At 37.5% G+C, this 72089-nt stretch overlaps 2 protein-coding genes across 2 annotated transcripts; one reads left to right on the top strand and one right to left on the bottom strand.

Annotated features, from left to right (window-relative positions):
* Positions 1-24641: 24641 nt before the first annotated feature.
* On the top strand, positions 24642-28057 carry LOC107830202 (oxygen-evolving enhancer protein 2-3, chloroplastic; the record flags this gene model as incomplete). The annotated part of the gene is given in 4 exon segments (NM_001326238.1): positions 24642-24944; positions 25984-26216; positions 27027-27077; positions 27623-28057. Coding segments are annotated over 4 exon segments (801 nt in total). The 3' UTR covers positions 27884-28057.
* A 24242-nt stretch (positions 28058-52299) lies between these two features.
* On the bottom strand, positions 52300-53047 carry LOC142168079 (uncharacterized). Its single transcript, XM_075228739.1, has 2 exons — positions 52637-53047; positions 52300-52494 (listed from the first exon to the last, which is right to left on the bottom strand). The coding sequence occupies exons 1-2, from the start codon at positions 53045-53047 to the stop codon at positions 52300-52302; spliced, it is 606 nt and encodes a 201-aa protein (XP_075084840.1).
* Between the last annotated feature and the right edge of the window lie 19042 nt (positions 53048-72089).

The following is a 72089-nucleotide window of genomic DNA, read 5'->3' as shown; positions in this document are numbered from 1 at the left end:
TGCATATCAATGCAATGTATCTCAGAGATGAACTCATATGCATACTCTCAGAGTATCAATTCACCCAGTCCTCCCCATCACTCATTCCTCACAGTCACTCAATCCTCCCAATCGCTCAGCACTCGCACTCGACACTCTACACTTGGCACTCGCACTCAGTAGGTACCTGTACTCACTTGGGGGAGGGGCTCCTTCAGCCCAAGCACTGTAATCTGCACGGACAACTCATGTGCTACACGGATAACTCACGTGCTATAGTATCAATATCTGGATCCACACAGACAACTCACGTGCTGTACGGACAACTCACGTACTATAGTATTAATATCTGGATCCGCACGGATAACTCACGTGCTGCAGTATCAACATCTGGATCCACACAGACAACATCTGGCCTGCCGCGGCGTGCAGCCCGATCCCATAATTATCCTCACAATCAGGCCCTCGGCCTCACTTAGTCATCAATCTCTCCAGTCTCTTTCTCATGGTCTCACAATGTCATGAAAATAGCCCGAAAATGATGATATGATGTATCAATAAATAACAACAGAGACTAAGATATGATATGTAATGACATGAATATGACTGAGTATGAATTTTCAATTGAAAATAAATAATTCACAGCAATATGACCTCTGTGGGTCCCAATAATACTGGCACATAGCCTAAACATAATTTTTAATGTGATTCTCAGCTCAATTTCTTTAGCACATAAAACTATATAGAAAATTCCAAGATTATTTGACCACAAAATTTCACGGAAATAATTATGTCACAATTTTCAAGGTGCACGCCCACACGCCCGTCACCTAGCATGTGCATCACCTCCCAACAATTCACATAATAAATATATTCAGGGTTCATACCCTCAACTCCAAGATTAGAAGAGTTACTTGCCCCGAACAAGCCGAATGCGTAACAACTTCCGAATGGCTCAAATCGAGTCACAATTAATTTGATTCAGTCAACGTAAATTATATGAATTTATTCCATATCAAAATACTAATTTTTCCACAAAATTCGAAATTACACTAAAACATTGCCCATGGGGCCTATATCTCAGAACCCGATAAAAGTTATAAAATATGAACGCCCTTTCAACCACGGGTCCAACCATACCAATTTTACTCAAATCCGACGTCAACTCGACCCTCAAATCTCCAAAATAAACCAAGAGGTTTTTTCACAATTTTCTAACTTAATTCACCAATTAAATGTTAAAAACAAGCATGGATTCGGGTAATTTAACCAATATTGAGTTAAGAACACTTACCCCGTTGTTTCCTCTGAAAATCTCCCAAATATCGCCTCTTCCCAAGCTCCAATCAGTCAAAAATAAAAAATGGGACTAAGTCCCATTTTCAGAACTTAAGCTCTCTGCCCAGACATTTGCTCTACACGGTCGCGAACATTCCCACGCGATCGCGAAGAACAGTTTTCCACAACCCAGATTTAAACCTACGCGATCGTGAACTTTCCCACGCGATCGTGATCGTGATTCACAACATCACAGACCTACACGATCGCGGACTCGCCCACGCGATCGCGAAGCACAAAACGCGTGACTTCTACAAAACGCTCCACTTACTCTACGCGAACGCGACCTTCTTCACGCGTTCGCGAGTCACAAAATCTCAAAGCTAGGCGATCGCATCCCTCTTCATGCGATCACGAAGCATAAAACTCAGCAGCCCTCAATTAACCTTACGCGATCGCGAAGCACTAATCCTCTACTAACCAACTAAACCTAGGCGATCGTGTATAAGGAAATCATATACAGATATTAGAAAATTCCAGCAGCTGTTTAAGTCAAAATTTTGATCCGTTAACCATCCAAAACTCACCCGAGGCCCCTGGAACCTCAACCAAATATACCAATAAGTCCTAAAACAATATACGAACTTAGTAGAACCCTCAAATCACATCAAACAACGCTAAAACCATGAATTACACCCCAATTCAAGCCTAATGAACTTTGAAAATTCTACAAACGACTCCGAAACCTATCAAATCACGTCCGATTGACCTCACATTTTGCATGAAAGTCATAAATGACATAACAGACCTATTCAAATTTTCAGAATCGTATTTCAACCCCGATATCAAAAAGTAAACCCCAAGGTCAAACATCCCAAAAAATTGACATTCGCCATTTCAAGCTTAATTCAACTACGGACCTCCAAATAATTTTTCGGGCACGCTTCTAAGTCCAAAATTACCATACGGAGCTATTGGAATTATCAGAATTCGAATTCGAGGTCATTTACACATAAGTCCTCATCCGGTTGACTTTTCTAACTTAAAATTTTAATTATGAGACTAAGTGTCTCATTTCACTTCGAATTCTTTCCGGACTCGAACCAACTAACCCGATAAGTCATAAATCAACTATAAAGCATAAATTGAGCAAATAATTGGGGGAACGGGGTTATAATACTCAAAATGACCGGCCGGGTCGTTACATTCTCCCCTACTTAAACATACGCTCATCCTCGAACGTGCCAAGAGTTGTTCTTAACCTTCAAAGCTCTATTACACCTTACCACACACATACCCGGGGATGATCTCACATCACCCTATTCTATATAGGCCTGACCACACAACATAGCTAAAAATTATTAATTTAACCTTAGCCCAAAATCCATGGAGCCAAATTTCTAACATCCAGAATTCTTTTCAAGACCCGAATCTCACATCTACACACTGTATAAGCCTGAACAAGCTGTATCCAGCCATAACCATAATCCCAGATATAATCACATAACATACTGCACAACTCGCATACTCGTAGCACCATTTCAGATCACAGTAACTACTCAAAACCAACCAAGTACTAGTATAAAACCCCACATTCAACAGAACCTCATTCTGAAACCTTTGTACACTGCCAATGATGAAAGAAAAAATCAAAAACTTATAACCACTCATCAGATCAACTAGCCATGGAGATCTCTAGCCCCAACCAGAACCATAATCCTCTCCTAAGCTGACTTTCAATATTATCCTCCCGAATATACCATAATCAAGACTGATAGTACCCATTCTAGGTCCAATGACCTTATATTATTAAACACAACTATCCCATAGGGATGCCACATCAATATAACTCAAGCCACAATTGCACAATCTTTGTACCCAAATATGGGAGATGTCTCAAGGAAGAGAACCGTATTACAAGTTCAACAAGTACCACGACAACCGCAATGTTACAACCAACTCCTCAAATTTTGTGAAGAGAATAACTATAGATGAATGTGCTCAATTATAGAGGAAGGAAATTAATAGATCAAATAAATTATTATAGAAATAGAATTCCCACACATGGCACGGACAACTCACGTGCCAATAATATGAATCGCCCGGCATGGTCACGGGCCTCCAGTCCCAGCATATCATACATAAGCAATTAAACAAGTATACTTGTATATGATAATGAAATAAGATTCTCATGCTCATGGACTGGTAGAAATAGCACGCCATAGTGTAAGCACGTGCAAAGTCTGCTATCACACTTCAAATCGGCAATGTTTTTAACGCAGAATTAGTAACTACCCCGTTTATTTAGGGAATCATCTTCTTTGTAACCTCAAGTATAGCCCAGATAGTTCTCAACAAGGTACGAATACAGTAAACGTTATAACTTTACGCTTAACAGTCAACTCTAGGCATAATATAGCCTAAGCATTCTTCCGAGTATAAACACTTGCTCTAATGACCGCACATGGGCTCAAACCTCACATATATACACACTCATAGCGCATAGCTATCACAAATAATTAACGCAACTAGTGCCTCCACCGAGTTTTAAATAAAATAGTCACCTCAAATAGGTCGCAACCCTGAAACAATATACTTCTGAGAACTCCCAGTCTCCAAATTCATCGAACACATGAATCACCGTAACTGATCCCAACTTAAGCACTAAAATGACTAACATATTTTCCATTCACGATAATCCCATGAGGAATACTTTCATAATTCTTCCGTGCCACATAACAATAATTTGAATATCAGCAGTCTATCAAACAGGTGAGTACTGCAATACCGATGAACATCCGTAAGTCAAAACACAACGCGCCTTCTGAAATGTGCACCCTTATCAGGAATTACCAAGCAGTTAGAACATTCATCAAAATATTTGAAACTGACCATGTTGTCCAACATTCGTTACCTTCTCTTCAAGACTGAACTGTTACCTTGTACATGTAAATCCTAATCCCGCACAACAAACCACCTATTATGCCATCATGTGACAAGCACAAGAATCCCATTATCAACTCTGAGTCACCAGTAAATTACATACCTGGTTAGTTAGAAACCTTTCTCTTGCTTCCTTCCAGGAGGAAATCATAATACACAACATATTTCCCACACCAGTAGAAAATATCCGGTTCAAACCATGGTAGAAACCATCAAGAACACTTTGAAATCCATCTGCATATAACCAAGCTATTATAACTAAATTCCTCTAACTCGACCAAACCATGTAGGTCACCAAACCCAAGAATATTGCCACCAAAATATCTGTAGAGTCTCACCACATCATAATTACCCCTATAAATACTTCAATCGAAACACCCACTCTGAAAATACCTTATTTGAGTCTAAGGTCGTTTCATTCACCTTCCTGACACCGAAATATAAAATCCATAATGATATACAAAAATGCCACAAGTCTCGACATCATCCAGCTTAAATATCAGATTTTAGCCATAAACTAATCTGCCAAAAATTCTCAATTGTTATATATTAATCTCGAATCCATTAGAACTTACTCGAGAGTCACCCCCTTTGTTCAAATCCACATTACACCGCCCAAGTGGTCCAAAAGGCACGTGCCCCATTAGCACAACAGCACTCAAAGAAGTAACTCTACTTTAATACCACCTATCAAATTTATACTCCGTGCGCACTACATCATTCACAAATAACAACTCACTTATCCCACAATTTTCATATACTCATAAGTGCAATATAACCCGTATCCAGGAAATTTCCTTACTCGAGTTATCCTCGATCTCAACTTCTGCAAGTCATAACTAACCCACCAGTATGCTTCAGCCCAAAACTAAACCTTTACATTAAACCATGAAATTGAATTATCAATAGCAGGCTCCCCCACTTGGCTCAAAGCCATAGATTAAAATATTCCATAACTCACAATACCAATACTCTATTACTGCCATAATGCCACAGTCAGTTCAACGAAACTTCTTCTCAAACTCATGCAACGCCAACCATAAAAATATCCCAAATCATCCGCTAAGCTCGCAATCATTCTCTTGACACTCAAGTCAACTTTCTCAGCCATATTCAAATTCAAATCTCCACACATATGCCCTGCTGGCAGAAAAGAAACTCTCCAATCACATATAAGTAACATACCTACGTAAATTACTCCGTAGGGGATAACCTACATGCTTAGCCTCAAATTGGTATCTTGTTATACTCTTTCGCAGTTACAATTACTATGAAATCACTTAATCTTTTTGAGTCCAAACTCATTAACCAGACATGAGAATTTAATTTGTCCCTAAATTTAACAACGCGAAAGATCCTTCAAAACATTCACACTCAAGACTGTATGTCACATCAAAATGAAAATCAACCACCCAATGGCCTTCCTTTACATTTCAAGGAAACACTTCTCGTCACATTCAAATCGTCTTAACACATCCCGCAGTTACATTATACTCATCACAAAGCCATTCCACCGCTCATCGAGCCATAAATTTCACTCGTAGGGACATCACTGGACATATGAGTCAAAATGTACAAGTTACAACTGAAGTTACAGAGCTTAAGTTGCGGTCCAACCATGGCCTCAAGTCCTCCAGACTGTCCCATCACCAAAACACAGAATACTCACCTCGAACCTCATCCATGGAATCACAAGCCGACGATGCACAGCTGATACCGAGTGCTTATGTGCGCATACGAATGTGTTGAAGGAATTCAAAGAGTTATATTTCAAGCTGAATCAATTCCGCACGATAAAGAAAGAAATATGGAAAATTATCCTAAATGCCCTGTAGCCTCTCGAAGATAAGTATGGACGTCATCATACCGATCCGCAAGACTCTACTAGACACATGCTCATAACTTGTTGAACTTATGAACCTAGAGCTTTGATACCACCTTATCACGACCCAAAATTCAACTAGTCGTGATGACACCTAACCCAACCCGCAAGGTAAGCCAATTACCAACTATCTAATTCCAATGAAATTAATAAGGCAATTAATTAAAAGAAAATATATAAAACTAATACATTTTCCCAAGAACTGGTAATACAAATCATGAGCTTCTAAGAATAGAGTTTACAAACCTGGTATGAAGTAAATAAATCATCTATTTGAAAAGTACATAAATAGAGTTTTATGAATCTAAGGCTACCATGAACAAGAGGCAGCTACAACCGGAACACAGGTACATCTTCAGATCCAGCTCCCAACGAACACAACAACATCAGCAGCCAACATCTGTACGCAAGGTGCAGAAGTGTAGTATGAGTACAACCGACCACATTTACTCAATAAGTAACAAACCTAACCTTAGGTTGAAAGTAGTGACGAGCTTGTACCAAGGTCGGGTCCCAACTTCAATAACCAACAATAGTTCATAACAACTTAAACAAGTAATACCAGAAGTAACTTAACAATCAAATGCTAAGCAAAAACATGATTTCTGAAAATAGTTATGCCTTTCAAGTACATCAATGAAAACCCAAATCGTTTACCGGAGTGGCCAAAAATATGAATAAGTTTGGAAACAGTAATTTTCCCAAAATCCTTTCAATAATAAATAAGATGTTTCATTTTGTCTTTCCAGATAACCAGTACAAAACAAATGCATCACTATGCCCATCTGCCAACATATGTCAGAAATCATGAATGATGTAATATCGTACAACATGAGGAAAAATACATCTCTATACCTGTATGTTATATGTGCATGTCAATGCAATGTATATCAGAGATGAACTCATATGCATACTCTCAGAGTATCAATTCACTCAGTCCTCCCCATCACTCAATCCTCACATTAACTCAGTCCTCACAGTCACTCAATCCTCCCAATCTCTCGGCACTCGCACTCAGTAGGTACATGCGCTCACTGGGGGTGTGTACAGACTCCGGAGTGGCTCCTTCGGCCCAAGCGCTGTAATCTTCACGGATAACTCACGTGTTGCATGGACAACTCACATGCTATAGTATCAATATCTGGATCCGCACGGATAACTCACGTGCTGCACGGACAACTCATGTGCTATAGTATCAACATCTAGATCCGCACAGACAACTCACGTGCTATAATAAGCCATTGTGGCCTGCTGCGGCGTGCAGTCCGATCCCATAATTATCTTCACAATCAGGCCCTCGGCCTCACTCAATCATCAATCTCTACAGTCTCTCGGGTTCACAATGTCATGAAAATAGCCTGAAAATGATGATATGATGTATCAATAAATAACAACAAAGACTGAGATATAATATGTAATGACATGAATATGACTGAGTATGAAATTTTCAATTTAAAACAAATAATTCACAGCAATATGACCTCTGTGAGTCCAAATAATACTGGCACATAGCCTCAACATGATTTTTAATATGATTTTCAGCTCAATTTCTTTAGCACATAAAACTATATAGAAAACGCCAAGATTATTTGATTACAAAATTTCACGGAAACAATTATGTCATAATTTCCATGGTGCACGCCCACACGCCCGTCACCTAGCATGTGCGTCACCTCCCAACAATTCACATAATACATATATTCAGGGTTCATACCCTCAGCTCCAAGATTAGAAGAGTTACTTACCTCGAACAAGCTGAATCCAATATTGAGCAAGCTAAACAATGCTCCAGAAATTCCATTCTGCGCATAACAACTTCCGAATGGCTCGAATCTAGTAACAATTAATTTGATTCAGTCAACCCAAATTATAAGAATTTATTCCATATCAAAATACTATTTTTTCCACAAAATCCAAAATTACACTCAAAAATCGCCTCGGAACGTGACAAAAGTTATAAAATATGAACGCCCTTTCAACCACGGGTCCAACTATACCAATTTTACTCAAATCCGACGTTGACCCAACCCTCAAATCTCCAAATTAAACCAATAGGGATTTTCACAATTTTCTAAATTAATTCACCAATTAAATATTAAAAACAACCATGGATTCGGGTAATTTAGCCAATATTGAGTTAAGAACACTTACCCCATTGTTTCCTCTGAAAATCTCCCAAAATTCGCCTCTTCCCGAGCTCCAATCCGTCAAAAATGGGCCCATTTTCAGAACTTAAACTCTCTGCCCAGACATTTGCTCTACACGGTCATGAACATTCCCACGCGATCGCGAAGAACAGTTTTCCACAGCCCAGATTTAACCCTACGTGATCGCGGACTTTCCCACGTGATCGCGATGCACACCATCACATACCTATGCGATCGCGGACTGCCCAGGCGATCGTGAGGCACAAAACGCGTGACTTCTACCTCCGCTCCACTTACTCTACGCGAACGCGACCTTCTTCACGCGTTCGCGAGTCACAAAATCTGAAAGCTACGCGATCGTATCCCTCTTCACGCGATCGCGAAGCACAAAACTCAGCAGGCCTCAATTAACCTTACGCGATCACGGATATCCCCACGCGATCGCAAAGCACTAAACCTCTACTGTCCAACTAAGCCTACACGATCGTGCATAAGGAAATCAGATACAGATATCAGAAAATTCCAGCAGCTGTTTAAGTCCAAATTTTGATCTGTTAACCATCCGAAACTCACCCGAGGCCCCTAGAACCTCAACCAAATATACTAACAAGTCCTAAAATATCATACGAACTTAGTTGAACCCTCAAATCACCTCAAACAATGCTAAAACCATGAATTACACCCCAATTCAAGCCTAATGAATTTGAAATTTCCAATTTCTACAAACGACTCCGAAACCTATCAAATCACGTCCGATTTACCTCAAATTTTGCATGCAAGTCATAAATGACATAACAGACCTATTCAAATTTTCAGAATCAGATTTTGACCCCAAAGTCAAAAAGTCAATCCCCCGGTCAAACTTCCCAAAAATTCGACTTTCGCCATCTCAAGCTTAATTCCTCTACGGACCTCCAAATAATTTTTCGGACACGCTCCTAAGTCCAAAATCACCATACGGAGCTGTTGGAATTATCAAAATTCGAATCTGAGGTCGTTTATACATAAGTCCCCATCCGGTCGACTTTTCTAACTTAAATTTTCAATTATGAGACTAAGTATCTCATTTCACTCTGAATTCCTTCCGGGTCCGAACCAACTAACCCAATAAGTCATAAATCAACTGTAAAGCATAAATTGAGCAAAAAATGGGGGAATGAGGTTATAATACTCAAAATGACATGTCAGGTCATTACACATATGGGCATGTTTTCTACCCTTGCATGCAAATATCAGAGTATACCCGTTCCCCAGTTTCACTATCACCCCAATCGTTCATTACAGAGTTATTACAGACCCAATGATAAACGTAATTATAAAATATTATACAAGCAGTGACAGTAGGCCACATCATGCCTAAAAGGAAATACCCAACATTGCCTGGGCCTTCAACAACTCTCACATAGCATATCGAGATTCCCAACAGGGAACTATATTCATCAGCACAACCCAGAAGCCATAGGAGAACTCAAGCCAAACCAAACAGCCATAGATTGACCAATATTACCCAGATATTGAATCACTTAAACCAACCAGTTTACATATTCAGTAGACAGTAGGAAGAAAGAGTTGAGTATTAGAGATAACTCAGGTCTCAATAGTAAAGAGAGTGGCTAAAAGACCCCAAATCCTAGTGTGTCAGAGTTCACAATGGTCTCAAATGGACCCCGAGCAGTGCTCACACTAGAGAGGTCAGTAGTAAGAGTCTTGGTGGCCTTGGCTTTCAGCCGGCCAAGAATGATAGGTTCAGAATAGCATAGGTAACAAATGAGAGGGAGAGAACAATGGTTAAGGGACAGAATTTGAAGAGATGCACTTGTATTTTAGAAAGCAGACATAGCAAAGTTGTCTAAAATACAAAACATACTAGTTAAGAAGGTCAACAAGACTTAGAGGTAGGTTGCTATTACAGGTTTAACACTTAGCAAGAAGTGACATATTGGCAGAAAACACATTGAGATAAAAAAGGAGAGTTGAATTTTCTGAGATTACAAGATTAACACACAAAGATGCATAATACCAAACAAGTCTGAGTAAGGCACTAACTTAAAGGGTTAAAGCCTAAGGGTTCAAATCGTGCTGAATATCCTCCACAATACCAGAAAGCAGACATACCAATTTATCACTAAGACAAACAGTCTTAAATATTGTAAGGAAACACAGATTAAGATAGCTACTCTAAAGTCTCAAATAATCACTAAAGGAATATGGAATTAAGTAAGCCAAAGACATTCTGAGTGATACAATAGAAGGGGAGCAAGTCGCAGATTATAACACATTACAGATGTGAGGCAGTCATTGCAAGGATTCAAAGTAGAGTAGGAAAGCAAACTCATGTCAAACAGTGATGTAGACATTCAAGTACTAATACATTAGGCTAAATAAACTTAATAGAGTCTAAATTATTCAGGTGAAACATATTCAAATAACATATCTCAAAAAACTGGAGATTTTAAGTAAAAGGCCAAATGCTAAAGAGGTTCAAATCAGAATACGAGTGCAATGCTAGTAAAGTTACACATAGAGATAGTCTAAGAGAACATTTAGTTCATGAAATTCAGGGGCGTGAATATGCAGGACATGACCATAGAAGAATGAAACCGTAAAACCAAGAGACTTACCAGTTATCAGTTGAATAAACAAACAACAAGAAAGAACAAATTCCACAGTGCTCTGGATGTCAACAGAGACCAAAAACCTAGATTCTTACTGCGTCAGAGTTCTCAAGGGCATCAAATAAACCCCGGGCAATGCTCGCACCAAGAAAAGTTGAAAATCGAATCCCAGTGGCCTTGGCTTTCAGCCGGCCAAGAGTTAGAGTATAAAACAAGAGAATAAGAGACCAATAGAGTAATAGCTTCAATTTTTAGTGAATCCGGGTGATTCCTCCTCCTTTTCAAAGGGGAAAGGGGAGGGGTTTATATAGTAGTAGGAATCAAGAGAACAAACAAGGAAAATAATCAATCAAACATAAATATGGAAAGATAGTACCACATGCTATCAGTAATGGAACGGGCAAAAGAAAAGGAAAAAATTTCGAACCCTAATTCGACAGAAATCAAGGAATCGACCAATGGTTTGGTGAATTAGCTTCATATCGCCTTGCCATGAATGTATATAGAAGGAATATCATCTGGATCTTGAATATTGAAGGCAGTTTTCACATGATTCAGGCCTGTTACTTGCCAAAAATAGGCAAGTACTAAGTGATATCGAAAATCATGTAAGTAACACGTAGATGGAGCATATATAGAAGGCAAATTGTGGAGAGATTCTATATTAGAACTAGAGTTGGGAGATTTAGAAGAGGCGACTGCTAGGGTTTGAGAGGAGAAGAGAGAACAGATGGAGGGAAGTGGGGCGATGGTCTTTAGGGAAATGGGGATTAGGGTTAGAGGGTTGGGTAATTAAAAGCGATTGGTTTATTAGGGGCCGTTGATCATTTAAGATCAATGTCCAAGATCGGATAGGTAATTAAATTAGAGGGTTATTTGATTGGGTTGCTGAGGTTAATGGGCTAAGTGTTTAGGCCACAATTGGTCCGAAAATTAGCCAAATAATTGGGCCACCCTTTTAAACACACATAATTTATCAAAATAATTTATAAAAATAATTAGTAAATGAATAAAAATATTTTTATGTACTAAAATGATTTAAAATAATGATTTAGCATTGTAAAAATATAAAAATGCTATTTTGACGCCAATAATATAAATAAGGAGCATTTGTCTATGAATATAGGTTATTATTGCAAGATTGTGCAAATAACTTTAAAATACTATTTATATAAAACAAAAATGCAGTGAAAATATTATGAGACATATATGAGGATACAAAATAGTAATTTTGGATGATTAAGTCATCACAAATAATTCAAAGGGATAATTACTAAATATTTATGTAATTTAAATGCAAGAAAATTAATTTTAAAGCTCTAAAAATTATAAAAAATTATAAAAAGTGCTTGTATAGATTTGTAAGCTAAATAATGATGCAAAAATAATATTTTTAAAGTATATATATTATTTAAAAAATATGAGGGCAAAATTGGGTATCAACAGCTGCCCCTCTATACCCGGGAATGATGAAACAGAAGCTATTCATCTTATTAGGAGATTGGTGGAACAATACAGGGAGGAGAAGAAAGACTTGCATATGATGTTCATTGATTTGGAAAAGGCACATGAGAAAGTCCCTAGGGAGGTTTTGTGGAGATGCTTGGAGGCTAGAGGTATACCTGTCGCATACACTAGAGCGATTAAGGACATGTACGATGGAGCCAAGATTCGGATAAGAACGGTGTGAGGAGAATCGGGGCACTTCCTAGTAGAGGTGGGGTTGCATCAAGGATCATCGCTTATCCCATTTCTATTTGCCTTGGTGATGGATGAGTTGACACGACACATTCAAGGAGAGTTATCTTGGTGCATGTTATTTGCAGACAATATAGTACTGATTGAGGAGACACGGGGTAGTGTTAATGCTAGGCTGGGGGTCTGGAGGCAGATCCCTAGAGTCTAAAGGTTTCAAGTTGAGCAGGACCAAAATAGAATACTTGAAGTGCAATTTTAGTGACGTGACTTGGGAGGCTAATATTGAAGTGAGGTTGGGCACACAAGTCATACCTAAGAGAGAAAGTTTTAAGTATCTTGTTTCTATAATCCAAGAAAACTAGGAGATTGAACACACATCGTATTAGAACGAGATGGATAAAGTGGAGGCTCACATATGGCATTCTGTACGACAAGAATATACCTCTAAGACTTAAAAGTAAGTTTTATAGAGTAGCCGTTAGACCGACCATATTGTATGAGGCAGAGTGTTGGCCAGTCAAAACCTCTCATGTTTGAAAGTTAAGAGTTGCGGAGATGAGGATGCTAAGATGGATGTGTGGTCATAGCGAGAGGGATAAGATTAGGAATGAGGATATTCGAGATAAGGTGGGAGTGGCCTGTGTTGTAGATAAGATGTGAGAAGCTAGGTTGAGATGGTTCGGTCACGTGAAGAGGAGAAACATAGATTTCCCTGTGAGGAGGTGTGAGAGGTTGGCTATGGCGGGTTCAAGGAGGGGGCGTGGTAGGGCAAAGAAATATTGGGGAGAGGTGATCAGACAGTGACATGGCACATCTTCAGTTTACTGAGGACATGAGTGGTCGAGTATAAATCATTCCCACACATGTTCTTTCTTCCTTAGCTGTAGTACTAGTGTTACCCCTGTGTTCCTTATGTTTAGATCTATATTTTTTACATAAGGTTCTCTTTGCTTCGTTTTTTCCTGGATGTACGTTGTTACTATTTCGTTTGTCGTAGTTCTCGGTCATAACTGCTGTGATTTTGTTCTATTGAGCCGAGAGTCTTTCAGAAACAAGCTTTCTACCTCACAAGGTATGGGTAAGGACTGCGTACATACTACCCTCCCCAGACCCTCCTTGTAGGTATATACTGGGTATGTTGTTATTGTTGTTGAGAGACTTATATATCAATTGAATATATAGACTCTGATGCTTTATTATATTAGAAAGACACAAACTTAAATGAAAAAAATACAATAATTAGAATTCATGTAACCGAACCTTCAATTGATTTTTAGATAATATGTGGAGTAAAATCAAAATAAACGGCACACCAAACACTACTAAAAAACAATATAATTTTGTCCGCTATTTCCGACCGAAATTGGTCGGAAATTGATAATTTCCGACCGAATTCCGACCGATTTTAATTGGTCGGGAAAACGATGGTCGTAAACGTGTACCGACCGAAATCGGTCGGACATTTCCGATCGAATTCGGTCAAAAACTTCAAAGCGTTGATTGATTATCAAACTTTAATTTTTGACCGAAATCGGTCGGAAATAATTAAATATATATTTTTTAAAATTTCAAATTTCCGACCGAAATCGGTCAGAAACTATTAATTTTTTTTTAATTTTCAAATTTTCGACCGAAATCGGTCGAAAATTTAAAAAAATAATAATTTTATTTAATTAAATAATTAGTTATAAATTGTAATAAATTGTTAATTTATTTTTAAAAATAAATATAAATTCATAATTTTCAACCGAATTCGGTCGAAAATCTGGGTAAACACTGGGCAGAAAATACCTATTTTGAGCTACACCACCTGCCAATTACAACCAATATCCATCCTATAATGACAGCATTACATTGCTGCCATTCAACCATAATTATTCAACAACAATGAATATACTAACAACAATAATAACAACAACAATTAACTAACAAAAACTATTAACTAACACTAACAACCATTATCTAACAACAACTAATAACAACCACAACAACAACTACTAAAATGTTCAATAACAAAATAATAATATAATTATCATTCAAAATTAGTCTCAACTAAATATTGACAAGTTCAATACTTTGTTTAGTAATACACACCATTCAATGAGTTTTTTATCTAGCATCATCTCTATCTTCACTCCTAGAACCTTCATCGTCGGCACATGGGAAAGGATCACAAAACCGGGGAATGGGGAAAGCACCACTAGCAAGAAGATTGGCTAGCTGCCCTTGAAGGAGATTAAATTGTTCGTCCCTCCTTTCTAGCTGAAATTTAAGGGTACCAAATTGTTCATCTCTCTTTTTTTCTCTAGCCTTTGTCTCTTCAAGCTCTGTTGTCAGCTTTGCGATCTTCTGTTCCATAGACGATATAGTCGACCTATCAATCGTCTCACCTTGGGCGGAAGTCCCTATACCTTGCAATTCAGCCCTATAGCGCCGAAATGATTTATCTGGAAGGCCGTATGCTATCCCCTTTTTAGGACCATCGACAACATCCAACCATATCCTCTGCGCTTCTTCGTCTAAAATGGGCGGTCGCTCGCCTTGCTCATTCGGTGGCAAGCTCTGAGTGTACTCCTCCAAATTAATCTTGTAGCGACCCTTTATTTAGAAGATAGAAAATTACTAACTATATAATATTATAAACATTTATAGTAGTTATGAAACTTACATGTGTAGTCTCCGCCCGGTCCTCGACCCATCTAGTTGGATCTGTCGGTGCCTTCTTCTTCCGGATGTGAGTCTCCATGAAGAACCCATCATGACTCATCTTCCTCCCATATTTTTTTTCCTACAAATATAATAAAACGTGTTAACGAAATTAACATATATAAATATAGTTCGATAAAAATAGACCGAAATATTTTAAGGAATTACCAGTTATCTCCTCGTATCCCCCATGCTCCTTGAACCCAGACAGTACAAGGAGCCACCCTTCTCAGATGCTCGGGCCTTCTTTCCCAGTTCACTCTGCTTCTCAAATTTCTCGGTGGCCCAATACTTTTGTAGATCCACCCATACATCCGGTAGAACCCATGAAGGCTTCTTTTTAACCTTTCGAGCGGAGCTGAAGGAATCAGAGAGTCTCTTACGGCATTTGTACTCCCAATTTTTACAAATTTCACGGTTATACCGGTCCTCCCAGGCACACTTAGTCTGCAAATAAAGTATGTAACGTTAGATGAAAATATTATTAATATAATGCTTAAATAGATAAGAATTGTATTAAAACCTTAAATTGGTTGAACATCTGCTGCACAAGATCCTCTGGAAAGTCACTCCAAGTCGGATAGGGTGCATTATACAACCCGCCAAGAATATCAGTGATTATCTTTGTAACATGATGATTAGGAATGAACCTGTAACATATAAATTACATTAAATAAACAAGAGTATCTATTAAAATTTAGCAAAAATAAAGAAGTAATAAATAAATCTTACCCATTGCCCTCAGGCCTGATGATGATCCTATGATAACGATCATAACGCACATCATCCTCCGATGAATCTGAAGTGTGCGTAGAAGGGGGGTATCTGGCTCAGTGCTACTATCCCGAAGACGAAGTCTAGAAATGCTAGGAGACGAACTTCGTGGAGAAGGAGACGGGGTCCCTGATGAAGATGGTTGCGATCCACACCCCTGCATCGATCTAGACCCCTGCTGCGATCCAGACCACTGTTGCGATCCGGCCGACTGAAATATAGATGGATGTGATCCAGCTGGAGATGAAGAAAATGGAGCAGATGACGGGCGTACCATATGGATCTGTGAGTGGTGACTCGATGCACCCATGTTAGTACTGGTAGGATCATGAAGAGGAAGCGGGGTATGGCCCTGTGGCAGAGAATGGTGATAATACTGCTGAGCGGGCGAATGATGGGTAGTATGATGAGTAGATGGATATGGTGGAATAGATCTGTGCCTAGAAGATTGCTTCCAGCTATCAGTAGCAGAGGGATGCAAGTGTGGAGGGGAAGGAAGCGTGGGTGTAGCACCATCATCATGATCAATATGCCTTTTATCCTTCCTAGACCTACCTCGACCCCTACCGGCCATCTGCATAAATTAAAGAAAATGTTAGAATTGAGAATATAATTCCATATAAGTTGAGAGCGCTTGAAAAAACTAACATGCTAGTCGTCTTCGTCGACGTATCCTTCCTCGTCTGAAAATCCTTCCTCTTCACTTATTTCATTTTCATTAAGTGATTCTTCATCCTCATTTTCTATGATTGTTATTTCCTCCATATCAACTTCTTCTAATATGCGTTGAGGGTGCTCCAAGTAATTTTTTAACTAATCATCCACCATTTGGTTAACACTTGAGGTATCATTTTGGTAAGCAACATCTAGCACATTCTCAACTTCCACCCTACCAACAGGCTTTGTTTTGATTACAACCAACCAATCAGCCTTATCCCTCCGCAATGGATATGGAGCATAGTACACTTGCCTAACTCTTTCTGCAATTATAAAAGGATCATAGCGATCATACTCCCTCTTTTTATTAACCTCAATTATGTTGTACTGCGAGTGTACATTTGTACCTCTTCTAGGTGTTGGGTCAAACCACTTGCATCGAAAAAGTATGATCTTCTTATTTGGCCAACCTGAATATGACAATTCTAGAATCTCTTTGATCACACCATAATAATTATTTTTCCTATCCTGGTTGCCTTCACCACTTTTGACACACACCCCACTGTTATTGCTTTTTTTTTTAATACTTGGAGCATTCTTCAGTGTGAAATTTATAACCATTCACATAATACTTAGACATAGTCGTAACCGTAGGTGCAGGTCCCCAAGATATGTCTTTCAAAAATTGATTAACACCGTTGTTTGAATTATTGACCTACATGTAAGGGTAAATAAATCACAAGTGAGAAAGTATGTATATTCACATGTGAGAAAGTATGTAAGATGCAATTACACACTCTTTAAACCATGCCTCAAATGTAGAATATACAGCACCATGACCAAATTGACTCACGAAGTCACTGAGCGACGCATTGAAAATTATTTGTTAGTTGTATCAACCAAATTAAATAGTAGCCCATGTAAATTAATATTACTTCAACACTTACTTAAGAAAGGGTTGAACTTCCGGACAATTTAGTAACACATGATTTAAAGCTGATTTGTACTCCATACTACTTAGGCCCCTTTTTGTTCGATCTTTAGAACCTCGTCCTAGTTGATTGAATACGGACATTGGTGGATATAATGGATCAATTTCAATCACCACATTGTGCCGATTGGGCCTATTTCTAGCACATGGCACATGACTGTCAAAGTAGTAAGAACAAAAATGGGCAGTTTCCTTTGCAAGATAGGCTTCGCATATGGATCCTTCAATCCTATTCCTCTGTTTAACAAATCGTTTACACTTGCCGATAGTCCTGCATATTGTCATATTAGACGATAACGTTAAAGAAAATCACAAGAATAAATCAAGGTTTGATCATTACCTCTCGAATGGATACATCCACCTGCATTGAACTGGGCCTCCAAGTCGTGTCTCGTGTACAAGGTGAATTAAAAGGTGTTCCATCACATCAAAGAAACCACATGAAAAAATCCTTTCCAGCTTATTACTGATTACAGGAATGTTCCGATTCATTTGAAATAGGTTTTCTTCCCTTAATGTGGTAGAACATAAGTCTTTGAGGAACAAACTTATCTCTGTGATGGATTTCCATATATTTTCAGGAAATCCACAAAATGCAATAGGGATTAAGGTTTCCATGAATATATGACAGTCATGACTTTTCATATGAGTCAGCTTTCCCTCAACCATATCGGCACGTTTTCCCAGGTTCGATGCATAGCTCTCGGGCATCTTTAGGTTTGTGACCCACTCACAAATTTGGCGTCTTTGTTCCAAAGTGAATGTGTAGCTGGCCTTGGGCTTGAACACCTTACCATTTTTCCCAGACTGCAAATGTAATTCAGGTCGCCTGCAATATTCTTGTAAGTCCAGTCTAGCCTTAGAGTTATCTTTTGTCTTATTCTTATCATCCATCACTGTGTTGAACAAATTATCAAAATAGTTCTTCTCAATATGCATGACATCAAAATTGTGCCGAAGAAGATTATCCTTCCAATATGGCAACTCCCAAAATATGCTTTGTTTTGTCAAGTTATGAGTAACACCATATCCAAGAAATCTAGAAGGTGGGGCCTCGGTAACTTTAGTGAAGTTCTGAACCCTCTCCCAAATTTCCTCATCGGAATAAATTGGAGGTGACAAATCATGTTCAACTGTATTCTTTTTGAATGCGTTCTTCAACCTTCTGAACTCATGATCAACTGGCAAGAACTGACGATGACAATCAAACCATGACTGCAATCAAACCACGTCTTAAAGTGAACGCTTTATCATTTTTCATGCAGTAAGGACATGCTAACTTTCCGGCAGTCATCCACCATACGCAGAAAAATCATTAATGGTCCACATTAAGTTAGCACGCAAGTTAAAATTTTGCTTAGTTGATATATCATATGTCTCAACTCCATCATACAACAACTGTTTAAGCTCATCAATTAAAGGTTGTAAATATACATCAATCAAACTCTTTGGATTGTGGGGACCGGGAATAACACAATTTAAAAAAATATATGGACTAGTCACATTTCAGGCGGAAGATTATAAGGTGTAATAAAGACTGGCCAGCATGAATATGGTGTTGCAGAAACAGAAAATGGCGTGAAACCATCAGCACACAAACCCAACCGAACATTCCTCGGTTCACTAGCATAATCCGGATACGTCCTATCAAAATGCTTCCAAGCTTCTCCATCTGAAGAATGACACATAACACCGGGCGGCCTTCTATTTTCATAGTGCCATCTCATATGAGGAGCGGAACTCATCGATGCATACAACCTCTTTAATCTAGGAATAATAGGTAAGTAATGCATCGACTTCACAGCAGCCTTCTTCCCGCTTGAAAGCCGCTTAAAACGAGGTTTTTCATAAAATTTATAACTTTCTAAATCTGCATGACCCTTATAATACAACATGCAACCATCTTCACAACAATCGATTCTCATAGATGAGAGTCCTAACTTAGAAACCAATCTTTTAGCCTTATAGAAATCTTCAGGTATGTTAAAAGTTGGGTCAACTAGTTCACTCATAAGGCAAATGAAAGAATTCATTCCCGCTTGAGAAATATTGGTATCTGATTTGATATTTAATAATCTAACCGCAACAGACAACTGAGAGTGCATACTCCATTCCCTTAGTGGACGACTAGCGGCCTCTAACTGTTCATAAAAATATTTTGCCTCTTCGTTAGGAGGTTGTTCAATACTTTCATGGGTTTCAAAATCGAAGTGCATCCCAAAAGCATCCGCAACCATTTCATAGTATCTAGGATATTGAGTGTTATTCCCCACCGACCTACTACTTTCACCAACAACTACGTTATGAAATCTACCATCACTACCATCAATCTCTCCATGACTAGTCCACACAAAATAATTATCCATAAACCCTTTTTTATAAAGATGAGCCTTAACATCCTCCGATCCAAAAAAATGCAAATACTTGCACTTCACACAAGGACACCTAATCAACCCTCCAATCCGAAACGGTTCAAGTGACATTGCATGCGTAATAAATTTCTTAACCCCTTCTATAAATTCCTCCCTCAAAAACCGACGATTAGGATAATTCCTATTATACATCCAACTACGAGATTCCATCTACATAAAGAATGAATAAATTATATTAATCATAGTTCAAATTAATTTATAGAATTAAGTTACATAATAAACTTTAGTTACAATATAATTAATTTAAATAATTTGAGTGCTTATTAATTTGAAAGTTCATATATATCCCTAAATAAGTTTTTTTTAATTCAATTAGACCATTAAAGGAAAATATAATTAAATAAAATAAAATTAGCTAACCCTAGTATTAATCATAATTAAAATTAGTTAAATTAAAAAAATTAAACCCTAGCATTAATCATAAATCATAGTCACAATATTTTATTAATCGCGCCTAAATCAAGTTGTGAATGTTTATAAGTTGCTTATTCTAATTTTGGAGTATTGTGGGTCATGATTTATGGATGAGAAATTATTGTGGAAGAAATAGCATGATTCGGCCAATACTAGTATTGAGAGGGTCATTTATACTTTAGGGGGCTATTAAAGGTTATAACTTGATAAATTATTAATATTTCAACTTGAATTCTTTAACGTCTTGGGCCTTGGTTTCCGCCTAAGCCCAATCAAATTAAAGCTACCTGGTATTTACTTATTCAATTACCTAACTTACTACCCAAACTGCATAAGAAATTGTAAATAACTTCATGAACCATCAAAGTAATAATTTTTGAAGTCAATGACTTATTCATCCTAACAGTAAATCACAATCAACTCCAACCATTAAAACTAAAAATAATAGTTGGAGTATCAAATCATATCAGCACATACCAACTTATATACAGAACAAAGCATATCATGTAAGGAAAAAAAAAATTAATCAGGATACACATTTCAAAGCATTAGCACAATTTACTCGTAACAAGAAAAGACAAGAGAAAGAAGCGGACTTTAGTGTAGCAAGATTTCTTTCTTTGATATATTAGAACCTCAAAAATGTATAACAGCAATAAATTTTGACGAAGCCCAAACGATAAATTGTGACTGATTTTGTGTTTTTTTTTTTGGGTGGGGGGTGGGGGGTGGGGGGTGGGGGGAGGAGGGGCTATTAGGGGATGATTTGGGGATGGGTGTAATTTGAAGCTGGAATTTGGGGTATTTGAGGGTGAATTTACAGTTGTGTTTTCACTGCTGTTCGGATGGGTTTAACAAAGAATTTGAGGCTGGTTTTAAGGGGAAAAACTGCTGGAATTTGGGGGTGTCTTGGAGCTGATTTTTGCAGCTCTTTTCTGGCGGTTCAAGGGTTGTTTTAATGGAATTTTACATGGGTTTAGGGCGAGCTCGAGTTTTGGAGGGGGGCTATTAGGGGATGATTTGGGGATGGTTTAGAGCTGATTTTCCGGGTAATTTAGAGCTGGAATTTGGGATATTTGGGGGTGAGTTTACAGTAGCATTTTCACTGCTGTTCGGATGGGTTTAACAGAGAATTTGGGGCTAGTTTTAAGGGGAAAAACTGCTGAAATTTGAGGGTGTCTTGGAGCTGATTTTCGCAGCTCTTTTCTGGCGGTTCAAGGGTTATTTTAATGGAGTTTTACATGGGTTTGGGGCTGGTTTGAGTTCGAGTTTTTAGAGCTGAAAATGGTGCCCTTTGGTTTGAAAGAAGGATGGTATTATGGGTGAAGTTTCATGGCTGTATTTTCATGGTAAACACTTGATGTTTTATCTTGTTGAAGAGGAAAGAACCGCTGCTTTTTCTTAGAGGATGAAGCTGATGTGCAGCTTTTTGATGTGGGGCTTTGATTTTGGGTGAGGAGGGAGACAAGAGTTGATTTTGGGTGTGGTTTTGGGTGAAAATGCAACTGGAGAGGAGATGATGAGAAATGGAAGAGAGATAGAGAAAATGGGAAAATGGGGAAGAAGCCCGTCCCTGACATCTCTAAATTGTAAATTTTTGACCGAAATCGGTCGGAAAATTCGGTCGAAAATATTAAGTGACATTTGACCGTTTGACCATGCCATTTCCGACCGAAATCGGTCGGAAATGTTTAGTTAATATTTAATAATTAATTAACTACTTATTATTTATTATAAGTTATATATATATCAAATAAGTATTAAATATTATTTATTTAAAAGCTCTTTATTATTTACACACACAAATATATAGTATAGTATAATATATATACTAAGTGTATAGTATATAAGTTATATTCGATATAACATTAGCTATATTAAGATGTCTATATATATATATATATATATATATATATATGTATGTATATATATATATATATATGAATTACATATATACTAACTGTATAGTATATAAGCGATATTCGATATACAAAGATAGGATATAATGTCCATATAAAAGTAATTTAAAACACACACACACACACACACACACACACACACACACACACACATATATATATATATATATATATATATATATATATATAAGTATTAAATATTTTTTATTTAAAAGCTATTTATTATTTACACACACACACACAAATATTAATAAATTTATATTTTAATTATTTTAAAATCGTTTTTCCGACCGAAATCGGTAGAAAATATTTAATTATAACTTATTTCGGTTGGTTAATTAAATATATATAATTTTTGTTTGGGACGTGAATTAATTATTTCAAACTTTCCGACGGATTTCGGTTGAAAATTTGAAAAAAGTTTAATAAATAATTATTGTTTTACATTATATACACGCATGACCAAATATTTGACCAATTTCCGACCAAAATCGGTCGGAAAGTTGGAAAACTTTTAATAAATAATTATTTTTGTACATTATATACAAGTACGACCAAATATTTGATCAATTTCCGACCGCAATCGGTCGGAAAGTTGGAAAAGTTTTAATAAATAATTATTTTTGTACATTATATACAAGTATGACCAAATATTTGATCAATTTTCGACCGAAATCAGTCGGAAGTTTTATTTTTTTGTTGTCAGAAAGTTTTTGTTGACTTTTGCGACCAAATAATCTTATTTCCAACCGATTTCCATCTGGTTTTTTTTCCAAGCTGTAAATTCAAAATAAACGGCACACCAAAGTATCTGATTGTATCTCTCGAAAAAAAAAAAGGTTTCTGATTGTAGTGTTGATTAACAATCTAGAGATGACTTACCTGTTGCTTTTGTCATTTGGGATAAGTGAAATTTCCTACTTCTTATATCTCAATTCAATCATGTAGGCTGCCAATGTTTCTGATGATAGTCCAACTTCTGGAAGAAAATAGAGTAAGCCCCCCAACCCCCACCCCCACCCCCACACACAAAATCAAAATTAAATGGAAACGGAAAAAGAAAAAGAAAGTAATTTCTTGGCTTCACCTTCGTATCATTGTTTTTCATGTAATTGTGTAGAATTCAATCAGTTACATCGCTTTTGGTAAATTCCGGATAATGGGGCAATCATCTATAGTACTTTGGTACATCAATGGGGGTTCTCTTTTTCATGATTCCACGGCGATTCAACTCTCTATTACGGCAGATTTAGACGAAGATATGACAGGAACTATATCTACTACTACCTCTGTTCTAGTTTATGTGATCTATTTCCTTTTTGGTTCGTTCCAAAAAGAATAATTCCTTTCTAAATTTAGAAACAATTTTGCTTGAACTTACAATTGTACTCTTAATGAGAAACTTTTATAACCACACAAATACTCTAGGCCCTTTTTGAATTGTTTAGGACCACAAATTTCAAAAATCTTCATTTTTTCTTAAACTCCGTGCCCAGTCAAACATGTTCACATAAATTAGAACGGAGGGAATAAAAAAGAATGAAATATGGGAGTGAAATCAGAAGTTAAATAATTAGTAAAGGAACTTTAAAAGCCGCAATGTTGCACAGGTTCTATTATTTCTTTATTTATACAGACAGAAGGGGTTGTTCAAAGTTAAAACATCAGAAATATTTTGGACTTGCTTTCAACATAAACTGGATTATTTGCTAAATTTTAGTGCGCTTTCTTGAGAATAGAAAAACATTTCAAGCTAAATATTGGGATCCAAAAAATGAATTCTCATCCCTTAAGCTCATATCCGCTCCAATGATGGACAAGTAGATGTATATTCTTTATATTTGCTAGTCATACGAAAATAAAAATAAATCATAATTAATGTCGTAGCAGGAAGATCTAAATCATTCTTAGTATATGTTGACAGGAAAATGTTAGTGAAAACAGCCTTGACTCTAAAATAAAAAAGTAGATTGCACTAGAACAAATTAGAGCTGTAATCTGCATGTCCACTTGGCACCAACCACAGCCTCAAGAAGCTTATCCTCCAATCACAAATGTAATCTTCCAGATATCCACTTTTTTTCCACATACAAATCATCTCTACCAATTCTCCTTCACATATTATCACAAAATAAATCCAAAAACATTCCCACATCACCATTTTAGCAGAAAAAAAATAACAAAGTAAGTTTGAATCCCAAAGAAGAAAAAGAAAAAAAGTGCAATAGCAGCTTTGAGAAAGATAAGTGATCAATGGCTTCCACTCAATGCTTCTTGCACCATCATGCATTGTCAACTCCAGCTAGAACTTCCTTAGTTAGGGGTATTGTTCCATCACTCAAGTCTAACCAATTATTGGTGTGCCGTGCCCAAAACAAACAGTCTGCACCTCAACAAGATAATGTCAACAGTGTCTCTGTCTCTCGTAGATTGGCTCTTACACTCCTCATTGGTGCTGCTGCCGTTGGTTCCAAGGTTTCCCCTGCTGATGCTGCTTATGGAGAAGCTGGTATTCCCCCCTATATCTATACTTAACACTCTCTCAGTTCAATAATTTAACTTTAAACTTTTTATCTCTTCAGTTCCACAAATGCTACGAGCTTTTATACTTTAAGCTTTTCGCCTTTTTTTCTTGTTAAACTCCGTGCCGAGTCAAACTACATCACATAAATTGAAATGGATGAAGTATTTTTATCTGAAAATACATTAACACTTTAAAGAACTTTTACACTATCAATGCAATTTAATCAGGTATAACATGTTATTACTATAATTTTCAAGTTACCATATCAATTTAAGTTATAATACAGTGATAGTGTAAAAATCTTTTACACAGTGCAATTTAATCGGCCATATGTAGTAGATCACTACTTTATTTTGTGTGTTACGTATTATATTTGATCTAGAGATTACATGTTGCGAATCAAATTAACTTGGATAGTGTGAAAATTTTATGTTGTCAATCTATGTTACGCAAACTCTCCAAAATATTACCGCACCCATGCCGGTTTCTAAAAAAATGTACTATTTTGGAGAATCCGATATACATCTGGAGACATTTTCAGAGAGTCCGAGAAATATAGATGTCAATGCACTAAATTTAAACTTTTAATAGAATGCACGATAGTAAAACTATCCCCAGAGGAACGTAATGCCCTACCTCCTCTATTCCTAAAAGTATATCGTTGTTCCTTGTTACATCATCATGTTCTTTGTTAACAGTATATAATTATAAACGAGCGACATTGCAATTATTCAACCCTAATTTATCCCTCTTGTAATTCCTGAGAGATCATTATAAAAGTTCGCCTATATATCTGGGATATATACACCTAATGCTGTTTGGAAATGATATAGAGGTGATTTTGATTGCTCGACCACCTTTGATTATGGGAATTAGGTACAAATCAGAGTTCAAATGTTCCTTGTAATAATTGGAAATGGTTCAGAACTATTGACAAAGTTGAGCGCGGTTATTTAGAAATTAGTTGTGGGTGATAGCATAACTAAGATCATGAAATGAAGTAAATGATGTTGTTGTGATGCAGCAAATGTTTTTGGGAAGCCAAAGACAGACACGGATTTCCAGACATACAACGGGGATGGATTCAAGCTGCAAATTCCATCCAAATGGAACCCAAACAAGGAAGTAGAGTACCCTGGTCAGGTTCTTAGATTTGAAGACAACTTTGATGCCACCAGCAATGTCATTGTCGCTATCACCCCTACTGACAAGAAGTCCATCACTGACTTTGGTTCCCCTGAACAGTTCCTCTCTCAAGTATCTAATTCTCTCTCTTTCTTTCTTTCTTTCTTTCTTTCTTTAGTATGTAGGGTTCCATAACCTAAACTTTACAACAGCTTTCGTAAACGTTTACTTGTATTACATACACAAGTGCTCTTTTAACCACACAATAAGGTCACCTATAATACGGCTCTTCCACTTGAGTTATCTTGCCCCAGGCCCATGTTTTTCCGTAAAAAAATTGCAGCTTAAGGTAACAACTAGTACGGAAAGCAGAGAGTGTTTTAGTTACTTTTCAACTAGGAACTTTTATAGTAAAAATAGTCTCTTTTAATTCCGAGTCAAAATATTCTAATACAAAATAGGGAGGGTATCAAAAGGCGAGAAAAGAAAAAGAAAATTATTCTCCATTGTGCTTGAAACTTGTTTTAGCAAGGCTATCCGCTACCTGGTTGCACTCCCTATATATATGCTTCATAGTAGGTTCACCAAGTCTAGTAATGAGGAATCTCATAAGCAGCGGCGGACCTATGTTGTAAAGAGAGGAGTCACTGGTACCCAAAAGTTCAGCAAATGTTTTATGTATATATTGTATGTCTTCAGAACATATTGATATATTAGTAGTGACAGCCTATGTACGAAGCAGGTTTTAGTTGAACGTAGTACACCCCTAACCTTCAAATCCTAGGTCCGCCTCTGTAGTCATAAAAACAGTATTGTTATGCATTTTTTAGAAACTCAGTATTCCCTTTGTTAAGTATGCATTTTTCTCTTTGATTGACTGGAAAATGCAAGAATTCACTTTGCTCACAACCAATTGAGCGTTGGTTTGGCTTTTCTGTGCAGGTGGACTATCTGCTAGGAAGACAAGCCTACTCTGGCAAAACTGATTCAGAGGTGAGATTTATTTATGTGTACTAAAGTTCTTTTTAGTTCATCATGACGAATGGTTCAACAGGTTTCATGTTGTTTGTAAGGTAGTTTAAACTGAAGAATCTAGTGAAGTTGCTTCTTTTCATATGAGAAACAGTGAAGTTTACTTATACTATCATACTGTTCACAATTGCATATTAGGCTTAAGAAATTGAAGAGGGTTAAATTCAAGCATGACTGCTAAAGGTTTCATATTCTCAACTAGCTTTCATTCTTTTCCAGTTAAAATCAAAGATTAAACAAGATTACTTTGTTCACATTACCATTGTAGCACTAATTAATGAAAGAATAAGGTCCCCTCAACTTACTAATTAGTGCTCGTTTCAACACCCTATTACTTAGCATATGATAGTCCATTCTGAAGTTACACAACAGAAAAAATGCTATAGGACAATTGTACTTTCCATAATAATGTGCTAGAATTATCGGATTTCTAGGCTAAAGCATCAACTGAACTTGTATACGCGAACATTGTGATACAAAAAATGACGTGGGATTTGGCACTGCAGGGTGGATTTGAATCTGATGCAGTGGCTATTGCAAACGTATTGGAGACATCTACTGCAGAAGTGGGAGGGAAACAGTATTACTACTTGTCTATATTGACAAGAACTGCTGATGGAAATGAAGGTGGGAAGCACCAGTTGGTCACAGCCACAGTAAATGATGGCAAACTTTACATTTGCAAAGCACAAGCTGGTGACAAGAGATGGTTCAAAGGAGCTAAAAAGTTTGTGGAGAATACTGCCACTTCTTTCAGTCTTGCTTAAGAATGTAAAGAGTATTTTGAGCTTGGCCAAAAGCATATGGTGCTGAATATGAGTTGTGCAATTGAACTCTTTTTATGCACTCTGCAAAATTTTCAGAGATGTTAATATTGTTGGAGGAAGCTAATGTACTAATTTGATGTTTCCTTGTCGATCACACTTGGTGAACTTTTACAACCATCTCCTACTTCCCCAAAATTTTATAGAATTTTTACCTAGCTATGTTATATTATAAACTTATTTACTCCTATTAGAAAGGTTATTACTTAATTACATTTTGATATAAAAGTTTATCAATTATACATAAATCTATAATGAAGGGTCTATATATATACATAAATCAAATTATTAAAAATCATTTGGGTTATGGTTCAAATCAAATTGTGAATGAAATGAGTCTAAATTGGGTATGGTCCATCTAAGGTTATGTGGCACTATAATTAGATGTTTTAATTAAATTTAATGCCATGTCATATTTTTATAGGATATTTTATAGATTTTGAACTAGAATGACTTTTAAGTTATAAAGGTAAAATTGAGTGACTTTTAAGTGATGTAAAATAGATAAGTGACTTTTGTAAAATAAATGATAAGTTGGATGACCATCAGTGAAATTAACCCGAAAAAAAAAAGATAAAGGAGAGAAAGGAAAAGAAAATGGGGAGAAAGAAAAGAAGAAAAAGAAAAATAAGGAAAGAAAACGGGTATAAAATTTCTCCTCATCAATTTCTCTATCTTTTTTTCACCACTAGCAGTTCCCTCAAAAAAATTCTTTAGTCAGAGTTTATTAGTATATTCACCAATCTCGTCTTCTTTTTAATTACTCACAATTTTATCACTTCTTCCACTTTCATTTTAAACCAATTCACATAGCTTGACATGAGGCAATTCATCAAAGCCAATACAGGTAAGGCTTTAATTTTCATAAAGCAGAAGTCTATTTATTCATTTGAATTTTTATTTGTATTCTTTAACTGTTTAACATTGTGTATTTTCGAGCATAAAAAAGAACAATTACTTGGGAAGCAGTGACAAAGGCGGATTTATGATTTAAATTTTATGGGTTAAATCTTTAAGATTCTTAGTATTAAACCTATTACTCCCTCCGTTTTAATTTAGATGAGATAGTTTGACTCGGCAGGGAGTTTAAGAAAAAGAAGAAGACTTTTAAAACTTGTGGTCTTAAAAGTTTAAGAGGGTAAAAGCTTTGTAGGGTCATGTCATTTGTGTGGTTATAAAAGCTTCTCATTAAGGGTAAAATGAAGAGTTTAAAGTTGAATTATTTCCAAATTTAGAAATGTGTCATTTATTTTGGAACAGACTAAAAAGGAAAGTACCTCATCTAATTTGAAACGGAGAGAGTATATTTTAAAAGTTATGGGTTCAGACTCACTATGCGTTATAATTTCAATAAAATTCTACACTAAATTTATACTCTGCGCCAAAAGTATTAGGTTCATATGAATCTGGTACTATAACACTACGTACGCCTCTGATGAGCGAGTCAACTATCCATGATTTTTTAAAATATTTTCATGCGAGATTAAATATGTTGATACTCGACAATATCAGTAGGTCAACTTTTTTGGACTATTTTCTGTAATTTATATTTGAGTTTGTATTTTCATATTTGACAATTTTTTCTGAAAAATAAATGGTTAGGAAAGCAAGAAAGAAAATAAGAAGGAAAAAAAAAGGAAAGGTAAAAGATGAGAAATAGGTATAGGCATCACGTATATACGTTTAGGTTATTAAGAAAAAGGATCAACTATCTGACAATAAAACCCCAATAAGAAAAAACTAGAAAAAATATAAGATCGATAATAATAAAATTGATTAGAACTTGAACTCTAATACATTTAGATTCGAAGACTAATATAATTTTAATATTCAAATATTAAAAGTCTTTTATTAATCGCGCGAGCGCGAGTAAATTCACTAGTTAATAATAATTGAGTGCCCCTTAATAGTAAGGCATTTAATTGGTAATAACCTATACATACGCCTAGTCGCCTACAGTTACTCATCCTATCCACATCGTTCATATACGTACGCCTAATCGGTTGTTTAAGCAACTCAATCAATTGTTTAAGCAAATATTGAAGTTCTTTAAACAACTCAATCAGTTGTTTAAACCATTATTGAAGTTGCTTAAACAACTCAATCACTTATTTAGATCAATTACTTTTTGACCTCGTCCGTATGTGTTTTCTGCCTATTTTTTTTTTAAACATAAGATATTATTGATGCGCGCTGATTACAGATTAAAAAAGGTAATAAACAGCTGGAAGGAGTCTCGTTCTCAAGAATATATAATATTGTATACAATTAATTTTGATAATTAGCAAAACATAGTTAAATTGGGTAAAATAGTTTGTAATATACATATATGAGAAAAATCCCAAGTTTTATTAAGGTGAAATTATAAAAGGTCTAGATAGGCGGATCTAGGAACTATAATTAGCGAGTGCGGTACTGGTATGTTTTATTATTATACATACATGTAAAACATATATACGTATATATCTTTCTACCAAATCAAGGCATAATTAAGTTGATTTTAATACCATTTTTTGTTTTGTTTTTGAAAGACATGATTATGATAAAAGATGGCAAAAGGCCTTGACAGAAAGCATGACCAACCTGATGAATGTGTGACATTTTTTCGCATCGACATTTGTGAGTCAGATAATTAACGATACTGATGTGAGTTTTAAGCATAAAACAGAAAAGGGAATATTAAAGTCCACATTTTCCCTTAATTAAAATGCTTAACCAGAAACAAAAAATAAAAAAAAACTGAAAGGAATTACAAAGAGGTTCATTATTTTGTGAGTTATATAATCAACACTACTTATGTGAGACTATTGATTACTCTATCCGTATCAAAAAAATTGTTTTAATTTGACTTGGTACAAACTTTAATAAAAAAAGAATTTTTTTAGATATGTGGTCTTAAATAAGTCATATCATTTGTTTTAAGAATATACATGAGCCGGATTGGTTTGATTTTTATCAAAACCAAACCAAACCAACTATATTGATTTGGATTAGTTCGGTTTTGTCGATTTTTTCGGATTTTTGGGATTCTTTGTTACATGAATATTATTTCAATCTTACTTTGTTAAAGTTATAGATAAAGTTTTGATAAACGAATATATGTTTAGTAAAAATTAAAAACGACAAACTTAATTTATTCAAATATTCTTATGGAGAATTTTTTTAGAAACACATGATAGTTATTTTCGTAATCGTCTAACAATAGTTTTTCATTGATGTACGCTTTCAAGGTTAATCGAATTTAATAATTAAACACATAAATCAATATGAAACCTAAATAATGATATGTTTTTTTAATTTTAAAATTACCGATAATACACCATTTCAAATTCGAAAAAGATATAAGAGTTTAATAGATCTTGACATATGAATATGGAAGAACAAAGAAACTGACGCATTTCAATAACATTTGATAAGATAGTAATGATATAAACTATTTGTTAGATAGTTAATATAATTGTAAATAAGTATAGTTCTACATGGAATATGATTAGTGTATGTATTATGTATTATTATAAATAGGGGTTCTTGTATTATTGTTAAACACATCAATAACAATATATTCTTTCACGTGCTTTCTCACATGCTATCAAAGCAAACGTAAGAGAACTATCGTTATGCAGTAACCATCGAGTTTGGGACAATCACAGTGCTTCTTTCCGGTGACTATTTTAGGCTATCTGCATCACTTCCTCTCTAGTGGATTTTTAAATTGATACCATTGTCTTCACGTGCCTCCGTGCGTCGGTAGAACCTATGATTCCTGCGAGAGCGTCTATCCACGCGCCTGTGCGTGCGACGTCTTTCAGCCACTTTTTGGCCCAACTTCTTCAGGACAGTTTTCTCGGGAGGTAATTCCAAAACTACCCATCCGGATTATACAAAATTCTGATAACTTTTTTATTTTCCGACGACTCGTTGTAGATTCCAGTGAGTCAACGACCGTTTCAAATTTTCGCGGCTGCAGTGTCCTTTTCTACTTCTTGACTGTCTTTTTTTTGTGACTTCTTGAGTATTTGATTATTTGGTCCAACAACGTCTTTGGAATTTGATGTATTTGGTTCTAAAAATGCGGGTTCTGAAAATTCAAGCTTCATGATTACTTCGGAGCCCTTAATGGAAAGTTCAAACTATTTAGCTTGGGCTTCCTCTATTGAGATGTGGTGCAAGGGTCAAGGTGCTCAAGACCACTTAACCAAAAAGGCTAGTCAGGAAGATAAAAAGGCCAAAGTACTTTGGGAGAAGATCGATGCTCAATTATGTAGTACCTTGTGACGATCTATTAGTCCCAAGTTGATGCCCTTGTTTCGTCCATTCCACATATGTCATTTAGTTTGGAAAAAGGCTCGTACTTTATACACTAATGACATATATTATTTCTATGATATGATATCGCGGATGACAAACTTGAAAAAATAGGAGTTGGATATATCTACTTACTAGGAATAACTACAGGCAGTCATGAAGGAATTTGAGAAGTTGATGGCAATTTCTGCTAGTATTGAAAAGCAACAAGAGCAACAATAGAAGATATTTCAAGTTCTTACACTCGATGGACTTCCTAATAACCTTAATTCAGTACGTGATCAAATTTTGGCTAGTCCGACTGTCCCTACAGTTGATGAATTATTCTCTCGATTATTTTGCCTTGCTACAGCACCTAGTCACCCAATGATCTCATCACAGGCAGCTAACTTCTCTGTTCTCGCATCCCAGACAGTGAAAATTGGGCATCTCAAACAATGGAGAATAAACGAGGAAGAGGTAGTTTTGGAAGATCTCAACCCAGATGTTCTTATTATAATAAACTTGGACATACTCATGAAGTGTGTTATTCTTTACATGGTCGACCACCCAAAAATGCTCATATTTCTCAGACCAAGACTACATATAACCATGGATTTTTTTTATCTGAAGGAGGATATAATGAGTTCCTTCAATATCGAGCAAGTAAGCAGAGATCTCCACAAGTAGCCTCAGTTGCTCAGACTAATACTTCTGTTACCCGTAATTCTTTTTCTTATGTTTCCCACTCTAGTACTCTTGGATCGTGGGTCATGGACTCATGCACTTCTGATGACATCTCTGATAATATTTCACTTTTGTCGAATATTGTATATTCACAATCTCTTCCTACTATTACTTTAGCCAATGGATTCCAAACTAAAGCAAAAGGAATTGGACAAACTAATCCTCTATCTTCTGTCAATCTAGATTCTATTTTTATGTCCCCGACTGTCCTTTTAGTCTTGCATCTGTTAGTCATTTGACTCGTACCCTTTATTATAGTATATATTTTATTGATGATTCTTTTATTATGCAGGACCACAGTACGGGACAGACGATTGATACAGGGCATGAATCACAAGGCCTTTACTATTTTAACTCACTCAATCCCTCCACAACATGTCCAGTTATAGATTCTCCAGATCTAATTCACAGACGTTTAGGACATTCGAATTTATCTAAGCTTCAGAATATGGTACCTAGTTTTTCTAGTTTGTCTAAATTAGATTGTGAGTCGTGTCAGCTTGGGAAACATACCCGAGCCACCTTTTTGTGTAGTGTTAAGAGTCATGCAGAGTCTATTTTTTCTTTAGTTCATTATGATATATAAGGTCCTAATAGAGTCAGTTCAACCTTGGAATTTGGTTATTTTTTTTAGTGCCATTGATGATTATTCAAGATCTACTTAGTTTTTCTTAATGAAAGATCAGTCTAAGTTATTATCAATATTCCAGAGTTTTGTTTGCTGGAATAAAAAATCAATTTGGTATTTCTATTCGTACTTTTCGCAGTGATAATGCCTTACAATATTTATCAATTCAGTTTTAGCAATTTATGACTTCTCAAAGAACTATTCATCAAACATCTTGTACTTATACCCCTCAGCGGAATGGGGTTGCTGAGAGAAAGAATAGGCATCTCATTGAGACTGCTTGCACACTTCTCATTGAGTCTCATATTCCGTTGCGTTTTTGGGGTGACGCAGTTCTCATAACTTGTTATTTGATTAATCGGATGCCTTCATCTCCCATCCAGAATCAGATTCCGCATTTAGTATTATTTCCCAGTCACCCTTATACTTTTTTCCCCCTCGTATTTTTATGGAGCAGATATTTCGTTCATAACTTAGCCACTGGGAAAGATAAGTTAGCTCCTCGTGCTCTCAATTATTTCTTCCTTGGTTATTCTCGTGCTTAGAAGGGATATCGTTGTTACTCACCTGATCTTCATAGGTACCTTATGTCAGTTGATGTCATATTTTTTGAGTCTAGACCTTACTTTAGCTCTTCTGATCACCTTGATATATCTGAGGTCTTACCTATACCGACTGTTGAGGAGTTTACTATAGCTCTTCCTACACCTTCAGCCACAAAAGTCTTACCCATATCAACCGTTGAAGAGTCTAGTGTTGCTCCTTCTAAATCCTCTGCCACAAGAATATCACTCTTGACGTATAGTCGCCATCCGCACCTAACATCAGGCCAAACTGATTTACGTCCTATACCTGACCCTACTTCTACTACGGACTTGTCTCATCCTAGTTCAACGATTGCGCTTCGGAAAGGTATACGGATCATACTTAATCCTAATACTCATTATATCAATTTAAGTTATCATCGTATGCCATCACCCTACTATGCTTTTGTATCTTCTTTGTCCTCTGTTTCTATCCCTAAGTCTACAGGTGAATCATTGTGTCATTCAGGATAGAGACAGGCTATGATTGACGAGTTGTATGCTTTACATACGAGTGGTACTTGAGAGCTTGTTCCTCTTTCTTCAGGTAAAAGGCCCGTCTTGTTGCTAAAAAATATACTCAGATATTTGGGCACAATTACAGTGATACTTTCTCTCCTGTAGCTAAAATAGCATCATTCCACCTTTTTCTATCCATGGCTACTGTTCGCCCTTAGCCTATCTATCAGTTCCTCTTTCTTCAGGTAAAGGCCCGTCTTGTTGCTAAAGGATATACTCAGATATTTGGGCACAATTACAATGATACTTTCTCTCATGTAGCTAAAATAGCATCAATCCGCCTTTTTCTATCCATGGCTGTTGTTCGCCATTAGCCTATCTATCTAGGAAACCCTATCCACCACCTATTTTCCCAAAATCAAAGAAACTCCAGCCACTACCACCCTATAACACAGACATGAATGGATAGAGCTCCGCGATACCTACACTTCCCCCCTAATTTCACCTATAAATGCCGCCCACCACCGTTGGCCACCTCACTTCAGCCGCGGCTCCACTGCCTCACCATCACCAAAATGCCTGAACCCCTATTTTAGCTAGTTTTCGACTCAAAGACACTCGTTTCTTTTGGCGAGATGCTAAAACTCATTTTATTTTAGCATCTACCCGAAAGAAACGTGCGTTTCGGAGTCGGGCATCCACCACCTGACATCCCCGACATTCTCAAGTGGCTCGAATCAGTTTCAAGTGTGCTAGTAGGTATAATCGCCATCCCTTCATTTAACTTTTTTTTTTTTTTTTATAATAATAGGTTAATTTCTGATTTTTCTGTTTTTGGTTGTTTGTTAACTAGAATTTCAATTTAGCTTTATTAAAATTAGTCATCTCTATTTAGCCTAGTTGTTTATTAGATTGTCAACCAAACTGACCTTAGTATAGCTAAATCGTTTGCTTAGTTAGTCAATTGTTTAGTTATTGAAAGTCATCGTTCGATTTTTAACAATGCTCATTTAGTTTATGTATTGAGCATTAGTTTATGAATTCAGTTGTTTGTTCTATGTTTAGTTTACACAATTAATTTGTTTTTATCTAGTTGGTTTGAGTTTGAGTTCCATTTGAAGTCTTGTTTCTGTTTTGTCAATTCTTAGTTGTTTGAGTTTGATTTGGTTCAAAATCAATAGGATGGTATTTATGTTGTTAAAATCTGAAATTTAGATGGGTTTTATCATAAAATAGGGTACTAGTACCCTACCTTTTACTAGTAGGGTGGCTGAAATGATATTTTTTCTCCTTACTTCTGACATAGCAGATTTTTAGGCTGTCCTTTCACCTTTTGGATAGATTTTGAATAGTGTTTAGCACACAAAGTCAGTCTTTTTTGGACAGACTTTTTGTGAACCAAAATCTGTCCAAAAAGTGACTTTATTTGCCTATTTAAGGGGGCTGCTCTTTCCTCACTAGACACACTCTATGACACTTGGATAACATATTTAGAGTTATTTGAATATAAAAAAACTTGAGAGAAAAATCAGCAGCTAAAAATATCTAATAGTAAGCTGAAATTGTGAGCTTTGTGAAGGTTCCTTAGGGTGAAAACTCTTTCAAAAAGATAAGTCTTTTAAAGCTTGTTCTGGGCTTCTACTCTAAGATTTTCGGGCCGTTCAAACGTTCATCTTACTGCTGTGTCCTTGCTGTTCTGCTGCTGTTTCTTCTCACTTTTCACTGTTGTATCGTATTTCTGCTCTTCAGGTAACTTTTGAACCTTTAAAATACATATTTCCATAGCAATAAACCAAGATTTGAACCTATTTTGACTGTTGGAATAGAGCTGAACTCATTTGGTTATTTGTTTAAGTATTTTAACGTAATATGCATGACGCAACCATATGAATATATAACTGCTAGTTTGAAATTGCTCCTTACATGTTAGCTGAAGTACCACTTTGTAGTCTTATTTAGTTATTGGAAAGATAAGCTACCATAGACTAACCACTATGGATTGGATGCGAATATTTTTCTCTTGTTTCTTTTAAATTTTGGAGTTCCAATATACTGGTAGGTTGTTTGAGTCTTTGCTATCATTATATCCCTTTTGCATTGATAAAGTCCCATTTGAATTATGAAGCTATTTTATTAAAGGAGACAACCCATTTGCCTATTTCTTTCTATTGTGCCAGTTTAAGTAAAAGTGAGCATTTAGAAGTTTTCATTAGTCCACTTTATAATTGTTATGTAAAAAAATAAAAAATAAAAAATGAGGTAGTTATTAATTTAGAGTGTTTGTTAGTATTTGGATGATAAAAGATAGCTATTTTATCCAAGTGAATGTCTTGGATTTAATTTTGACATATGGACTGCGACCAAATTTAGTTAAAGAAAATTAAAAGGTCACTGATCACTCTTGCTGAGTGTAGGGAATAGTGTGCATAAATAAAATTAGATTTAATAAAAAGGGGGCCACGTTAGACTTTCAATATACATGGGGTTGGTCTTGAATCATAATATATTGGGCTGAGTTTAATAAAGTGCATATTGGCCCAATGCCAATTAATAAGCTGGTGGCCCATATTTTCTTTTAACAAGTTGTTGGCCCATTCTTTTATTTAGTTGAGGGTTACTTCTCTTTTAATAGGAAGGTGGCCCATTTCCTAAAAAATGAATAAAGCTGGTCCAAACTCGTGTGCCGTGTTTTCTCTAAATAATAAATTCAAATCAGTTTTATTTTATTTTATTTATTATTTAACTAATTAGAATAGTTTAATCACCTCCTAATTAATTTAAACGCTAGACAATTAGTAGGCGCGCTTTGACTTCACGGAATCGCTTGCGTAGCGTGATACTCATTATTCAATAAATTAGTAAAGTAACCTCATACCATACCCCATTAGTTTTAGTTAATCCTTTGCTAAAATTCCAGATTCGCTTGCGTAGCGCGATAAGTGACTTTTAATAAAAAAAATTTAAAAAAATTAATTTTCCCAAATGTAGTAATTTCTCAAAAGTACTACAAATAATTGATCGTCATGATTTCGGATTCTTTTGCGAGGCGCAATTATGATAAGCTAATTAATTTTGTTATTCGATCACGCATTCACTTGCGTAGCGTGGTTATGACAACGTAATATTATTCAAATTATTTTGTTTAATGATTCTAATAATCAAGAGATAAAAGCGGATAGGTAAAACATGAAAGTCATATAAATCACAGTTTGTCCAAAATTAATTCAAGCTAAGTTTAAGTCAATAAAGGGACCGTGCTAGAACTACGAGACTCGGGGAATGCCTTACAGCTTCTCCCCGGTCAACATAATTTCTTACCCAAACTTTATTTTTGCGGACCGATAAAAATAGAGTCAAACCTTCCTTTGACTAGGGATTCAAATAAAAGGTGACCTGGAACACCGAAAAAATAAATTTCAAGTGGCGACTTTGTACATAAAAAAATCCCTACTCAAATTTGTCACTTTAATTGGAAAAAATCTTTAACCCACAATCCACAACACGTATATCTTTTTTGGGGGTAGAAAGGGGGTGTGACAACTCTAGTGACTCTGCTGGGGAATAACCAGAATTCGAGCTTGCACATGTTGGCTTTTTATTTGGCTTTATTAATTTTGTATATATTGCGATTTATTTGTGCCTAATGTGCTACCTGTTCGCTTTTTACCGCTTTGATATTGTTTAACTGTACATATAAACTGTCTTCTCACGCACCCCCTCTGAGTCTTCTTGAAAATAAAAATTGGGCATTTGCTTGACATAGCCGCTTTCTTTGAGATAGCCGAGGTGCTTGTCACCCGGTGAAGGATTTTTAGTCACACGTGTTTTAGACGGGGAGCACCACCAGCTAAGCCAGAAAGTAATGCTACCGGTACCTTCTCCAATAGGATTTAAACCTAGAAGAACAAATCTCATGCCGGATATCCCTAGTAGGTTCGCTTTATTTGCATCACATGGATTTGACTTAGCGAAGCTCGGCACATGGGTCAGGTCCGTATAAGACAGGTATCCTCTTTGAGACCATCATGTTTACTTATGTGCTACTTGTTACATCATTTGGAAGGCTTGCTTGCATTGTTGACCGGCTTTAGAAAATTAGTTGAACAGAATTATTAAAAAATAATAATAATAAATAAATAAATCATTCTCCTAGTTTAGTACAAATAATCCCTTTTTAAGATTTCATAGTAATCTGGCGTGAAGTGTAAAGATTAATTTTCATAAAATCAAAAGAGAAAAATACTCGATTTCACCAAACTACGCAAGTTTGACTCTCACCGGATGTGAGATACGTAGGCAACCTCCATCGGGTTCAGCCCACATTTTTCAAAAAAATATGAAATGCTATTTTTCTCACCTTTTACTATTTTGTCCTCGTATTCCAACCATTTTGCCAAGACAGCCTTTGAACCTCCCCCGGGAGTACCAAAGGGCCGTTTTCGTAAAAATAGCCTTTTAATTTATTTTATCTACTTTTTATCATTTTGTCCCTATATTTGACCGTTTTTGCCGAGACATCCTTTATGTCTTCCGTGGAAGTATCAGAGGGTTATTTTCGTAATAATAGTCATTTTTTCTACTTTTATCATTTCACCTTTTGTGTTGGCTAATTTTAAAAAATAAATTGAGTCTTATTACCTTTTTTATCTTTTGCATATTGTTTAGGTAAGTCATGACTCCATTTTGTCTTTTTCTTAGGTTCACCATGAATTCTCCACAACGAAGCAATCAGAAAAGGGTAAGGGACGAGACACCTCCTATGTTCTTGATCAGAGATAAGACCCCGAGTAATCTCCGTAATTGGTGGCTTGGTTTTGCTACATGAGAACGAAATAAAGTATTTAAGCACCTCAGTTTCCTCCCAAACATCATGGGAATTAAGCTTAACAGAGATTTAATCGAGTCCGTAGTGGGTTTTTGGGACCCCGTAAACAATGTCTTCAGGTTCAAAGATTGTGAAATGATGCCTACATTAGAAGAATTAGGTGGGTTTACCGGATTGGGGAGAGACATTCGTGGGAAAAAGCCTGCTGCTTCGAGAAAAGTTGGTGTGAACAACTTTTTGAAAAAGTTATGCCTCCATCGAATTCCAGTGGGTTGCTTGGACGAAGGTTGGGTTCCTTTGAAATATTTCTATGACAGATTTGGGGACGAGAAAGGGTTTGAGAACTTCTCGGGCACATAATTTGTCAACCAATTGAGTTACGGCGCCTGGAGGGAGTTGAGAATATTCGCGTTCATGATATCATTTATGGGGACCATGGTTTTTCCAGAGCGTGGTGGGCGCATCAGAATTCGATTGGTTGCGGTAGTCTCGTATTTGCAAAGTAGCAAGGATCATTGTTGATACCCAATTTTGCCCTAATATTTTTAAAATAGCATGTATACTTTTAAAATATCATTCTGCATCACTATTTAATTTACAAGATCTATATGAGCATTTTTATAATTTATTTTTTCATAATTTTCAGGGTTTTAAAATTAATTTTCTTGCATTCAATTTACCTGAATATTCACCAATTATTCTTTTAAATTATTTCTTGTGATGACTTAATCATCCAGATTATTATTTGCATATGTTTTAAATAATTTACTTCATTTTATATAATTATATTAGTATTTTAAGGCTATTTACACAATCTTGCAATAATAGTCTATATTTTGCAATTTATTATATTTGTCATTTTATTCAAGGTCAAAATAATATTTTTTACATTTTTTATAATCTTATACTATTGTTTTAGATTATTAAGTTGCATAAGTAGCATTTTTTAAATATTTTTTGTTTAACTATTTTATTAAGTTATTTCCCTTTAATATCTTATTTAAAATCTGGCCAAATTTTGAGCTAATTTTCGGACCAAATGGACCAAAATCAGACCCAAAACTTTGGCCCACTCCACTTTACTCTTCAGGGGCCCAACCAAACGACCCCTTTAAAAATCCGGTCGCGACCCGTTGCGTTTAACCCGTCCCATTTCTTATTCAATCCTGGCCGTTGATTTTCAATGATCAACGGCCCATAATAAACCAACCCATCCCCTTATATCCCCATAACCCAAACCCTATCCCATTCCTCCTTAATCGCCGCCCCTAAACTCTCTCAGCACCCCCTTCATCTCCCAAACCTAAAACCTAGTCGACCATGGAGAGTTTTACCTATTCCTTCCTTATACATATCCATACGGATTTACTTGCCTTTTTTTGTTACCATTACTCGTTTTATGGTAACTTTCGTTACCACTTCACTTATGGCAAGCCAAATCTGGTTTTGGTTCTTGTTTTTGGGTGTGATTGTGATTATATACACTTAAAAAGAGAAATTTCTCTTGTATATGGTATATCTCCAGTGATTCATGCGTGATTGAGGCTTGTGAACGATTTTTCCTAAATCCGACTTCAATTAGGGTTTGCTTGACTTCTCCTAAATTGACTCTGAATCAATTTCGCATGCTATTCTTTCCTTTTTTATGATTGATTGAATGTTTTTCCTTGTTTGTAAGTGTTTAATTTTGCTACTATATAAACCCCTTCCTATTTTCTTTTGAGAGGGACTCGAATCGCTAGATTTTCACTAAAAATTGGAGTTATCACTTTACTGTTCTCTTGTTCTCTTGTTCTATACATGGGTTCTTTGCCGGCTAGAAGCCAAGGCCACTGAGATTTGATTATTCAATATTTTATTGGTGTGAGCATTTCCCGAGGTTCCTTTGAAGCCCTTGGGAACTTTGACGCATTAAGATTCTGGGTTCTTGTGAAATTTTGTTCTTTATTTTTATCTGTTTAACTGGTAAGTCACTTGACTTTTGCAATTTCATTTTTATGCGTCTATGACTTGCATATATTCTCACTTCTGAAATTCATGGTTTGATGTGTTTGTGTGCAACTCTATTAGCTTTACACTTGTTTTAAGTCTCTTTAGCATGTTGTCAGTTCTGAAACATGCTTATGTCTAATTTGAATAATTTGGACCCCCCAAGTCTGCTTAGCCAATATGTTCTAGGCTACTTCTGTGTGTGACCTTGTCAGCTTTACATTTGTTTTGAACCTCTTTAGTATTTAATTTTACCTAAAAGTTGTCAATTCTGAGATTTGAATGTGCTTCATCTGAATAATTTGGACCTTCTTTAGTTAATTAGTCTACTGGTCAATACCTGAATGCCTACGTTTGCTATTTGATATGAGTTTACTTTCCCACTCTATTCTGAATCTCTATAATGACAATCTTGCATATGTAATGTGTTCTAATCTGTGTTAAGACCTTTTCTATCAATTATGATTTGCTTCCCTGATAGTGTGTCTCACAACATATCCCTGTTTTACTTAGTCTTATATCCTTAGTGACTGTTTGAAACTTTTAGAATAGTCACCTCGGTTTGTGTCGTCATACCATGTTTGACCTTTTTCTGCTTCATGATACAAGTTAACATGGTTGCCTTATGACATTGTGATGAATCCTTAGCGTAATGAGGACCTTTAGGCTTCAAACCTCTAAGTCAGTACCCTACTTAAACTCGTTTAGTCTTATGCACCTGTGTATGATAATCTTTGTTAATTCTGCAAACTTGTTTCTCCCTTAACTCTTTCAATATGTGACTGCCTATGTGTTATTTTACTAAGTGTTGAACCTGCTTCTAAGTCTTATGACCTGTTTGATTAGTTGCTCTGTGTTCTCAACTTTTCTATGTCTACTTCAAGCTATAAATGTATTTCCTCAACTTCTGCCCCTCAAATCATTGTCCTCTCTCTCATTTGTTACACATGCTATTATGAACCTATCATTCTTGGCCGGCTGAAAGCCAAGGCCAACAAGGATCTTACTATTGGCCTCCTAGTGTGAGCACTGCTCGGGGTCCATTCGAGACCCTTGTGAACTCTAACACACTGGGATTTGGGGTCTTTTAGCCACTCCTTCTATTATTGAGCTATCTCTGACACTCAATTCTTCCTTCCTACTGTCTACTAAATATGTGAGCTGCTTGGTCCAAGTGGTTCAATATCTGGGTAATGTGGTCAACCTATGGTTGTATTATTTGGCTTGAGTTCTTCTATGGATTCTGGGTTGTGCTGATGAATATGGTTCCTGGGTATGCTACGTGAGAGTTGTTGAAGGCCTAGGCAATGCTAGATGTTTCGTTTTTGGGCCTGCTATGAGCCTACTGTCATTATTTGTATAATATTTGTAATCATATTCATTACTGGGCCTGTAATAACTTTGTAATGAATAATTGGGGTGTTAGTAAAATGGGGAATGGGTAGATTCTGATGCTTGCATGTAAGGTAGAAAATATGCCTATAGGATTCAATGATTTACTTACTATATATGCTATTCAATTTCTATGTGCACTGTAGAAATGATGTCATTAGGAGAGGCACACACTTACACTATTCGGCTATTTGCAAACATGAGTACAAATGCTCCAGTTATTTCTATTGCTCTGTATTACTAGGAAACCTGCATATAGGGACCAAATACCACTAAACTTTCTTCCAATTCGCGCAACTGCAACATATCCACTAGAAATCATGCCTATAGGATTTTAATCATTCCATTTGCTACTGTATCGCCCTGTTCACCTAGAAAGCATGCCTATAAGGCTAAAACATAACAATAGAATTGGTCCTAATCGTCAATTGTTAGAGATCCTGCCTATAGGGTATTACTACTCGCCTAAAAAATGTTAATTTTCCAAACGTTGTTTGCTGTTCGTTTATGCTACTGTTAGAAAAGCATGAATAATTCTGGGCTCTTTTCCAACAGATTTCATTGTCACTTGTGTAAATCACCTAGAAACAACATCTATAGGAAATCTGCAATCTCTAATCAGCATGCAATAATCGTATAATTATTTGGAGATAAGCAACGCCTAGCCTTTGAACCTCTTTTATGTTTTAATGCATAGTCACGTAGAAACCATGTCTATAAGGCTTAAGGTTATTAATTCTGAAATTTGTCTACTGCCCATAACATGAACTTGCTCGCGTGCATTTGTTGCTTACATGTGGAGGCCGACTTAAGCCATTTATTGTCTTTATGTGCGGTCCTACATGTTTTGAATGTCGCTTAGATTTATCATTTTTTTGAGAAACCTAAATAAAGTCTAGAACCATCCAAATAGAGGTCCAAAACCTCTTGGATCATAGGTATGGGATGGGTAGTGCACGCATAGGATATAACCTATAATTGAATTAGAACGCTTTTAGGTAACAACTTTAACATAGTAATCGGGTAGTAGGAGATGATAGTCTGTGTCCGCTGAATAATATGAGCAACTCCCTATATTAAGGGAGTTGCGAAGTATTATTTATGTTGCACGGGGTGATCCTTTAGGCTAAAAAACTTAGGACCCCCCTCCTCTTTATATGTTGTTATTAGATCTAAATAGTTGTATTCCTATATTCCCACTAAGATCTGTATTAATCATGTTGTAATAAAGTTCTTTGACTTCAAAATTCCCTTTGTTTATTTGATTGTAATCCACATAGTCTTAAGTTCAGCCGGGACCTACGATTGTGGACCTCGAGGAGTGCCTAACACCTTCTCTTTGAGGTAATTTGAGTCCTTACCCGATCTTTGGTGACGTAGACTAGATAAAACAGAGTTATCTACATAATAGGTGCCCTAACGCACCTTAAAAACCGTTAGGTGGCGACTCTCCTCTTTTAATACCTCCCTTAAAAGAGTTGTCACATGTCAAAGCCCGCATTTCGCGAGAGAAAACGGGGCGCGATAGCATGGCAACTCTGCTGGGGATTTACTCTTAGGCTCTTACCATAATGAACTTGTCTTATGTGGATTAGATTTCTTTATTATAAAACGCACATTCCTTTTCCATCTTTATTTGTTAGATTTGCTATTACATGCACATCCCTCTCCCACTCACCTTTACTTGTTTAAAACCGTTATGAGATGCATATCCCTTCCCTTCTCCACCTTTATTTGTTTTAATTTGTTATAACATGCACATCCCTTTCCCTATTCGCCCTTATTTGCTCTAACTGCTCTCCATTTGTTTTAAAACTACTATATTGTTTGCTTTATTACATTCTCGCATATATTCAACGGACTAACTTCTTCCTTTGTCTCTCTTTTATGTTTTACATTAATACTGTATTTATCACTTTTTACACATTTATCATGCAAATACTTGGCAATGTGTTATTATCTTTGCACAAAGCATGCTCCACATCATATTCCATTCGTGCCCAACTAATACCATAGCGGCACTTGATGAGTGTCCGCGCTCTTCCAAAATTACCTTGTTAAATTGGAAAGGCTTATTTGCGATAAACTAGTCGATCAGTGGTGCAGTCGACGGTTCCATGCCTTTCCCTCTCAAGTTGTCCACTTGAGAGTACCAGTCTAGACCCTTCTAGAAACCTCACTCCAATATCAACTGCGCATATATCATGTCATACCTAGTATGGGTTAGAACGTTGTCCACGTGATAATCCACTAAGATAAGCCTTGTCCAAAGCCCGACGGGATTTCCATAATCCTAATGGATACCATCACGTTATGTGTATTACTTGGAGAAAACACGCCGGTATATTGATCATTAATGTGTAAATAGTCAGACCCTGAGGGGGAAGGGCTAACTCTATTTGTTTTGCAGAAAATGAGGCACGAAGTTCCCAGGTTCGGCATGGTTCAAAACCCACCTTTGCTGCTTGATTGGTGGAAGAACCTCTCACCTTGTGACTAGAATCATGTGAAAAGGGTCCTCGGAAATGTACCTTCCTTATTGGACATTCGGCCAAATAACGCATTGATTGAGGCCACCACTATGTTTTGGGATGAGAAAAGAGCTATCTTTCACTTTGTTAATGTAGAGATGACCCCTCTCTTAGAGGAAATAGGAGGCTTCGCTAGGCTTCCATGTGATAGTCCTGGTTTATAAGTACCAGAAAATCACACTCCCCGCGGTTTTTTGAAGATGATGGGTTTCAAGAATAATGATGAATTACTCTGTCTCAAGGAGTCCTACATACCATTTAAATTCCTTTATGAACGTTATGGGCATAGAAAGTCATATCGCCTTCACTGTGATGAACTTGCCATTACTTCTTTGGGTTGGACACCTCGCCGAGTGTTTGTGTTCGTTGTATGTTTCTTGGGGTCACTGTTATTTTCGATGAAAGGGGGGAGGATCCACACTCGTTTAGCCATGGTCGCTAGGACTCTAATGGAAGGAATTTAAGGACAAACTTACACTATCATCCCCATGATCTTGGCCGAAATGTACCGAGCTCTAGATCGATGCAAGCAGGGGTATGGGCATTTCGAGGGCTATAATCTGTTGCTATAGGTTTCGTTATTGGAACATTTCCAGAGAGGTGAATATCGTCAGGAACTTCTGCGACGACCATTGAATGACTACATAGCTTACCATCATCCAAAAAGAATGACATTTATCCTAGATAGGTTCGCGCAACCTGGAAATGCTGTGAACTGGGTGTGTTTCTTCAGCAATTTGACTGACGAAAGGGTACATTGGATGTTCGAATGGTTCCCTAGTAGTAAGTTCATCATCAGGTCAAGAGAAACCACTCATTTAGTGCTGATTGGGTTAAGATGAATCTATCCTTATGCTCCTATAAGAGTAATGAGGCAAGCGGGAAGAAAGAAGGTTATACCTCGAGTTTCCAGCAAGGTCCAGTATAAAGCAGACTTTAAAGAGAACATCATTCCATTCAAGTTCGAGGCACAACATATGTGGAATCAAAAGGTCGTTGTAGAGAAAGACACTATCGAGTCAGACAGGTATCATGCCAGCCATGTATACTTCTACACATCATGGTTGGTAGATGATATAGCGGGAGATGTCAAACTAGGGATTAATCTGAAAAATAGGGTTATAGATGACGCTGCTGAAGCACAAGTCAAGTATAGGATGCTGCGCAAGAGGGTTTTCTAGTCTGAAGCTAGACATTTGGAACAACACAAAGTGGATATGGAAGCCATCGGTGAATGGAAAGAAATGGCTACTAAATCAACATAAAGATTGGAATATTTGGAGCAAGAGTTAATGGAACTTGAGGGGAAGATGAGGAAGAGTCTCTCGGATTGTCAGAATACGGAAGACAATGAGGGATGACACCTAGCAAGGGCTTACCTACTATTGGACATGCGCGACCTGGGGAACATGATTGATGGATCCAAGAAGGCCAAGCATGGAGAAGGTCCTTCTGGGACCAAGTAGATTAGGAAATGATGTTCTTTACTGCTTTTAGCTTAGTTTTAGATTTCGAATGTAATAAGGCAAATGCCATTAGTAATTTTCTTATTATTGTCGTTTTAGTATGGATCTGATTCATTTTCGCATTAATGAAATGACACAATTATTGGCATCAATTTTCTCCAAGTCTATGTGTCGTTTAGGCCTACCTCGAGTACAACGAGGTCCCCCAAATTAGGACGCGAATTTATTTACTGATTCTGCAACACATGTTCAATATTGCAAGCATTCTTTCAATATCCCTTACTTATTTGGTTACCTTTTTTATTTTTCTTTTCTTTTGTTTATTCCCATTCCCCAAAGGTTGGTTCGTGCATACTGGCATCATCCCCATATCATACTAGATCCTGAGGTCCTCCACCTCCTCCTCCACCAAGTGATCCTAAAGGCAGAAGCAAAGGGAAAGAAAAAATGGACGATTTAAGCGGTATCAGAAAGGACAATGCAGAGAACGTTGAAACCTAGGACGGTCGGAATACTCCAGCACAGAATGAATTGGTCCTACGTCTGGAATAGAAAATATTAGAGCTACAAGGGGAACTTGAGCAGGTCCAAAACGTGGCAAACCTTTCCCTCACCCTAAACGTCCCCAACCTTAATCAACAAAAAACAAATGCCCAAAACCTGGTACCTCCCAAAAACACACAAAATCCGCAAAATCCTCCCGCACCCCATCAATACGCAACACCTCCTTAGAACCACAACCCTCTACCGATACCTACTCCTCAACAACACTATCACCACCCAATTCAATACCCACAAACAACCACATACCACACCCCTCAGAATGCACCACAACCTACTCCTGACCCGTAAAACTCAACCAATGACCACCATTACGCCCAGATTCCTGGAGTCCACCAAAGCTATCTCATATATGTGGAAATCTTACCCCACACCCCACAATAGACCCTATACATACCCGAATCCGCCGAGAAGGACATGCTCATCAAGAACATGGCGGAGGAACTCAAGAAACTTACTGGCAAAGTTCAAAGTGTCGAAGGGGTAAAGGCATTGAGGGTTTGAATTATGAAGATTTGTGTATTAAGCTAGATGTAGAACTGCCAAAGGGTTACAAACCTCCTAACTTCGAAATGTTTGACGGGACTAGTAATCTGAAGGTGCATTTGAGAACATATTATGACAAGCTTGTAGGGATTGGCAAGGATGAAAGAATCCGCGTGAAGCTGTTCATGAGAAGCCTCACTGGAGACGCACTGTCTTGGTACATCAGTCAGAACCCAAAGAAATGTGTTAATTGGGTGAGCATGGCATTGGATTTCATGGATCGGTTCAGGTTTAACACAGAAAATGCACCAGATGTTTTCTACATTCAGAATCTCAAGAAGAAGCCAACGGAAACTTTCCGCAAGTATGCTACCCGGTGGAGGTCTGAAGCTGCAAAGGTAAGGCCAGCACTGGAAGAAGAACAGATGAATAAGTTCTTCGTCAGAGCTCAGTATCCGCAATACTATGAAAGACTGATGGTTATTGAAAACCATAAATTTTCTGACATCATCAAATTGGGAGAGAAAATTGAAGAAGGGATCAAAAGCAGAATCGTGACGAATTGTGAAGCACTCCAAGCCACAAATAAAGCCTTACAGTCAGGAGGTATCTCCAAGAAGAAAGAAGTAGGTGCGGTGATGGTAGCCCAAGGTACAAAGTCTCCTCTTACATACCAAACACCTCTACCCACATATCAGCATTCACCTCCCAGATACCAACAACCTACCACCACTTACCATACTTATAACACCCAACAAGAGTACTACCACTCACCACCAGCCCGCCAAAACTACCAAAAACCTAGACAAAATTTTGACCGCAGACCACCCAAACAATACACCCCAATTGCTGAACCTATAGACCAGCTGTACGAGAGACTGAAGGTTGCCGGTTATATCACTCCTGTTCCCGCTGTTGCTATGGAAAACTCTTCCCAGTGGATTAATCCAAATAAGACATGTGCCTATCACTCAGGCATGAAAGGTCATACTATTGATGAGTGTTGTACTTTGAAGGATAAGATTCAGACATTAATTGACACCAAAGTCATACAGGCAAAGGAGGTTGCACCCAATATCCATAATAATCCTCTCCCAGATCACAGGGGTGGAGGAGTAAATGTGATAGAGATCGATGAAGAATGGGACTCGGAGGGGTCAAGTGGACTCATTCGAGAAGGGGATAATTCTGAAATATCTCCAGTCACTCTCACACCTATCATGGTACAGACTCAGTAACCAATTGAAGTTGAGGTAGCTGCACCAACTCCGTTTGAGGTTGAAGTAACAACGCCCTTCACCGTGATGGTAGCACATACACCGTCTTATAAATCTAATGCTATACCATGGGATTATGTTGTGGAAGCAAGAAGGAAAGGAAAGGCAAAAATGGAAGAAATAGGTGAAACGCAAGGCGTGACTAGAACTGGTAGGATTTATACACCCGAGCATTTGGGAGGAACAAGCAAAGAAGAGGCATCTAAATCGCCTGTCATTTGAGACTGGCCCAAACAACCTTTGGAGAAAGTTGCAGGCAAGAGAGTATTCTGTGGTTGATCATCTGAACAAAACCCCTGATCAAATATCCATTTTATCACTGCTGCAAAACTCCAAGTCATATAGGAATGCCCTGATGAAGGTGTTGAATGAAGCCTATGTACCCAACAACATCACCAGTGGAGAGATGGCCAACATGGTAGGGCAAGTGTTGGAAAGCCACAAGATCACTTTTCATGAAGACGAGCTGCCACCGGAAGGACTAAGTTACAATAGGGCACTGCATATCACAGTGCAGTTTGAGGATATGTTCATTGCCAGAGTCCTAATAGATGTGGGTTCGAGTCTCAATATATGTACACTAACTACTCTGAAAAGATTGGGTAAAGGCCTGTACGAGATACGAGCAGGAAGTATGAATGTGAAAGCATTTGATGGGTATCAAAGGGCCATAATTGGGGAAACCAACCTCAGCCTACAGATGGGCCCAACCTTGTTTGATGTTGAGTTTCAAGTGTTAGACATATCTGCTACCTACAACCTATTGTTAGGATGACCTTGGATACATGCCGCTGGGGCCGTAGCTTCTACTCTACATCACGTCGTGAAGTTTGAGTGGAACCATCAGGAAGTGATCATCCATGGGGACGGAAGTAATCCCATTTACACCAATCAAACTGTTTCGGTCATCGAGAATAGAAGGAAGTTGGGTGGAGAAACATACCATCGCATCGAGTGCTTCAACGCAATTGAAAAGGACAAATGGTGGAGCAATAAGATAGAAGGCATATTGGCATGGACAGGGTATAAACCTGGCGAGGGTCTCGGTAAAAATCTCCATGGGATCACCAAACCGATACATCTAAAGCGTCAAGACACAACTTTTGGGCTTGGGTATGAATACACCTAGCACGAGTATCAGAATTGGTCGCCACCATGGCGTGGTCCTTATTACCCCTCTAAAGTAACCAATACTAGATTTGAGATAGTCATTTCATCAAGCTGACATGATGTGGGAGTCCAAAGAAGATGAAGTTCTAGCTGGCATAAGGAATCTATTTCTGAATGATGAAGACATGGATTACAGTGCGATAGTTGAGGAGGAGGAGGAGGAAGGCCTCATTATTCAGACCGTGGAGAAGGGAGCTATTCTCAAGAATTGGACTGCTGCACCATCAAGGGCCTGTTGAGTTCCTGGAATTATTATCACCTATCCCGATGAACCTACGAATGTGACATGTAATGAGACAACACAACATAAGGATAATGATTCAGTGGATCTGGAAGAGGATATAATACCCGAGGAAATTGTCAGGGAAGTGGAAAACTTTGAAAAAAAGCCTAAGTCCAATTTGGATGAGACCCAAACAGTTAATTTGGGAGACTCTGAAACAGTCAATGAAACGCGTGTAAGCATTCACCTATCACCGCCAGAGAAGGAAGAGTACGTACGTCCGGTTCTTGAAGGAGTATGAGGATATTTTTGCATGGTCCTATGATGATATGACGGGTTTGAGCACGTCCATAGTGGCTCATAAATTACCTACCAACCCTGTGTGTCCGCCTGTTAAGTAGAAGCTCAGAAAGTTTAAGCCGGATATGAGTCTGAAAATAAAGGAGGAAGTCACCAAGAAGATCAAAGTCAAGGTTATCAGAGTGGTTGAATATCCGACCTGGTTGGCTAACATTATGCTAGTTCCAAAGAAAGATGGGAAATTCAGAGTGTGTGTCGACTATCGGGACTTAAACAGAGCAAGTCCCAAAGATGATTTCCAGTTGCCCAATATACACATACTGATTGACAACTGTGCCAAACATGAACTCCAATCTTTTATGGATTGCTTCACGGGGTATCATCAGATCTGGATGGATAAAGAGGATGCCGAAAAAACAGCCTTTATTACACCATGGGGAGTGTATTGCTACAAAATGATGCTGTTTGGCCTAAAGAATGCTGGAGCCACCTATATGAGGGCCATGACAACCATTTTTCACGACATGATACACAAAGATAGAGGTGTACGTGGATGACGTTATCATCAAATCCAAGAGAAGCACAAATCATATAGCAGATTTGAGGAAATTCTTCGATCGACTTCGAAGATACAACCTGAAACTAAATCCTGCTAAATGTGCCTTCGGAGTCCCTGCCGGAAAGTTGTTAGGGTTCATCGTCAGCCGCCGAGGAATTGAGCTAGACCCGTCAAATTTTAAGTCTATCCAAGATTTTCCACCTTCGAAGAACAAGAAAGATGTGATGAGTTTCTTGAGGCGCCTCAATTACATCAGCCATTTCATAGCACAATCAACTATGATCTGTGAACCGATTTTCAAAATGTTAAAGAAAAACGCTGCAACAAGTTAGACTGAAGAAACGATTTTAGATTAGGAAGTATACCAGCTAGCTTGTCATGAATAACCCTCAAGAAGACTTTATTTATAACACCAAATTTGTGTGAGTCACAAACTTTGGTAAATTATGCCCATTGAATAAAGCTCTAACCATGTCATACACATCATCTCCGACTATATCCCAGCATGTGTGAAAAAAACACATAGTGAAACCATCAGGCCCCCCTGCACTGTCCCCATTGAGCCCAAACACTACCTCTTGCACTTCATCTTTGGTAGGTTGCCTTATGAGCATTTTATTTTACTCATTATTCACCATGTGTGGCACGTGATCCAGTATCCCAAATGCTTCAGGAACCTTATCTTCATGAAATTGAGCATTGAAAAATTTCACAGCTTCATCTGCCATAGTTGATGTATCTTCAATCCAATTACCCTCGCTATTTTGAATTTTCTTCAATTCCAACCTTTTCCTTCTTCCATTGACTTGAGCATGAAAAAACTTTGTGTTCCTATCTCTATATTTGAACCATGACATTCCAGATTTTTGCTTCCAAAATTACTCCTCCAAAGCTAAATATTTTATGAACTCTGCTTGAACTTTCATAAGCCTTTCTCTATTCTGAAAAGAATGATTCAATTCGAACTGTACTTCATGGACTAAGACAACCTCTTCCAAACTAGCAATATTTTGAAAGATGTTTCCATATGTATCCTTGCTCCAGATTAAAAGGGCTTTCTTCACCTTTTTGAGCTTGTGATTGAACAAAGTAAAAAAGTTTAGCATGTAAATCAGCAGTCTAGTTCTCTGCTACAACAACTTTGAATGATATATGCTTGGTCCAGAAATTAAGAAATTTGAATGTTTTCTTAATTGGCACTGTCGAGGCATTTACACTCAACATCATCGGGCGGTGGTCTGAACCTATCTTAGATAGATGAGTAATCTCTAATCTTGCAAACATCTGCTGAAATTCTACATTGGCTAAGCATCTGTCGAGTCGCTGAAAAATGCAGTCATCTTCACCTCGCCCATTCCACCAAGTGTATATACTCCCTTTAAATACAAGATCAAATAAGTTGCATGTATTTACACAATGCCTAAAATCAAGAACATCATTCATATGCACGGACAGGCCACCAATCCTTTCTTCTTTATCCCAAATAACATTAAAATATCCTCTGACTAGCCAAGGAAGAGACATGTCCCTTGCAATTGCATATAATCTGTCCCACAACTCGATTCTTTTAGTAGAATCGCATTTTGCATAGACAAAGGTAACAATGAAAGACATCTGGGTATCCATGTTTGTCAGTTTTAAGGTCAGCTATTTCTCCATACTAATGATATCAACTCCATAATCTTCATCTACAAACACCCAAATTTTATTTGAGAGATTAACGAAGGCTTGTGGCATTCCAATCTTTCTTCTATACTTTCTACCTTTCTTGATTTTAACATTGGTTCCATGATCCCTATAAATTAAAAATGATGTTGTCTCTGCATATTGACAAGCCTCTCAAAGGCTTTCTCTGTATTCACTGATCTCACATTCCAAATTATAGCATTTATCATTGATTGTGTGATTTAGATAGGGTCTTTCTTGTTTGAACTCCGGATGGAACTACACTTTGATTCTCTCTGGATTGCTTCTTCTTTTCCCTCCCAGCAGATTTTCCTTTCTCAATTGCTTTAGGTGAAAGATCACCTTGCCTTGCCACATTCATAAAGTTCTATGCCGTAGATTCTTCATCCATATCTCTCATTTTGCCTTCCATATTCTCATAATCACTATGATCCTTCTGTTGAGCTGCCAGTTGATTTCTCATGGGATTGGGGATCAGTGATTTTTCAGCATTAGCTTTCCCTTCATTGGCTTTTTTTCCCGCAACATCCAATGGAACAGTATTTGCAATAAGCTGCTCCTCCATTTTCTATTCATATCGTGTTTGTCAATCTCAGCAGAGTTTGGCTCATCACCTATACCACTTTTATCTCTTCTAGTACCCACAGGATCATTCAACAAATTATTCTCCATATTAGGGTGGTCATTAATCCTATTAGGAGTAACTGTAGCTACAGGGGAATTCTGTATCTGCAGCTTTTGTTTCTCACTTTCTTGCACAGTTGGAGATTCAAGAAGTTGTTAGTTGTCATTGTGTGCTGTCACAACTTTTACACTTTGTCTATTCACACGTTGTTCCTCTTTTCCATCTTTATCATCTTTAGCTCAGCACTATCTTCCTCATCTCCCAGTAGTTCACTCTCCTCCGAATCCTCCTCAATTTGATCACTCCATAACTTGTCATCACCCAACTGACTTTTTCCAGAAACTTTTAGCAAAGTATCTGCATCAAGTGAGTCTTGAGATGGGATTTCCTGGCATGATGTATTGATAGCAACTAAATTACCACCAAAAAGTTTTGCACCCATTGTGAGGTAGACTCTTTATTTGCTGCAAATGTATCCTTAACTTTGTCGATCGAGCTGCCTTTATTACCTTCCTTAGACACCCCAGTCCCAGGACACTTAGGATTAAATTTTGGTGCTACTGCATTAAGTGTTTTCCCAATAGTAACTGGACTAGGTGTAGGAGTTCAATTATTACTATCTTCTACTACTACCAACTGATTGTTAGCCTCATGATATCCCCCCATTTTGTGCACTACCACAACATTATTAACAGTTTGAATCAGCTTCTGTACCACAATAGTATTTACATGCCCATCTTCCTCAAGTTCCAAAACTGCAAACTTGTTTCCCACTTGCACCTGCTGTCTTTCACCTTGATTAACTAGAAATAATTCTTTTCTAGTGGTTGCTTGAATTTCCTTTTGAATAACAGCCTTCTTAGTATGATTATCTCTCACCTCTTTCCATTGTTCCTTACTATTACCATTCACATTGCTACCACTTTGCAACTCGACAAAATCATTAAAGGCCCCTGTTGATTTACGTTTGCTGCTACAGTAGCCTGCTCACCTTGTTTAGTAACTTCATTCCCAGCTTGTTGCCCAACAGTGTTATTCTCCATTAGTTCTGGATGAATACTCCAATAATCAATCATGTCATGGCCCTGCAGCTTACACTCTTTACAGTATTTGGGCAAAAAATCATATTTAATGGTTACCCATTCAGTCCTCACAATTCTAGTTGCTTCTTTCTCGATATCCATACACACCTTCTTAGGTAAGTCAGCTAGCAAATCAACAAGGACTTTCACTCGTGCACAGCTAGGTCTCGTTTTATTAATAGTAGCGATATCGAGATGAATAGGCTTACCCACAGATAACGCCAAGGAAAATAGACAATCCTTGAAGAAAAAGGTTGGTAACAAATTTGGAAACGAAATCCACACCATTACCTTTAGTGTTTCCTCCCCGGCCTTGAATTTTGCATCATAAATTAACGTTCTTAATTGATATTCATAACCCGCCTTATCTTTCACATAATACACACTCTTCGACATAAAATCAATAAAGTCTTGCCATAACGTCAATCGAATTAATACGTGTCTGTCGCGAAGATATCCAATATTACACTCGCCTTTAATTCCACATTGAAGAGGGACAATTCAGCGTAGTTCATTAAGCTCAGGCCATCCATATGATAATCTAAAAACTACTGCATATTGCAATCATTCAATCGCATTTATTCACTCCGCCTCTGCTTAAGTAAACTCAACAAAAGCCTGTCAATTAAGCAAACTAGCTCGACAAAGTGCAATTGGTTCAACAGAATTGGCTCGTTCCTGCAGGGCACTGTTCAGTGTTGAGGGTTTCAGGATTTTCGAAAAATATAAAGGCTGGGGATTGGATTCTATGGTCGTATTTGTTGGGGCGATGGAGGGAGAGGGCTGACCAGCAGGAAAAGGTGGCTGGCTACCGGCCATTGTGGCCATTGAAGCTTAAAATTCCAGCTTTTCTACGATGAACAATAGCGAATCACTGTTTCATTGGATGAACAGTGAAGCGTTATTCTACTGTTCACGACACTGTAGCAACGACTCTTGAGAGAAAGAATTCTAGAGTGAGAATATTTTCGTTTAGGTTTTAAAGTAATCTCTGATTTTGTTTAGATGTTTGTCTTTTAGTAATTTTTTTTGGGTCTTGTATTAAAAAAAAATAGAAGTTGAAAATCAATTAAAAGATTGGGTTTCAGAAAAATTCGAAAACGGTCATGTCCCTGAACTATGTAATGATCTGATTCATGCGGCGACATGATATGTAGGCAACCCACAAAAGGTTCGATCAAAATATTTTTCAATAATTCTAAGATGAGGGATCAAAATGAGGCGTGAGTGAAAAGAAAAAGAGAGAGAAGAAGATAAGAGCGTCAATAAGAAGCAACCTGATAAGCTGGAATTAAACATGAAGCCTCCAAAATCATGTTAGAAATAGTGACAATGATAGGAGCATGGCATATTACGTGTGATTCATATCTATAAAATGTTTAACCCTAACACGTTTTTGCTGTCTCTTATATAGTAAGCTTAAGGTGGTTGGTTTGCGGTGAAACTGGCAACACACCATTACTTCACCAAATCTAAGGGAACAGTAGTAATGGCCAACGATAATGAGATCGAGCTGGTCAGTGATGACCCCAGGGTCAGTCAGTTGAACAAGAGTCGGAGGAAATAAGAAAATTGAGACAACAATTGTCTGATGTATATCAAGCTTGGGTGTCTGGTCAGCCTCCACCCCAGGGTCCCTCAGAGGGAACTTCTACCATACCGCTGCCTACTCAGCCACCGCTCCATGCAACGGGCAACTACATTCTACCACCAGGGTATGTGCCAAACTACAGCCTCTACGCTGCTCCTGGTACTTCTAATGTGTGACCTCCAATCGCATCAGTCAGGAACATTCCTCTAGTCGTGTCTGGCGCATGGTATACAAAATCCCGCCACCACCTCTTGTGATGAGGCCAATCAACGAGCCACCATCTCATGCTTATGATAGACAATACTACTCTCCAAATATGGCTTTCAGGGTCTCGGCTCCATATAATCACACTCCTCAGTACGAGTCACCAGTGGAAAATGAAAAGTCTGCCAAGACGGTTGAGTTGGATGAGATGACCAGGAAAATGAAAAGTCTTGAACAGAACATCAAGAACATACAGGGACTAGGTGGTCATAAAAGTGTTTCGTTAAGTGATTTATGCATGTTCCCTCATATCTATTTGCCACCAGGGTTCAAGACCCCAAAATTTGAGAAGTATGATGGACACGGCGACCCTATCGCCCACTTGAAAAGGTACTGCAACCAGCTGAGGGGTATAGGTGGAAAAGAAGAATTACTGATGGATTATTTTGGGAAAAGTCTCATGGGGGTAGCCTACGAATGGTTAATTGACCAAGATATCTCTCACTGGCATGTCTGGGATGGCATGGCGCAGGCCTTCATCAAACAATTTTAATACAACATTGATATTACGTCGAATCGTAATCCCCTGTCCAATATGAAGAAAAAGCCGACTGAAAGTTTTAGGGAGTATGCAATCAAGTGGAGGGAGCAAACGACTAGAGTTAAGACACCCATGGATAACCATGAGTTGATCACTGATCCGGAAAGCAAGCAATCGAGAATGAGCCATAATCTTTTCTTCAAAGAGCATCAAGATCCAATCTAAGGTCAACACAAGCGAGCAGGTCAAGAATCAGGATTTGACTCCGCAAGATACATAGATAGGAATTTTATAACTCTTAGCTTGTAGGCATATGTAGTTCTCTTCTCTTTTCCTTTTGATGTAAGCAACAAGTAACGGTAACAACAGTAGCAGCAGTAGTAACAGTAGTCTTAACTCCAGTGTCCGGTAGTCCCAGCTACTAAATTTTTCCAAAACTACACTGACCTGATTCCTTTATAGCCAAGGATATGTAGGCAACCTCCGAAGCAAGGTTCGGTCACTTATTTCAAAAAAATGCTTCCATTGGAGTGATATTTGAGCAAGTTTGCCATGGCATTCACTTTCTTCGCACGAAAACTCTTCATGTTCTCGAGGAAAGAGGGGCAGCTGTAAATGCCCATTTTTTGTCACATTTTCTTCTTTTTTATTTGGTGTTATTTGGATTTAATTAGTCTAGTTTGTTTAATGGGTTTAAAGGTTTATCTAGTTTTTATTTTCTTCTTCAGTTGAGTTATGCACAAAGCAGGCACAATTGTTTTAGCCCAATTCGATCGATCCAGTCCAATTATTGGCTTGCCAAGACCCGAATCAAAACGATGTAGTTTCATAATAAAACTAAGTCATTTTGTTTAATGAATCAAAGATCCAATCTCATACATCCATGACCATCTTGATTCAATGGCCACCATTCAATCTCCTTTCTAATATTTAAAACCCCAATTTTCAGATTTTGGCCCCCATTTTTGCCTTACCTTCTTCTCTCCTCTTTATCTCTTCACTCTCTCTCACCCTTTCTCTGCGCCGCCCCCTGCTCTGCCACCGAAAATCGCCCACCAGCGGTGGCTGCCTCCAATACGCCCTAAAATTACACCATACAATCACCTCAACCCCCTATTTCCAAATATCTAACCCAAATCCCTCAAAACCCGATCAAATTCTACGATTTTTAGATCTAACAAACCCTATACGCCACTTATTTTTCCAAAATCAAGGAAACTCCGACCACTACCACCCTACAATAGAGACATGAATGGATAGAGCTCTGTGATACCTACACTTCCCCCCTAATTTTACCTATAAACTCCGTCCACCACCATTTGATGCCTCACTACCGCCGCGGCTCCACTGCCTCACCATCACCAAAATGCCCTAAACCCCTATTTTAGCTAGTTTTTGACTCAAAGACACTCGTTTCTTTTGGCGAGATGCTAAAACTCATTTCGTTTTAGCATCTACCCGAACGAAACGTGCGTTTCGGAGTCGGACATCCACCACCTGACATCCCCGACATTCTCTAGTGGCTCGAATCAGTTTCAAGCACGCTCGTAGGTATAATCACCATCCCTTCACTTAATTTCTATTTTTTTTTATAATAGTATGTTAATTTTTGATTTTTCTATTTTTGGTTGTTGTTTGTTAACTAGAGTTTCAATTTAGGTTTATTAAAATTAGTCATCTCTATTTAGCCTAGTTGTTTATTAAATTGTCAACAAAACTGACCTTAGTATAGCTAAATCGTTTTCTTAGTTAGTCGATTGTTTAGTTATTGAAAGTCGTCATTCAATTTTTAACAATGCTCGTTTAGTTTATGTATTGAGCATTAGTTTGTGAATTCAGTTGTTTGTTCTATCTTTAGTTTGCATAAATCAATTTGTTTTAATCTAGTTGGTTTGAGTTTGAGTTCCATTTGAAGTCTTGTTTCAGTTTTGTCAATTCTTAGCTATTTGAGTTTGATTTGGTTCAAAATCAATAGGATGTTATTGATGTTGTTAAAATCTGAAGTTTAGATGGGTTTTATCATAAAATAGGGTACTAGTAGCCTACCTTTTACTAGTAGGGTGGCTGAAATGATATTTTTTCTCCTTGCTTCCGACATAGCAGATTTTCAAGCTGTTCTTTGACCTTTTGGACAGATTTTGAACAGTGTTTAGCACACCAAGTCAGTCTTTTTTGGACAAAATTTTGGTGAACCAAAATCTGTCCAAAAAGTGACTTTATTTGCCTATTTAAGGGGGCTGCTCTTTCCTCACTAGACACACTCTATGACACTTGGATAACATCTTTAGAGTTATTTGAATGTACAAAAACTTGAGAGAACAATCAGCAGCTAAAAATATCTAATAGTAAGCTGAAATTGTGAGCTTTGTGAAGGTTCCTTAGGGTGAAAACTCTTTCAAAAAGATAAGTCTTTTAAAGCTTGTTCTGGGATTCTACTCTAAGTTTTTTTGGTTGTTCAAACGTTCATCTTACTGTTGTTTCCTTGCTATTCTGCTGCTGTTTTTGTTCTCACTTTTCACTGTTATATCGTATTTATGCTCTTCAGGTAACTTTTGAAATTTTGTAATGCAGATTTCATAGCAATAAATCAAGATTTGAACTTATTTTGACTGTTGGAATAGAGCTGAACTCATTTGGCCATTTGTTTAAGTGTTTTAACGTAGTATGCATGACGCAACTGTGTGAATATATAACTGCTAGTTTAAAATTGCTCCTTACATGTTAGCTGAAGCACCACTTTGTAGTCTTATTTAGTTATTGGAAATATAAGCTACCATAGACTGACCACTAGGGATTGGATGTGAATATTTTTCTCTTGTTTCTTTTAAATTTTGGAGTTCCAATATACTGGTAGGTTATTTGAGTCTTTTCTATTATTATATCCCTTTTGTATTGATAAAGTCCCATTTGAATTATGAAACTATTTTATTAAAGGAGACAACCCATTTGCCTATTTCTTTCTATTGTGCCAGTTTAAGCAAAAGTGAGCATTTAGAAGTTTCCATCAGTCCACTTTATAATTGTTAAGTAAAAAATAAAAAATAAAAAAATGAGGTAGTTATTAATTTAGAGTGTTTGTTAGTATTTGGATGATAAAAGATAGCTATTTTATCCAAGTGAATGTCTTAGATTTCATTTTGACATATGGACTGTGACCAAATTTAGTTAAAGAAAATTAAGAGGCCACTGATCACTCTTGCTGAGTGTAGGGAATAGTGTGCACAAATGAAATTAGATTTAATAAAAAAGGGGCCACGTTAGACCTTCCGTATACATGGGGTTGGTCTTGAATCATAACATATTGGGCTGGGTTTAATAAAATGCATATTGGCCCCATGCCTATAAATAAGCTGGTGGCCCATATTTTCTTTTAACAAGTTGTTGGTCCATTCTTTTATTTAGTTGAGGGTTACTTCTCTTTTAATAGGAAGGTGGCCCATTTCCTCAAAAATGAATAAAGCTGGTCCAAACTCGCGTGCCGTGTTTTCTCCAAATAATAAATTCAAATCAATTTTTTATTTATTAATTAATTTATTTATTTTTTAACTAATTAGAATAATTTAATCACCTCCTAATTAATTAATTTAAAACACTATGCAATTAGTAGGCGCGCTTTGACTTCACGGAATTGCTTGCGTAGCGTGATATTCAATATTCAATAAATTAGTAAAATAACCTCATACCATACCGCATTAGTTTTAGTTAATCCTTTGCTAAAATCGCGGATTCGCTTGCGTATCGCGATAAGCGACTTTTAATAATTTTCAAAAAAAAAAATTAATTTTCTCAAATGTAGTAATTTCTCAAAAGTACTACAAATAATTGATTGTCATGATTTCGGATTCGCTTGCGAGGTGCAATTATGATAAGCTATTTAATTTTGTTATTCGATCACGCATTCGCTTTTGTAGCGTGGTTATGACAACATAATATTATCCAAATTATTTTGTTTAGTAATTCTTATAATCAAGAGATAAAAGAGGATATGTAAAATATGAAAGTCATATAAATCACAGTTTGTCCAAAATTAATTCAAGGCAAGTTTAAGTCAATAAAGCGATCGTGCTAGAACCACGGGACTCGGAGAATGCCTTACACTTTCTCCCCGGTCAACAGAATTCCTTACCCAAACTTTGTTTTTGCAGACCGATAAAAATAGAGTCAAAAATATTCCTTTGACTAGGGATTCAAATAAAAGGTGACTTGGAACACTGAAAAAATAAATTTCAAGTGGCGACTCTGTACACAAAATAATCCCTACTCAAATTTGTCACTTTAATTGAAAAAACTCTTTAACCCACAATTCACAACGCACATAACTTTTTTGGGGGTAGAAAAGGGGTGTGACAATATGAATGTTATTTCTGAGAGAGTGAATTTTTTCTATCTTGAGTTCCTAATTGTTCTTAAATTTTTATTGTGTGTGAAACTACTCTCTTTTGTTGTGTGAGGGTACTTAATTCATGAAGGAAAGGTAATGCCATTGACCTCTATTTTAGAGTAAGTGAGTGAGTTGTAAATAATACATGGTACTTGCGAGTCAAATTTTGAGGTGAAGATGTTACACTCTTCTGCTTAGTCTATTTTAAAGATTCTTGGTGTGATGAGTTAGGAGAATTGTTTAAAAAGGTCGTGTCTATAAAGTGTAGTTTGATTTCTCGAGGACGAGCAACGTTTAAGTGTGGGGTAGTGATGTTTGGCTATAATTCTATATTTTTAGTGCATTACTTACCTTACATTTTAGGTGCTTTAATGCTAAACTATACTGTATTTGTGTTTAATTGAGTTTATTTTATGTGTAGATATGTTGAAGACGAAATTGGGAACAAAGTAGAGATTTTATATATATTTTATGTACTACAAGAATGGGTTGTGATTATTTGATGACGGATAATATTATGATATATTATTGTGCAATGATTGAAGACAAATTAAAAGAAGACAAAAAAGGAACAATGCAAAGGATTTTGGAAAGGAAAACAAAAACGTGAATTTGGAAAAGTTAGGCAAAGAAAGAAGAGAAAACGTGAAATGCAAAAGTTAAACAAATCAAAATGAGGAACGAAGCTGAAGAGCAGCCCGCGACGCGAGAATTATTTCTCGTGTTTTACCTCGCGAGGCGAGGTCTGTAGCGTGAGGAGGCGTGCAGTGAAGCTGGCGACACCAGGGCCAACGCGAGATTGGTGCATGCGTTTTGCCTCGCGAGTCGAGGCCTGTAGCGAGGCGTTCCGGATTTTTAAAGCCTATTTTATCTCCTATTTGGTTTTGGACTTGGTTATTTCGTTTAGGTCTTTTTCATACACATATAAATAGTCATTAAAAATCATTCTTAGGAGAGTTTTGCGAACAGAGGCAAGAACATCAGGCTTGGAGGAGGCTTCTAACTAGTTTTTCCTTTTCTCTTCCTTGAATCTCATAGTTTATTAATTCTAAAGTTTTGGGTGCTGCATGAACGCTGTAGTTTGAAGCTTGAATTGTTCTTATTAGTTTATCATATTAGTTTATTTTTTCAATCTTGCGCTTAATTATTTGATTGCTTGATCATCAATTGAATACTATCTACGAATCTAGGATTGAACTCGGGAGAGGAAATTCTAGATTGCATATAAGATTGAGTAGAGCAAGATCTTAACTCTGGGGGGGAGGGGGGAGATTTGCGGTTAGAATAGGAATATACCTAATCGCCTTACTTGGTTACTATACATGAATTATTAATGCGTTCTTGTTAATTCTAATTCCATAAGAATATAGGCGTTAGATTAGCTTGAATAGTCGAGTTATACTTCGGGAGAAGGCTACGAGCGATATTAACCATGCCAACCAATAAACTGGATAAATTAATTAGACGATTTAAGTGAAAAACTCAACGGGATTGTTAGCTAACCCATAGCTCTAGAATATTCACTCACATTGAATTCGTCTTTAAGCTTGTCGTTGTTTTATTTTATCTCTTAATTTGTTACTATAGATTAAATTTTAGTTAAATATCCATACTTTACGATTCGCTTGAATAGATTAATTGTTTGATTTAATTTAGTTGATAGTTAATCACAAGTCCATGTGGGTACGATATCTGGACTTACAATCCTATATTACTTGTCGACCATATACTTGCGTGTGCGTGTGGGAGCAACAACTCTACCTTAGCATTAGTCAGATAGTCAGTAATTGTGCTGGGGTAGAGGTAAGAAGTGTTGCTTTGCTATGCGACCAAAGAGATGTTGGTCGACATTTGGGCACCCACATTTATCGGGTACCCGGCCATGATAGAAGCCACTAGAGTAGCTCGAGGGATGGGCAAGTTGTTCTCATTCAAGCACGGGTCTAGCCTGCTGCATTCAAAGGTTTGCCACCCTTTGGCCTCGAAACTCACGGAGCTACGGAAGATAGGCACCCCAGCAGCAATCCAAGGAGGAGTGGTCCCCAGTGGTAGAATCTCCACAAGCCACAGTCTAGGTTCTTTCTTCAAGGCACACTTCTTAAATGATCTTTCGGCTCCATATCCTCAAACCCCAAATACATATTCAAAGTATACTGATCAAACTTCACTTTCAAATTGCGCACTTTTGTGACCTTTTCCCATTGAGAATATTTGTTGTGTTTGCATAAAACTCTCGGACAAGGTATTCCTTGACATCCACTAACTTTTGTTTAAATAAACTACTCAAGAACTACGTGATTGTGCTTGTCAAGATCTTTTAATAAGAACTGCTGCTCATGAGTCAAAGACCGCCGACCACCATATTCAGAAATCTAAGAATGCCTGGTGACTCATAAATATATCCTCCCAGGACTCCTTCTTCTTTGTCCGAGCTAAATCGGCTGTGTACCTGCTCCCCCTCTCTCATCATCAGGGGCACCATCAGAACCAGACCATGCAACAGCTACCTCGGACTCCTGGCTGGCACTTTTCGAACCCTGGAAAGTGTTGTGGGATGTAGAAGGCACATCCAGAGGCTCAGATCACCCATGTGGCCTGGATTGCTCCTTAGGAGGCTTCCCTAGATAATGCATATGATCTAGACTCAGAGAGATCTCTACCTCTCCCTTGGCCTGGTGTTGCTTTCTTAGATATGGTTTTCTGCACATTTGGGGGAAAGGCACCTCTGCCTCGACCCCTTAAAGCTTCTCCTTTTCCCTTGGTAGATTCACCTCGTCCTCATGATCATACCATTGCATGTATCAATACAAAGATAATTGTCAGTTGCAAATCATGATTCAACACAATTAAGACTCATGTAAGTGAGTGAGAACAACATATGAGCAGTGGGGTTACCATTGAATAAACACGTACTGCAGAAATGGGGGAGGTGCGACCCGCAGAGTGAAAGTGCGGACTGCACAATTCCATCTACGGCCGCACTTCTGCAAAGATGTGCAAGGGGCTCTGATAGTTACTCTCTGATGGACAGTGCGGAGGTCATGTGCATCCATAAAATTCATCTGCAGCCGCACAAATTAAAGTGTGGTCCGCACATTAGAGTCTTAGAGGACAAGCCTTTGATAGGTAGTGCAGACTAAAGTGCAACCTGTCTAGAAATTCTGTGATCCGCATAATTAAAGTGCAGCCGCAAAAGCACCATCCAACGACTAATTGCCTTACTTAGTAATCTGCGGACCACACAATTTCAAGTGCAACTGCACAATGCAAGAAGAGACGAGTCGGCATAAGTTTTACCTAGGTTTTGCAAAGTTTGCTCAAATCTACTTAGCAACATGTTATGCACATTGAAATCGGTTAACCCAACCCATTGTAGCATGTTTTAACAGTTACCCATTACAAAACTACACCACATGAATACAATGATGGAATATAATAACAGATAGCCTAAAAAGAATCTAAAAAGAAAAAATAAATTAAAAAATTAAAATGAAACAAAATCAACATGAAATGAAGCATACTAGATGATGTGAATGTGCAAAGATCCTGTGAGTGCAAATGGGTGTGTGTGATTGAAAATGCTAGATCCTCAAGTAGACTCTCAAAGTAACAGTACTTTCTCAAAAGTGTGAAAAGTGTAAAATGAGGCCTAAAGTTCTATTTATACTCAAAGGATTCGAGGGTGTAAAGGGTCGAGTGCGGCCACACAATTTCAAGTGCGGGCCACGCTCATCTACCTGGCCTTTAGTGGTTTGTTACACATGTGCGATTTGCATAATTTCAAGTGAGGCAGAACAATTCTCCTTGAGGTCGCACATTTGCCCAGCATTGACTGGGAGAAAGTTCAGAGACCCTTTTATATTCCATCTAAGTTAGCTCCAAGAAATGCGGTCCACAGATTTAATTTTCCATCTAAGTTAGCTCTGGGAAGTGCGGTCCACAGATGAAATCTGCGGCCCCACAAGGTCTTCTGCGGTGGCAACATTTTTTCTGCGGCCGCACAAAGAAAAAGTGCGGTCCGCATTTTCTGCTTCACTTACACAACCTTGTCCACCATTCTTTCATCTAACACTCATCCTTGTAGCACACTTCAAATCAAGTTAAAAATAACACAGAGCATCTAATTACAAAAATAAAAAGGAAAAGAACTTGGGTTGCCTCCCAAGAAGCGCCTTATTTAACGTCGTAGCATGACGCAATGTCATAGCATCCTCACATGAAGTAAATAACTGCCATGGCTCTCTCCAAATTTTCTCATGTACTGCTTCACCCAGTGACCATTAACTCAGAATATTTCATTTTTCTTGTTCTTCAAATCCAATGCACCGAAGGGTGTCACACCAACAATTTAAAACGGACCACTCCACTTGGACTTAAGCTTCTCGGGAAACATCCTCAACCTTGAGTTAAACAACAATATTAGATCACTGACCTTGAACTCTTTGTTCCAACTATATTTGTCATGAAGATATTTCACATTTGCTTTGTACAAGGACGAACTCTCATAAATACGGTCCGGAACTCATCCAATTCATTCAATTGTGCAACCCACAAGTACATCCCAATTAAGATTCAATTTCTTCAAGGCCCACATTTCCTTGTGCTCTAGTTCCACCAAAGGATGACAAGCTTTCCCGAACACTAACCGGTATGGAGATATTTTGATAGGTGTTTTGTAAGCTGTCCTATAAGCCCATAATGCATCATCAAGCTTCTTGGACCAATCTGTCCGATTTGCATTCACCGTTTTAGACAAGATACTCTTTATCTCTCGGTTCAAGACTTACACTTGACTACTATCTTGGGGATGATAGGGAGTCGTGACCTTGTGAGTAACACCATACTTGCTAAGTAAAGTATCAAAATCCTTGTTGCAAAAATTTGACCCCCATCGCTTATGATTGCATGCAGAGTACCAAAGCTTGTAAAAATATTATTCTCCGGAAAATGTATGGCTCATCCCAATAATAATCTTGACAATATCTTTTGAGATTATTTCTTTGGTTTGAAGAGAACTCATCCGGAATGATACCACTCACAAGAAAATTTGCCAAGTCTGCAAACCACGGTACTTATTTCGTTGATAGTGCCAAAAGTTGCTCATCAGGGAAAGAGTCATTGATTTCAAGGCCATCACGTAGCCTCCCCTCCTCCTCCAAATGAGACAAGTGGTCCGCCACTTAGTTTTCACTACATTTCTTGTCTTGAATTTCAATATCAAATTCTTGCAACAAGAGCACCAATCTCATCAACCGAGCTTTAGGTTCCTTTTTGCTCATAAGATAGTGAAGCGTCGCATGATTCGTGTGGACAATATCTTTGGCACCCATCAAGTACGGGTGAAACTTCTCAACTAAAAACACAATGGAAATGAGCTCTTTCTCTGTAATGGTATAATTGACTTGGGAACTATTCATGGTATTACTAGCATAGTAAATCAGATGAAAACCGGATGAAAAACCTTGTTGATTTGTTGCCCCAAAATAGCCCCAACCGCAAACTCCAATTTGGAGAGGTAATGATAGGAGTAGTTGTCAACTTGAGCTTCAATTATTCAAAAGCCCTCATACAATCATCATTGAAATGAAACTTGGCATCCTTCTCAAGAAGCATACACAATGGGTTTACCACTTTAGAGAAATCTTTGATAAAGCGCCGGTAGAAACTCCATGGACTAAGAAACTCCGCACACCCTTTACCGAAGTTTGGGGTGGAAGCTTTGAAATCACCTTAATCTTCACCTTGTCAACTTCAATTCCATTCTTTGAGTTCTTATGGCCAAGGACAATGCCCTCATCAACCATGAAATTACATTTCTCCCAATTGAGCACCAACTTGGTCTCTTCACATTTAGCCAATACTTTGTCCAAATTTGCAAGACAGTCATCAAAAGAATGCCCAACCACCGAGAAGTCATCCATGAAGACTTTAAGGTAGTCCTCCACTATGCTCGTGAAAATAGCCATCATAAAGTTTTGAAAAGTCATCGGTGCATTGCACAAGCCAAAAGGCATCCTCTTGAAAGCAAAAGTACAATAAGGACATGTAAAGGTTATTTTCTCTTGATCTTCTGGAGCAATAAGAATTTGGTTGTAGCCCAAGTACCCATTAAGAAAATAATAGAAAGCACGACCGGCTAATCTATCAAGCATTTGGTCCATAAAAGGAAGTGGAAAGTGATCATTCCTTGTGACTTTGTTGAGCTTACGATAATCCATACAAACTCTCCAACCGGTCACTGTTCTTGTGGGAATCAACTCATTCTTCTCATTGGTAACAACCATCATGCCCCCCTTCTTTGGAACACATTGAACCGGAGATGTCCATGAACTATCGGAGATAGGGTAGACAAACCCCGACATCTAACCACTTTATAATATCCTTGTTGACCACTTCTTGCATAGCCTCATTGAGTCTTCTTTAATATTCAATGGACAATTTAGCGCCATCCTCCAACTTGATCTTATGCATGCGAAATGCGGGGCTTATACCCCGAATATCATTCAATGTCCACCTAATAGCCTTCTTCTTCTTTTGCAACACCGCCAATGTGGAATCAACATGCACGTTAGTCAAACAAGAGGAAAGAATAACCGGTAAAGTAGAACAGGGGCCAAGAAATTCATACCAAAGGTGTGGTGGCAATGGATTCAACTCCAAAGTAGGTGGCTCTTCAATAGAAAGCTTTGTAGGAGGAGTCTTCCTATTCTCAAGATCCAAAGATAATATTTGGGGTGCGTAGTTGTACGACCCCATTTCTTGCAAATTGTTCACACATTCCATGAAACTATCCATCTTATCATCATCAAAGCTTAGAAAAAGGTCTTCCAACATATCACCAACATTGATTTTAGTACTTGTATCATCGACAATAACATCGGACACCTCATTGCTACTTGGTTGTCGCATAGACTTGAACATATGGAATACCACCTTTTCATCACCAATCCGGAAAGTGAGTTCTCCAATTTCCATATCACAAAGAGCCTTACCCATATCAAGGAAGGTCTCAAAATAATAATTGGCACTTCATAATCAACCTCACAATCTAGAATAACAAAGTCTGCCAGAAGAATGAACTTATCAACCCGGACCAAAACATCCTCAATTACTCCTAATGGCCTCTTTATGGTACGATCGGCCATTTGCAACCTCATAGATGTGGGTCTTGGTTTCCCAATTCCCAAAGTTTTGAGCACCGAATAGGCACCAAATTGATACTCGCCCCAAGATCACAAAGAGCTTTAGCAAAATCGGCACTCCCAATTGTACAAGGAATCGTGAAAGCACCGGGATCCTCCAACTTAGAAGCCATGGAATGAACAATTAAAATCACTTGATAAGTGACTTTGATAGTTCTAAAATTCATTGACCTCTTCTTGGTTACAAGATCTTTCATAAACTTGGCATAACTGAGCATTTGTTCCAAAGATTCTACCAATGACACATTAATAGAGAGACTTTTCATCATTTGAATGATTTTCTTGAATTGATTCTCACAACTTTGCTTGGCAAGTATTTGAGGATATGGAGGTGGAGGCTTAGGAAATGGTGCCTTAGCCTTTTGCACTACCGGCTCCGGTATGTCAATGAGGTGCTCCCTAGACAGGTTCATCTCCTCTTGTTGTCCTCCACACTCTCATCAATGTTAATCCGAACCTCATCTCCTGCTTGAACATCATTATTTGCGATTTCCTCTTCTTCTATCACTTGGTTATCATCCACAAGTCGCCTTTTATTTGAGGTGGGTACATTCCTACCTCTTCATTTCTTGTGATAACCACCATATCATGTCCCGTGTTATTACCACCCTTGGGGTTTACCATCGTATCACTTGGTAGTACACCGTTAGGTAGAGTATTAAGAGATTGAGAGATTTTTCCCATTTGAACTTCAAGATTACGGATTGATGTATTATGTGAGGCAAGTTAGGCATCCGAATCGGCATTCTTATCCATCATCTGCTTGAACATATTCTCAATACGACCCATATCATTGTTTGAAGAACATGAACCATGTGAAAGATAAGGAGGTGGGTTGCTAGGTTGTTGGTATATTGGGGGCCTTTGAAAATCTGATCCTCTATTTCCTTGATGGTTATTATTTCCCCAACCACTTTGATTATTGCCTCCCCAATTTCCTTGGTTGTTTTCACTCCAATTTCCTTGGTTGTTGTTGTTGTGCCAATTTCCTTGCTTGTTAGAACCCCAATTGCTTTGGTTATTTTGTGTTCGCCATTGTTGTTGATTGAAGCCTTGAAAATAGTTCTTTTGCCCTTGGTAATTGTTCACAAATTGTACCTCTTTCTCTTGCTCATGATTAGAATCATCTTGATCAAAATTACAATCATCTTGTGCATAACTCTCCACTCTGGTTTGAAATTATAGACCCTTGGTCCTCTTCTTGTTGACCAACACATTTACCCCTTCCATAGCATGAACTTGCTTAGGAGCTTGAACTTGATTAAGTTGGGCCTTGGTGAGTTGAGTCATAGTTGTTGTCAATTGGCAATGGTTTGCCCATGGTCTTGCAACTCTTTATGGAGATGAATCATGTTGGGATTACCTTGTGGAACATTGGCTCAGGATTGCCAAGACGAAGATGTTTCTTCCGTCTCATCAAGAATCTCAGATGCCTCCGCATAAGGTATTGTCATAAAGTTGCCTCTGGCCATTTGATTGACCACGCATTGGTTCATAGTATTAATACCATGGTAGAAAGTTTGTTGGATCATGTTGTCAGTCATATCATTGTTGGGGCACTCCTTTACCATTGTCCGATACCGCTCTCAAATTTCATGCAAAATTTCATTGGGCTCTTGCTTGAAAGCCAGTATTTCATCCGTAAGAGTAGCCATGTGCCCATGAGAGAAACATTTAGCAATAAACATTGCTGCCAATTTATCCCAAGTATGAATACAATGTTTAGGCCAGCATTCCAGCTAATCTAAAGCTGTACCCCTTAGAGAGAAGGCAAAAAGCCTTAGCCTCAAAGAATCCTCCGAAATATTTGTTTGTTCGCTCTCCCAACATGTATCCACAAAGCCCTTCAAATGTTTATAAGCATTTTGATTTGGCGCCCCGGTGAAAAAGCCTCGTTGCTCTAGCAAAGTTAGCAACATATTAGTAATTTGAAAATTTCCTGCCCTAATGCGAGGGGGGACTATTGCACTTGCAAAACCTTCATTGGGAAAAATCCGGTGTTGCGCCCGTTGCACCCTATTTTGCACTAGTCAAGACAGGATTCAACTTGTGGTTTCTCTGTTATTGATGAAAGAGAGTCGCCACCTAATAGTTAAAGGTATACTAGGGTACCTATTTCATTACTAAGTCATGTTCTTTATTAGTCTTCTAACCGGTGAGATTATGGGTAAGAGTTCTTGTTCTTCTAAGGGGAAGGTGTTAGGCACCCCTTAAAATCTGCCTGAGGTAGCTCCATAGGATTTAGACTAAGTTTGGAATCAATTATTTGTAACATGCTTAAATTAACAATAAGGAAGGCTACTTACTGTATAACTAAGGATGATATTGATAGAAAGAATGCGGAGTCTTAAAGGGATATAAATTTATGAAAGGGTTCGTAAGAGATGTTAAAAGAGTTTTGAAAATTGGTATACAAGTGGTCTAGATTTTATAAGTTTACAAAAGAGATTGAGTTATGAAAACACTTTGATTTTGGGGGATGGTTATTTTCATAATGTTAAAAGGATGTTTGTGAGAAAGCATATCTAGAATTTACCTTAGATTCGAAGTATTTTCAAAGAAAGGGTCATTTGCATGGAAATTCCTTAAAGGTAATGATTTTCTGAATTTCTGATTTTTCTTTGAAAAAATGAAGTTGAAATCTGATTTTCCCTTTAGAAATAGAGTTGCTTTTCACTAAGTTCTGGATTTCAAAATCTTTAAAGAAAAGAAGGGTGAGTAAAAAAAATATAGTAATTAGCGAGCGGATTACAACTAGCGAACTAAGGATCTACTATTAGCTAATTTACCCATTTTGAAATCCTATATTGTTTAAGGCTTGCCTAAGTTCATATGATACTAAAACATAAAGAAAAAAGAAAAGCATGTGTTCTAATATATGAGTGTTATATACATGAGGGATAAAACAACAATAAAGAAAAAACAAATACAACTAACATTAAATTAGTAGAGGCAGTAAACTAAATTAATGAGGCACTAATAATGATAAAAGGAGTTGAGGGAAAGAGGACTGGACTCTAGGATTGGGCCTCAAGAAGATAGGCCCAACAGTAAAGAAGAGAGAACACATCTGACTTTGGACCCCTGGACGCGGTGCAATATAGCTGGAATTGGGCCTGAGTTCATCAAGAAATCAGAGGCCCAAACAGATGTAAATGTGAAAAATAAGAAGGTCATTGGATATATATCTAATACATTTAACATATTCTAATTACAGGACATATTTTGATATGCATAAGAAATACATAAACAGATAATTGAAGAAGGAATGAGATTAATATGGTAGAGAAAATTATATATTAACGTGGTGGCTTTTCTTAGGAAATAATTCACATTGGAAACCTTTTGTTATCATT

This window comes from Nicotiana tabacum, chromosome 13 (assembly GCF_000715075.1).
Source record: "Nicotiana tabacum cultivar K326 chromosome 13, ASM71507v2, whole genome shotgun sequence".
NCBI lineage: Eukaryota > Viridiplantae > Streptophyta > Magnoliopsida > Solanales > Solanaceae > Nicotiana > Nicotiana tabacum.
This window is presented reverse-complemented; position numbering and strand designations above follow the sequence as displayed.

What these genes read in the sequence shown, in the direction of transcription:
- LOC142168079 (XM_075228739.1), bottom strand. Translation starts at nt 53,047, where the DNA reads ATGGATACCCAGATGTCTTTCATTGTTACCTTTGTCTATGCAAAATGC. An exon ending in ACCGCCCGATGATGTTGAGT is followed by an intron (nt 52,495 to 52,636) that starts GTAAATGCCTCG and finishes TTCAATCACAAG; the next exon opens with CTCAAAAAGGTGAAGAAAGC.